Source organism: Chlorocebus sabaeus, chromosome 26, assembly GCF_047675955.1.
Source record: "Chlorocebus sabaeus isolate Y175 chromosome 26, mChlSab1.0.hap1, whole genome shotgun sequence".
In the NCBI taxonomy this organism is placed as follows: domain Eukaryota; kingdom Metazoa; phylum Chordata; class Mammalia; order Primates; family Cercopithecidae; genus Chlorocebus; species Chlorocebus sabaeus.
This window is the reverse complement of record NC_132929.1, coordinates 58733828-58797490: the sequence shown is the minus strand read 5'-3', so window position 1 is coordinate 58797490 and position 63663 is coordinate 58733828. Positions and strand designations below refer to the sequence as shown.

Sequence of the window (63663 nt, the reverse complement as noted above, 5' to 3'; positions counted from 1 at the left end):
GCTGTTTGGTAGCCTTATTTTTGTGGAATCTGAAAGCTGTTTTTCGGATCCCTTTGAAGACTATAGGGTCACAGGAAATATCCTCCAATAAAAATGAGAAGGAAGCTTTCTGAGAATCTTCTTTGAGAGCTGTGAATTCATCTCACAGAGTTACAGCTTTCACCAAAGGAACCCCTTCGCTAACACTGTTTTTGTGGAATTTGCAAAGTGATATTTGGAAGACGATGGAACACTATGGTGAAAAAGAAAATATGCTCAGATAGAAACTGGAAAGAAGCTTTCCTAGAAACTGCTTTGTGTTTGGTTAATTCATCTCACAGAGTTACAGCTTTCGCCTCAAGAATCCTTTCGGAAAGATTGTTCTTGTAGAATTTGAAAAGTGATATATTTTAAGCCCATAGAGGGCTATGGTGAAAAAGAAAATATCTTCAGATCAAAACTGGAAAGAAGATTTCTGAGAAACTGCTTTGTGTTCTGTTAATTGACCTCAGAGAGTTACAGCTTTCCCTCAAGAAGCCATTCCCTAAGACTGTTTTTCTGGAATTTGCAAAGTGATATTTGGAAGCCCGTAGAGGGCTATGGTAGAAAAAGGAAATGGCTTCAAATAAAAACTGGATAGAAGCTTTCTGAGAAACTGCTTTTTGATGTGTGATTTCCATTCACTGAGTTACATCTCTATTTCGTATATCTGTTTGCTAGCCTTATTTCTGTGGAATCTGAGAATTGATATTTCGGATCCCTTTGAAGATGATAGGGCCAAAGGAAATATCCTCTGATAAAAATGAGAAAGAAGCTTTCTGAGAAACTTCTTTGTGATCTGTGAATTAATCTCACAGAGTTACAGCTTTCCCCTCAAGAAGTCTTTCGCTAAGACTGTTCTTGTGGAATTTGCAAAGTTATATTTGCAAGCCCGTAGAGGGCCATGTTGAAAAAGGAAATATCTTCTGATAAAAACTGGAAAGAAGCTTTCTGAGAAACTGCTTTGTGTTCTGTTAATTCATCTCACAGGGTTTCAGATTTCCCCTCAAGAAGCCTTTCGCTAAGACTGTTCTTGTGGAATTTGCAAAGTGATATTTGGAAGCCCATAGAGGACTTTGATGAAAAAGGAAATATCCTGAGATAAAAACTGGAAATAAGCTTTCTGAGAAAATGCTTTGTGATCTGTGACTTCCACTCATTGAGTTACAGCTCTATTTTGGGGTTCTGTTTGCTAGCCTTATATCTGTGGAATCTGAGAATTGATATTTTGGATCCCTTTGTAGACTATAGGGCCAAAGGAAATATCCTTCGACAAAAATGAGAAAGAAATTTTCTGAGAAACTTCTTTGTGATCTATGAATTCATCTGACACAGTTATAGCTTTCCCCTCAAGAAATCTTTCAGTAAGACTGTTCTTGTGGAATTTGCAAAGTGATATTTGGAGGCTCATAGAGGGCTATGGTGAAAGAAAAAATTGCTCAGATAGAAACTGGAAAGAAGCTTTCTGAGAAACTGCTTTGTGTTCTGTTAATTCATCTCACAAAGTTACAGCATTACCCTCAATAAACCTTTCGCTAAGACTGTTCTTGTGGAATTTGCAAAGTGATATTTGGAAGCTCATAGAGGGCTAGGGTGAAAAAGGAAGTATCCTCAGATAAAAACTGGAAAAAAGCTTTCCGTGAAACCGCTTGTGTTCTGTTAATTCGCCTAATGGAATTACAGCTTTCCCCTCAAGAAGACGTTCCTTAAGACTGTTCTTGCGGAATTTGAAAAGTGATATTTGGAAGCCCATTTAGGGCTATGGTGAAAAAGGAAATATCCTCAGTTAAAACATGGAAAGAATTTTTTTGAGAAAGTGCTTTGTGATTTGTGACTTCCACTCACTGAGTTACATTTGCATTTCATGAAGCTGTTTGCTAGCCTTATTTCTGTGGAATATGAGAACTGTTTTTTCGGGTCCCTTTGAAGTCTATAGGGTCAAAGGAAATATCCTCCGATAAAAGTGAAAAAGGTTTCTGAGAAACTACTTTGTGATCTGTGAATTCATCTCACAGAGTTACAGATGTCCCCTCAAGAAGCCTTTCGCAAAGATTGTTCTTGTGGAATTTACAAAGTGATATTTAAAAACTAAAAAGAAGGTTTCTGAGAAACTGCTTTGTGTCCTTTTAATTCATCTCACAGAGTAACAGCTTTCCCCTCAAGAAGCCGTTCCATAAGACTTTTCTAGTGGAATTTGCAAAGTGATATTTGGAAGCTCTTTAAGAGCTATATTGAAAAAGGAAATATCTTCAGATAAAAACTGTAAAGAAACTTTCTGAGAAACTGCTTTGTGATGTGTGACTTACACTCACTGAGGTACAGCTGTATTTCGTGGAGCTGTTTCACAGCCTTATTTCTGTGGAATCTGAGAATTGCTATTTCGAATCCCTTTGAAGAATATAGGGACAAAGGAAATATCCTCCGATAAAAATCAGAAAGAATCTTTCTAAGAAACTTCTTTGAGATCTGTGAAATTATCTCACAGAGTTACAGCTTTCCCCTGAAGAAGCCTTTCACTAAGTCTCTTCTTGTGGAATTTGCAAAGTGATATTTGGAAGCCCATTGGGGGCTATGGTGAAAAAGAAAATATGCTCAGATAGAAACTGGAAAGAAGCTTTCTGAGAAACAGCTTTGTGTTCTGTTAATTCATCTCACAGAGTAACAGCTTTCCCCTCAAGAAGCCTTTCGCTAAGACTGCTCTTGTGGAAATTGCAAAGTTATATTTCGAAGCCCATAGAAATTCCACAAGAACAGTCTTAGTAAAAGGCTTCTTTAGGGGAAAAGGGTAACTCTGTGAATTGAATTCACATATCACAAAGAAGTTTCTCAGAAAGCTTCTTTCTCATCTTTATTGGAGGATATTTCCTTTGGCCCTGTAGTCTTCAAAGGGATCCGAAATATCAGTTCTCAGATTCCACAGAAATAAGGCTAGCAAACAGCCCCACTAAATACAGATGTAAATCAGTGAGTGGAAGTCACACATCACAAAGCAGTGTCTCAGAAAACTTCTTTCCAGTTTTTATCTGAGGATATTTCCTTTTTCTCCGTAGCCCTCTTTGGGCTTCCAAATATCACTTTGCAAATTCCCCAAGAACAGTCTTAATGAAAGGCTTCTTGAGGGGAAAGCTGTAACTCCGAGAGATGAATTAACAAAACACATAACAGTTTCTCAGAAAGCTTCTTTTCTGTTTTTATCTGAGCATATTTTCTTTTTCACCATAGCCTTCCATGGCGTTCTAAATATCACATTGCAAATTCCAAAAGAACAGCCTTAGCGAAAGGCTTCCTGAAGGGAAAGCTGTAACTCTGTGAGATGAATTCACAGATCAAAAAGAAGTTTCTCAGAAAGCTTCTTTCTCATTTTTATCGGACGATAATTCCTTGGGCTTTATAGTCTTCAAAGGGATCCGAAATATCAGTTCTCAGATTCCACAGAAATAAGGCAAGGAAATAGCCACACTAAATAGAGAAGAAACTCAGTCAGTGGAAGTCACACATCACGAAGCTGTTTCTCAGAAAACATCTTTCCAGTTTTTATCTAAAGATATTTCCTTTTTCACCATAGGACTCAATGGGCTTCTAAATACCACTTTCCAAATTCAACAAGAACACTCTTAGCAAAAGGATTCTTGAGGGGATAGCAGTAACTCTGTGAAATGAATTAACAGAACACATAGCAGTTTCTCAGAAAGCTTCTTTACAGTTTTTATCTGAGCGTATTTTTTTTTTCACCATAGTCATTCATGGGTTACCAAATATCACTTTGCAAATTCCACAAGAACAGTCTTAGTGAAATGCTTCTTGAGAGGAGAGCTGTACCTCTGTGAGATTAAGTATCAGAACACAAATCAGTTTTTCAGAAAGATTCTTTCCAAGTTTTATCTGAGGATATTTCCTTTTTCACCATAGCCCTCTGGGGGCTTCCTAATATCACTTTGCAAATTCCACAAGAATAGTTTAGTGAACGATTTCTTGAGGGGAAAGCTGTAAGTCTGTGAGATTAATTATCAGAACACAAAGCAGTTTCTCAGAAACCTTCTTTCCAGTTGTTGTCTGCGGATATTTCCTTTTTCATCAGAGCCCTCTATGGGCTTCAAAATATCGCTTTGAAAATTACACAAAAACGGTTTTAACGAAAGGCTTCTTGAGGGGAAAGCTGTAACTCTGGGAGATGAATTAACAGAGCACAATGCAGTTTCTCAGAAAGCTTCTCTCCAGTTTTTATTTGAGCATATTCTCTTTTTCAAAACAGCCCTCTATGGGTTTCCAAATATCACTTTGCAAATTTCACAAGAACAGGCTTAGCAAAAGGCTTCTTGAGGGGAAAGTTGTAACTCTGTGAGATGAATTCACAGATCACAAAGAAGTTTCTCAGAAAGCTTCTTTCTCGTTTTTATCAGAGGATCTTTCCTTTGGCCCTATAGTCTACAAAGGGATTCGAAATAGCACTTCTCAGATTCCACAGAAATAAGGCTAAAAAACAGCTCCATGTATTACAGATGTAACTCAGTGAGTGGAAGTCACACATCACAAAGCAGATTCTCAGAAAGATTCTTTTCAGTTTTAATCTAAAGGTATTTCCTTTTTCACCATAGCCCTCTATGGGCTTCATAATATCACTTTGCAAATTCCACAAGAACAGTTTAGTGAATGGCTTCTTGAGGGAGAGATGTAACTCTGTGAGATGAATTAACAGAACACATAGCAGTTTCTAAGAAATCTTCTTTCCACTTTTTATCTCTGGATATTTCATTTTTCATCATAGCCCTCTAAGGGCTTCCAAATATCACTTTGAAAATTCCACAAGAACAGTCTTAATGAAAGGCTTCTCAAGGGTAAAGCTGTAATTCTGTGAGATGAATAAACGCAACACAAAGCAGCTTCACAAAAATCTTCTTTCCAGTTTTTATCTGAGGATATTTCCTTTTCCACCATAGCCCTCTATGGGCTTCCAAATATCACTTTTCAAATTCCACAAGAACAGTCTTAGCAAAAGGCTTCTTGAGGGGAAAGCTGTAACTATGTGAGATGAATTCACAGATCACAAAGAAGTTTCTCAGAAAGCTTCTTTCTCATTTTTATTGGAGGATATTTGCTTTGGCTCTATATTCTTCAAAGGGATCCGAAATAACAGTACTCAGATTCCAAAAAATAAGTCTAGCAAACAGCTCCACGAAATACAGATGTAACTCAGTGAGTGGAAATTACACATCACAAAGCAGTTTCCAGAAAGCTTCTTTCCAGTTTTAATCTGAAGATATTTCCTTCTCACCATAGCCCTCTATAGGCTTCCAAATATCACTTTGCAAATTCCACAAGAACATTTTAGTGAATGGCTTCTTGAGGGGAAAGCTTAATTCTGTGATACGAATTAACAGAACACAAAGCAGTTTCTCAGAAACTTCTTTCCATGTTTTATCTGAGGATATTTCCTATTTCACTAGAGCGCTCTATGGACTTCCAAATATCGCTTTCAAAATTCCACAAGAACAGTCTTAGGCATCGATTTCTGGTGGGGAAAGCTGTAACTACGTTACGTGAATAAACAGAACACACAGCAGTTTCTCAGAAATCTTCTTTCCAGTTTTTATCTGAGGTATTTCCTTTTTCACCATACCCTCTACACGCTTCCAAATATCACTTTAGAAATTCCACAAAAACAGCCTTAGCGAAAGGCTTCTTGAGGGGAAAGCTGTAATTCTGTGAGAGGAATTCACAGATCACAATGAAGTTTCTCCGAAAGCTTCTTTCTCATTTATACTGGAGGATATGTCCCTATAGTCTTCAAAGGGATCTGAAATGTCATTTCTCAGATTCCACAGAAATAAGGCTAGCAAACAGTTCCAGGAAATTCAGATATAACTCAATGAGTGGAAGTCACACACACAAAGCAGTTTCTCAGAAAACTTTTTTCCATGTTTTATCTGAGGATATTTCCTTTTTCACCATAGCCCTCTATGGGCTTCCAAATATCACTTTCCAAATTCCACAAGAACAATCTTAGCGAAAGGTTTCCTGAGGGGAAAGCGGTAACTCTGTGAGATGAATTAACAGAACACAAAGCAGTTTCTCAGAAAGCGTCTTTCCAGTTTCTATCTGAGCATATTTTCTTTTCAACCATAGGCCTCCTCGGACTTCCACATATCACTTTGCAAATTCCACAAGAACAGTCTAAGCGAAAGGCTTCTTGAGGTGAAAGCTGTAACTCTATGAGATGAATTCACAGATCACAAAGAAGTTTCTCAGAAAGCTTTTTTCTCATTTTTATCGGAGGATATTTCCTTTGACCCTATAGCCTTCAAAGAAATCTGAACTATCAGTTCTCACATTCCACAGAAATAAGGCTAGCAAACAGCTGGATGAAATACAGATGTAACTCAGGGAGTGGAAGTCACACGTCAAAAAGCATTTTTCAGAAAGCTTCTTTCCAGTTTTTATCAGAAGATATTTCCTTTTTGAACCACAGCCCTCTATGGGCTTCCAAATATCACTTTACAAATTCTACAAGAACAGTCGTAGGGAACGAATTCTTGAGGGGAAAGCTGTAACTCTGTGAGATGAATTAACAGAACACAAAGCAGTTTCTCAGAAAGCTTCTTTCCAGTTTTTCTCTGAGGATATTTCCTTTTTCACCATAGCCTTCTATGGGCTTCCAAACATCACTTTGCAAATTCCACAAGAACAGACTTAGCGAAAGGTTTCTTGCAGGGAAAGCTGTAACTCTGTGAGATGAATTAACAGAACACAAAGCAATTTCTCAGAAACGTTCTGTACAGTTTTTATCTGAGTATATTTCCTTTTTCTCCATAGCCCTCTATGAGCTTCTAAATATCACTTTGCAATTTCCACAAGAACAGTCTTTGTGAAAGGCTTTTTGAGGTGAAACCTGTAATTCCGTGAGATGAATTAACAGAACACAAAGCAGCTTCTCAGAAATCTTCTTTCTAGTTTTTATGTGATGATATTTCCTTTGGCCCTATAGTATTCAAAGGGATCCAAAATATCAGTTCTCAGATTCCACAGAAATAAGCCTAGCAAAAAGACCCTCGAAATACAGTGTAAATCAGTGAGTGGAAGTCACACATCACAAAGCAGTTTCTCAGAAAACTTCTTTCCGTGTTTCATCTGAGGATATTTCATTTTTTACCATAGCCCTCTATGGGCTTCCAAAGATCACTTTCCAAATTCCACAAGAACAGTCTTAGGAAACAGATTCTTAAGGGAAATGCTGGAATTTTGTGTGGTGAATTAAGAGAACACTCAGCAGTTTCTCAAAAACTTTTTTCCTGTTTTTATCTGAGAATATTTTCTTTCTCACCAAGCCCTCTAAGGGCTTCCAAATATCACCTTGCAAATTCCACAAGAACAGTCTTAGTGAAAGGCTTCTTGAGTGGAAAGCTGTAACTCTGTGAGATGAATTCACAGATCATCGGAGGATATTTCCTTTTTCACCGTAGCCCTTTATCGGATTCCAAATATCACTTTGCAAATTCCACAGGAACTGTCTTAGCGAACGGATTCTTGAGGGAAAAGCTGCAATTCTGTGAGATGAATCAACAGAACACAAAGCAGTTTCTCAGAAAGTTTCTATCCAGTTTGTATCTGAAGATATTTCCTTTTTCACCGTATCCCTCCATGGGCTTCCAAATATCACTTTGCAAATTTCACAAGAACAGTCTTAGCGATTGATTCCTTCAGGGGAAAGCTGTAACACCGTGAGATGAATTAACAGAACACAAAGCAGTTTCTCAGAAAGCTTCTTTCCAGTTTTTATCTGAGGATATTTCCTTTTTCACCATAGCCCTCTGTGGGCTTACAAATATCACTTTACAAATTCCTCAAGAATAGTCTTAGCGAAAGACTTCTTAAGGGGAAAGCTGTAAGTCTGTAAGATGAATTAACAGTATACAAAGCAGTTTCTCAGAAAGCTTCTTTCAAGTTTTTAGTGAGGATATTTCCTTTTTCACCATAGCCCTCTATGGACTTTCAAATATCGCTTTGGAAATTCCACAAAACAGTCTTAGCGAAAGGCTTATTGAGGGGAAAGCTGCAACTCTGTGAGATGAAATAACAGAACACAAAGCATTTTCTCAGAAAGCTTCTTTCCAGTTTTTATCTGAGCATATTTTCTTTTTCACCATAGTCCTCCATGGGCTTCAGAATATCAGTTTGGAAACTCCACAAGAACAGTCTTAGCGAAAGGCTTCTTGAGGGGAAATCTGTAACTCTGTGAGATGTGTTCACAGATCATAAAGAAGTTTCTCAAAAAGCTTTCTTCTCATTTTTATCGGAGGATATTTCCTTTGGCCTTACAGACTTCAAAGGGATCCGAAATAACAGTTCTGAGATTCCACAGATATAAGGCTAGCAAACAGGTCGACGAAATACAGATGTAACTCAGTGATTGGAAGTCACACTTCACAAAGCAGTATCTCAGAAAACTTCTTTCCAGTTTTTATCTGAATATATTTCCTTTTTCACCATATCCCACTAGGCCTTCCCAATATAACTTTGCAAATTTCACAAGAGTGGTCTTAGCGAAAGGTTTCTTGAGGGGAAAGCTGTAACTCTGTGAAATGAATTGACAGAACACAAAGCAGTTTCTCAGAAAGCTTTCTTCCAGTTATGATCTGAGGATATTTTCTTTTTAACCATAGCCCTCCATGGGCTTCCAAATATCACTTTGCAAATTCCACAAGAACAGTCTTAGCGAAAGACATCTTGAGGGAAAAACTATAACTCTGTGAGATGAGGTCACAAATCACGAAGAATTTTCTCAGAAAGATTTTTTCTCATTATATCAGAGGATATTTCCTTTGGACCTATAGTCTTCAAAGGGATCCGAAATATCAATTCTCAGATTCCACAGAAATAACGTTACCAAACAGATCCACGAAATAGAGCTGTAATTCAGTGAGTGGAAGTCACACATCACAAACCTGTTTCTCAGAAAGCTTCTATCCAGTTTTTATTTGAAGACATTTCCTTTTTCACCATAGCACTCTATGGGCTTCCAAATATCACCTTGCAAATTCCACAAGAACAATCTCAGCGAAAGACTTCTTGAGGGGAAAGCTGTACATCTCTGATTGAATTAACAGAACACAAAGTGATTTCTCAGAAATCTTCTTTCAAGTTTTTACTGAGGATATTTCCTTTTTCACCATAGCCCTCTATGGGCTTCGAAATATCGCTTTGCAAATTCCACAAGAACAGTCTTAGCGAAAGATTTCTTGAGGGGAAAGCTGTAACTCTGTGAGATGAATTAACAGAACACAAAACAGTTTCTCAGAAAGCTTCTTTCCAGTTTTTATCTGAGCATATTTTCTTTTTCATCGTAGACCTTCATGGGCTTCCAAATATCACTTTGCAAATTCCACAGGAATAGTCTTAGCGAAAGACTTCTTGAGGAGAAAGCTGTAACTCTGTGAGTTGAATTCACAGATCCAGAAGTTTCTCAGAATTCTTCTGTCTCATTTTTATCAGAGGATATTTCCTTTGGCCCCATACTCTTCAAAGTGATCCGAAATATCAGTTCTCAGATTCCACAGAAATAAGGCTAACAAACAGCTACATGAAATACAGATGTAACTCAGTGAGTGGAAGTCACACATCACAAAGCAGTTTCTCAGAAAAGTTCTTGCCATGTTTTATCTGAGGATATTTCCTTTTACACCTTTGCCCTCTATGAGCCTCCAAATATCACTTTCCAAATTTCACAAGAACAGTCTAAGGGAACGGCTTCTGGAGGGAAAGCTGCAACTCTGGGAGGTGAATTAACAGAACACAAAGCACTTTCTCAGAAACCTTCTTTCCAGTTTTTGTCTGAGGATGTTTCCTTTTTCACCATAACCGTCTATGCGCTTCCACATATCACTTTGCAAATTCCACAAGAACAGTCTTAGCGAAAGGCTTCATGAGGGGAAAGCTGTAACTCTGTGAGATGAATTAACAGAACACAAAGCAGTTTCTCAGAATGCTTCTTTCCAGTTTTTATCTTAGAATAACTCTTTTTTCACCAAGCCTTTAAGGGCTTCCAAATATCACTTTGCCAATTCCACAAGAACAGTCTTATTCAACGGCTTCTTGAGGTGAAAGCTGTAACTCTGTGGGATGAATTAACAGAACACAAAGCAGTTTCTCGGAAAGGATTTATCCAATTTTTATCTGAGTGTAGTTTCTTTTACACCATATTCTTCCATGGGTTTCCAAATATCACTTTGCAAATTCCACAAGAACAGTCTAAGCGAAAGGCTTCTTGAGGGAAAAGCTGTAACTCTGTGAGAGGAATTCACAGATCACAAAGAAGTTTCTCAGAACGCTTGTTTCTCATTTTTATCAGAGGATATTTCCATTGGCCCTATAGTCTTCAAAGGTGTCCAAAATAACAGTTCTCAGTTTCCTCAGAAATAAGGCTAGCAAACAGCTCCACGAAATACAGATGTAATTCAGTGAGTGGAAGTCACAATTCACAAAGCAGTTTCTCACAATCTTCTTTCCAGTATTTATTTCAGCATATTTTCTTTTTCACCATATTCCTCCTTGGGTTTCCAAATATCACTTTGCAAATTCCACAAGAGCAGTCTAAGCGAAAGGCTTCTTGAGGGGAAAGCTGTAACTCTGTGAGATGAATTCACCGATCACAAAGACGTTTCTCAGATAGCTTCTTTCTCATTTTTATCAGATGATATTTCCATTGGCCCTATAGTCTTCAAAAGGATCCGAAATAACAGTTCTCAGATTCCACAGAAATAAGGCTAGCAAACAGCTCCACGAAATACAGATGTAACTCAGGGAGTGGAAGTCACAATTCACAAAGCAGTTTCTCAGAAAGCTTCTTTCCAGTTTTTATTTAAAAACAATTCCTTTTTCACCATAGACCTCTATGGGCTTCCAATATCACTTTGAAAATTCCGCAAGAACCGTCTTAGGGAAAGGCTTCTTGAGAGGAAAGCTGTACCTCTGTTAGATGAGTTAACAGAACACAAAGCAGTTTCCCAGAAACCTTTTTTCCAGTTTTTATCTGAGGATATTTCCTTTTTCACCATAGCCCTATGGGCTTCCATATATCTGTTTGCAAACTCCACAACAACACTCTTAGCGTATGGCTTCTTGAGGGGAAAGCTGTAACTCTGTGAGATGAATTAACAGATCACAAATCAGTTTCTCAGAAAGCTTCTTTCCAGTTTCTATCTGAAGATATTTCCTTTTTCACCATAGCCCTCTATGGGCTTCCAAATATCACTTTATAAATTCCACAAGAACAGTCTTAGTGTCTAAGTGTACGGCTTTTTGAGGGGAAAGCTGTAACACTGTGAGACGAATTAGCACAACACAAAACAGTTTCTCAAGAAGTTTCTTTCCCGTTTTTATCTGAGGATATTTCCTTTTTCATCATAGCCCTGTATGGGCTTCTAAATGTCACTTTGCAAATTCTACAAGAACAGTCTTTGCGAAAAGTGTCTTGAGGGGAAACTGTAACTGTGTGAGATGAATTAACAGAACGCAAAGCAGTTACTCAGGAAGCTTCCTTCCAGTTTTTTTCTGAGCATATTTTCTTTTTCACCATAGCCCTCCATGTGCTTCCAATTATCACTTTGCAAATTACACAACAACAGTCTTAGCGAAAGTCTTCTTGAGGGGAAAGCTGTAACTCTGTGAGATGAATTAACAGATCTAAAGAAAGTTTCTCAGAAATCTTCTTTCTTATTTTTACCAGAGTATATTTCCTTGGGCCCTATAGACTTCAAAGGGATCCGAAATAACAGTTCTTAGATTCCACAGAAATAAGGCCAGAAAACATCTCCATGAAATAGAGATGTAACTCAGTGAGTGGAAGTCACAGATTACAAAGCAGTTTCTCTGAAAACTTCTTTCCTTGTTTTATCAGAGGTTATTTCCTTTTTCACCATTGCACTCTATGGTCTTCCAAATATCACTTTCAAAATTCCAAAAGAAAAGTCTTAGGGAACGGCATCTCAGTGGGGGGTAAAGTTGTAACTCTGTTAGGTGAATTAACAGAACAAAAAACAGTTTCTCAGACACCTTCTTTCCAGCTTTTATCTGAGGTATTTCCATTTTCACCATAGCCCTCTATGGACTTCCGAATATCACTTTCCAAATTCCACAAGAACAGTCGTAGAGAAAGACTTCTTAAGGGTAAAGCTGTAGCTCTGTGAGATGAATGAACAGAACACAAAGCAGTTTCGCTGAAAGCTTCCTTCTAGTTTTTATCTGAGCATATTTTCTTTTTCACCGTAGCCCTCCATGGGCTTCCAAATATCACGTTGCAATTTCCACAGAACATTCTTATCGAAAGGCTTCTTGAGGGGAGAGCTGTACCTCTGGGAGGTGAATACACAGATCACACAGAAGTTTCTCAGAAAGTTTTTTCTCATTTTTATCGGAGGATATTTCCATTCGCCCTATAGTCTTCAAAGCGATCCAAAATAACAGTTCTCAGATTCCACAGAAAGAAGGCTAGCAAACAACTCCACGAAATACAGATGTAACTCAGTGAGTGGAAGTCTCACATCACAAAGCAGTTTCTCAGAAAGCTTCTTTCCAGTTTTTATCAGAAGATATTTCCTTTCTGCCATAGCCCTCTATGGGCTTCCAAATATCACTTGGCAAATTCCACAAGAACAGTCTTAGAGAACGACTTCTTAAGGGGAAAGCTGTAACTCTGTGAGATGAATTAACAGAACACAAAGCGGTTTCTCAGAAAGCTTCCTTCCAGTTTTTATCTGGGAATATTACCATTTTCACCATAGCCCTCTCTGGGCTTCCATATATCACTTTGCAAATTCCACAAGAACAGTCTTAGGGAAAGGCTTCTTGATGGGAAAGCTGTAACTCTGTGAGATGAATTAACAGAACCCAAAGCACTTTCTCAGAAACCTTCTTTCCAGTTTTTATCTGAAGATATTTCCTTTTTCACTATAGCCCTCTATGGGCTTCCAAATATCACTTTGCAAATTCCACAAGAACAGTCTTAGTGAACGGCTTCCTGAGGGGAAAGCTGTAACTCTGTGAGAGGAATTCACAGATCACAAAGAAGTTTCTCAGAAAGCTTCTTTCTCATTTTTATCGGAGTATATTTCCTTTGGCCGTATAGTCTTCAAGGGATCGGAAATAACAGTTCTCAGATTCCACAGAAATAATGCTAGCAAACAGCTCCACGAAATACAGATGTACCTAAGTGAGTGAAAGTCACACATCACAAATCGGATTCTCAGAAAGCTTCTTTCCAGGTTTTATCTGAGGATATTTCCTTTTTCACCATAAGCCTCAATGGGCTTCCAAATATCACTTTGCAAATTCCACAAGTACAGTCTTAGGGAATGGCTTCTGGAGGGTAAAGCTGTAACTCTGCGAGATGAATTAACGGAACACAAAGCAATTTCCCAGAAACCTTCTTTTCAGTGTTAATCTGAGTATATTTCCTTCTTCACCGTAGCACTCTAAGGGCTTCCAAATATCACTTTGCAAAATCCACAACAACAGTGTCTACGAAAGGTTTCTTGATGGGAAAGCTGTAACTCTGTGAGATGCATTGACAGAACACAAAGCATATTGTCAGAAAGCTTCTTTCCAGTTTTTATCTGAGGATATTTTCTTTTTCACCACCGCCCTCTATGGGCTTCCAAATATCACTATGCAAATTTTCCAAGTACAGTCTTAGCGAAAGACTTCTTGAGGGGAATGCTGTAACTCTGTGAGATGAATTCACAGATCACAAAGAAGTTTCACAGAAAGCTTCTTTCTCATTTTTTTCAGAGGATATTTCCTTGGGCCTTTTAATCTACAAAAAGATCCAGAATATCAGTTCTCGGATCCCACAGAAATAAGGTTAGCGAACAGATCCACGAAATAGGGCTGTAACTCGGTGAGTGGAAGTCACAGATCACAAAGCAGTTTCTCAGAAAGCTTCTATACCGTTTTTATCTGAAGGTATTTCCTTTTTCTCCGTAGCCCTCTATGGGCTCCCAAATATCACCTTGCAATTTCCACAAGAACAGTCTAAGAGAATGGCTTCTTGAGGAGAAAGCTGTAACCCTTTGAGATGAATTCACAGATCACAAAGAAATTTCTCAGAAAGCTTCTTTCTCATTTGTATCAGAGGATATTTCCTTTGGCCCTGTAGTCTTCAAAGGGATCCAAAATATCAATTCTCAGATTCCACAGAAATAAGGGTAGCAAACAGATCGACGAAATACAGCTGTAAGTCGGTAAGTGGAAATCACACATCACATAGCAGTTTCTCAGAAAACTTCTTTCCAGTTTTTATTTGAAGACATTTCCTTTTTCACCGTAGCCCTCTACGGGCTTCCAAATATCACTTTGCAAATTCCACAAGAACAGTCTTAGTGAAAGGTTTCTTGAGGGGAAAGCTTTAACTCAATGAGATGAATTAAGAGAACACAAAGCAGTTTCTCAGAAATAGTCTTTCCAGGATTTATCTGAAGATATTTCCTTTTTCACCATAGCCCTCTACGGGCTTCCAAATATCACCTTGCAAATTCCACAAGAACAGTCTTAGCGAACGACTTCTTGAGGTGAAAGCTGTAACACTGTGAGATGAATTAACAGAACACAAAGCAGTTTCTCAGAAAGCTTCTTTCCAGTTGTTATCTGAGGATATTCCTTTTTCACCATAGCCCTCTATGGCCTTCCAGATATCACTTTGCAAATTCCACAAGAAGAGACTTAGAGAAAGACTTCTTGAGGGGAAAGCTATAATTCTGTAAGAAGAATTAACAGAACACAAGGCAGTTTCTCAGAAAGCTTCTGTCCAGTTTTAATTTGAGCATATTTTCTTTTTCACCAAAGCCCTCCATGGTCTTCCAAATATCACTTTGCAAATTCCACAAGAACAGTCTTAGCGAAAGGCTTCTTGATGGGAAAGCTGTAACTCTGAGAGATAAATTCGCTGATCACAAAGAAGTTTCTCAGAAAGCATCTTTCTCATTTTTATCAGAGGATATGTCCTGTATCCCTGTAGTCCTCAAAGGGATTCAAAATATCAATTCTCATATTCCACATAAATAAGGCTAGGAAACAGATCCACGATATAGAGCTGTAATTCAGTGAGTGCAAGTCACACATCACAAAGCCGTTTCTCAGAACGTTTCTTTCCAGTTTTTATTTGAAGACATTTCCTTTTTCACCATAGCCCTTTATGGGATTCCAAATATCACTTTGCAAATTCCACAAGAACAGTCTTAGGGACCGGCTTCTTGAGGAGAAAGCTGTGACTCTGTGAGGTGAATTAACAGAACACAAAGCAGTTTCTCAGAAACCTTCTTTTCAGTTTTTATCTGAGCATATTTCCTTTTTCACCATAGCCCTCTAGGGGCTTCCAAATATCACTTTACAAATTCCACAAGAACAGACTTAGCGAAAGGCTTCTTGAAGTGAAAGCTGTAACACTGTGAGATGATTTAACAGAACACAAAGCAGTTTCTAAGAAAGATTCTTTCCAGTTTTTATCAGAAGATATTTCGTTTTTCACCTCAGCCCTCTATGGGCTTCCAAGTATCACTCTGCCAATTCCAAAAGAACAATCTTAGTGAACGGCTTCTTAAGGGGAAAGCTGTAACTCTGTGAGATGAATTAGAGAACACAAAGCAGTTTCTCAGAAAGTTTCTTTCATGTTTTTATCTGGCATATTTTCATTTTCACCGTAGCCCTCCATGGGCTTCCAAATATGACTTTCGAAATTGCACAAGAACAGTCTTAGCGAATGGCTTCTTGAGGGAAAAGTTTTACCTCTGTGAGATGAAATCACAGATCACAAAGAAGTTTCTCTGAAATTTTTTTCTCATTTTTATCGGAGGATACTTCCTTTGTCCCTATAGTCTTCAAAGGGAACCGAAATAACTCTTCTCAGATTCCACAGAAATAAGGTTAGCAAACAACACGATGAAATACAGATGTAACTCAGTGAGTGGAAGTCCCACATCACAAAGCAGTTTCTAAGAAAGTTTCTTTCCATGTTTTATCTGAGGATATTTCGTTTTTCACCATAGCCCTCTTTGGGCTTCCAAATATCACTTTCAAAATTCCACAAGAACAGTCTTAGGGAACGGCATCTGGAGTGGAAAGCTGTAACTAAGTTAGGAGAAATAACAGAACACAAAGCAGTTTCTCAGAATGCTTCTTTCCCGGTTTTATCTAAGGATATTTCCTTTTTCACCATCGCTGTCTATGGGCTTCCAAATATCACCTTGCAAATCCCAAAAGACCAGTCTTAGCGAAAGGCTTCTTAAGGAGAAAGCTGTAACTCTGTGAGATGAAATAACAGAACCCACACCAGTTTCTCAGAAAGCTTCTTTTCAGTTTTTATCCAAAGATATTCCCTTTTCACCATAGCCCTCTATGGGCTTCCAAATATCACTTTGCACATTCCACAAGAACAGACTTGGAGAAAGGCTTATTGAGTGGAAGGCTGTAACTCTGTGAGATGAAGTAACAAAACACAAAGCAGTTTCTCAGAAAGCTTCTTCCCAGTTTTTATGTGAAGATATTTTCTTTTTCACCATAGCCCTCCATGGGCTTCCAAATATCACTTTGGAAATTCCACAAGAACAGTCTTAGCGAAAGGTTTCTTGATGGGAAAGCAGTAACTCTGTGAGATGAATTCACAGATCATAAAGAAGTTTCTCAGAAAGCTTTTTTCTCATTTTTATAGGAGGATATTTCCTTTGTCCCTATACTTTCAAAGGGATCCGAAATAACAGTTCTCAGATTCCACAGAAATAAGGCTTGCAAACGGATCCACGAAATAGAGCAGTAACTTAGTGAGTGTAAGTTACTTATCACAAAGCAGTTTCTCAGAAAGCTTCTTTAAAATTTTTATCTGAAGGTATTTCCTCTTTCAGCATAGCCCTCTATGGGCTTCTAAGTATCACTTTGCAAATTCCACAAGAACAGTCTTAGAGAACGGCTTCTTGAGGGGAAAGCTGTAACTCTGTGAGATGAATTAACAGAACACAAAGCAGTTTCTCAGAGAGCTTCTTTCCAGTTTTTATCTGAGGACATTCACTAAGTGTGTTCTTCTGGAATATTTCAAAGTCATATTTGTAACCCCATAGAGGTTTATAGAGAAAAAGGAAATATCCTCAGATGAAAACTGGAAAGAAGCTTTCTGAGAAACTGCTTTGTGTTCTGTTAATTCATCTCACAGTGTTACAGGTTTCCCCTCAAGCAGCCGTTAGCTAAGTCTGTTCTTATGGAATTTGCACAGTGGTATTTGGAAGCCCATAAAGGGACATGGTGAAAAAGGAAATATCTTCAGATAAAAACAGGAAAGAAGTTTTCTGAGAAACTGCTTTGTGTTCTGTTAATTCATCTCACGTAGTTACAACTTTCCTCTCAAGAAACCGTTCTCTAAGATTGTTCTTGTGGAATTTGCAATGTGATATTTGGAAGCCCATAAAGGGCTATGGTGCAAAAGAAATATCTTCAGATAAAAAGTGGAAGGAAGCTTTCTGAGAAACTGCTTTGTGATGCGTGATTTTGACTCACTGAGTTACATCTTTATTTCATCGAGCTGTTTGCTAGCCTTATTTCTGTGGAATCTGAGAACTGTTATTTCGGATCCCTTTGAAGACTGTAGATCCAATGGAAATATCCTTCGATAAAAATGAGAAAGAAGATTTCTGAGAAACTTCTTTGTGTACTGTTAATTCATCTCACAGAGTTACAGCTTTCCCCTCAAGAACCCTTTCGCTAAGACTGCTCTGTGGAATTTGCAACATGATATTTGGAAGCCCATGGAGGGCTATGGTGAAAAAGAAAATATGCTGAGATAAAAACTGGAAAAAATCTTTCTGAGAAACTCCTTTGTGTTCTATTAATTCACCTCACAGAGTTAAAGCTTTCTCCTCAAGAAGCCTTTTGCTAAGAATGTTCTTGTGGAATTTGCAAAGGGATATTTAGAAGCCCATAGAGAGCTATGGTGAAAAAGGAAATATCCTCAGATAAAAACTGGAAAGAAGCTTTCTGAGGAACTGCTTTGTGTTCTGTTTTAATTCATCTCTCAGGGTTCCATCTTTCTGCTCAATAAACCGTTCGCTAAGACTGTTCTTGTGGAATTTGGAAAGTGATATTTGGAAGCCCATGGAGGGCTATGTTTAGAAAGGCATTATCCTCAGATAAAAACTGGAAAGAAGGTGTCTGAGAGACTGCTTTGTGTTCTGTTAATTCATCCCACAGAGTTACGGCTTTCCCCTTAAGAAGCCATCCCTTAAGACTGTTATTGTGGAATTTGGAAAGTGATATTTGGAAGCCCATGATGGGCCATTGAGAAAAAGAAAATATCCTCAGATAAAAACTGGAAAGAAGCTTTCTGAGAAACTGCTTTGTGTTCTGTTAATTCATCTCACAGAGTTAGAGTTTTCCCTTCAAGAAGTCTTTCTCTAAGACTGTTCTTGTGGAATTTGCAAAGTGATATTTGGAACCCCATGGAGGGCTCTGGTGAAAAAGAAAATATCCTCAGATAAAAACTGGAAAGAAGCTTTGTGAGAAACTGCTTTGTGTTCTGTTAGTTCATCTCACAGAGTTACAACTTTCCCCTCAAGAGACCGTTCACTACGTCTGTTCGTGAGGAGTTTGCAAAGTGATATTTGGAAGCCCATAGAGGGCTATGGTGAAAAAGGAAATATACTCAGATAAAAACTGGAAAGAAACTTTCTGAGAAATTTCTTCGTGATGTGTGACTTTCACTCACTTAGTTACAGCTGTATTTCATGGAGCTGTTGTTGGCCTTATTTCTGTGGAATCTGAGAACTGATATTTCCGATCCCTTTGAAGACTATAGGGCCATAGAAAATATCCTCTGATAAAAATGATAAAGAAGCTTTCTGAGAAACTTCTTTGTGATCTGTGACTTCATCTTACAGAGTTACATCTTTCCCCTCAAGAAGTCTTTCGCTAAGTCTGTTCTGGTGGAATTTGCAAAGTGATATTTGGAAGCCCATGGAGAGTTGTTGAAAAAGAAAATATCCTCCGATAAAAAGTGCAAAGAAGTTTTGTGAGAAACTGCTTTGTGAACTGCGAATTCATCTCACAGAGTTACAGCATTCGTCCCAAGAAGCCATTGGCTAAGACGGTTCTTCTGGAATTTGCAAAGTGATATTTCTAAGCCCATAGAAGGCAATGGTGAAAAAGAAATATTCTCAGATAAAATTGGAAAGAATTTTAATCAGAAACTGCTTTGCGATGTGTGACTTCCACTCACTGAGTTACAGCTGTATTTCGTAGAGCTGTTTGCTAACCTTATTTCTGTGGAATCTGAGAAATCATATTTCGGATCCCTTTGAAGAATATAGGGCCGAAGGAAATATTTTCCGATAAAAATGAGAAAGAAGCTTTCTGAGCAACTTCTTTGTGATGTGTGAATTCATCTCACAGGGTTACAGCTTTCCCCTCAAGAAGCCGTTCGCTAAGACTGTTCTTGTTTAATTTGTAAAGAGATATTTGGAAGCCCATAGAGGGCTATGGTGAAAAGGAAATATCCTCAGATAAAAACTTGAAAGAAGCTTTCTGAGAAACTACTTTGTAATCTGTTAATTCCCGTCACTGAGTTACAGCTGTATTTCTTGTAGATGTTGCCTAACCTTATTTCTGTGGAATCTGAGAACTGACATTTCGGATCCCTTTGAAGACTACAGGGCCCAAGGAAATATCCTCTTATAAAATTGAGAAAGAAGCATTCTGAGAAACTTCTTTGTAATCTGTGAATTCATCTCACAGAGTTACAGCTTTCCCCTCAAGAAACCTTTTCCTGAGACTGTTCTCGTGGAATTTGCAAAGTGACATTTGGAAGCCCATGAAGGGCTATGGTGAAAAAGAAAATATCTTCAGATAAAAACTGGAAAGAAGCTTTCTGAGAAACTGCTTTGTGTTCTGTTAATTCATCTCACAGAGATACAGCTTTCCCCTCAAGAAGCCGTTCACAAAGAATGTTCTTGTGGAATTTGGAAAGTGATATTTGGAAGCCCATAGATTGCTATGGTGAAAAAAGAAATATCCTCAAATTAAAACGGAAAAGAAGGTTTCTGAGAAACTGCTTTGTGATGTGTGAATTCCACTCACTGAGTTACAGCTGTATTTCGTAGAGCTATTTGCCACCCTTATTTCTGTGCAATCTGAAAACTGATATTTCGGATCTGTTTCAAGACATAGGGCCAAAGGTAATATCCTCTGATAAAAATGAGAAAGAAGCTTTCTGAAAAACTTCCTTGTGATCTGTTAATTCATCTGACAGTTTTACAGCTTTCCCCTCAAAAAGTCTTTCGCTAATCCTGTTCTTGTGGAATTTGCAAAGTGATATTTGAAAGCTCATGGAGGGCTATGGTGATAAAGAAAATATCCTGAGATAAAAACTGGAAAGAAGACTTGTGAGAAACTGCTTTGTGTTCTTTTAATTCATCTCACAAAGTTACCACATTCCCCTCAAGAAGCAGTTCGCTAAGACTGTTCTTGTGGAACTTGCAATTTATATTGTGGAAGCCCATATACGGCTATGTTGAAAAACGAAATATCCTCAGATAAAAACTGGAAAGAAGCTTTGGGAGAAACTGCTTTGTGTTCTGTTAATTCATCTCACAGAGTTACAGGTTTCCTCTAAAGTAGCCGTTCGCTAAGACTGTTCTTGTGCAATTTGCAAAGTGATATTTGGAAGCTCATAGAGGGGTATGGTGAAAAAGAAAATATTGTCAGATAAAAACTGGAAAGAAGCTTTCTGAGAAACTGCTTTGTGATGTGTGACTTCCACTCACTGAGTTACAGCTGTATCTCCTGGAGGTGTTTCGTAGCCTTATTTCTTTGAAATCTGAGAACTGATTTTATGGATACCTTTGAAGACTATAGAGAAAATGGAAATATCCTCTGGTAAAAATGAGAAAGAAACTTTCTAAGAATCTTCTTTGTGATCTGTGAATTCGTCTCACAGAGTTACTTCTTTCCCCTCAAGAGGCCTTTCGCTAAGACTGTTCTTGTGGAATAGCAAAGTGATATTTGGAAGCCCATAGAGGGCTATGTTGAAGAAGGAAATATTCTCAGATAAAAACTGGGAGGAAGGTTTCTGAGAAACTGCTTTGTCCTGTGTGACTTCCACTCTCTGACTTACCACTGTATTTCATGGAGTTGTTTCCTAGCCTTATTTCTGTGGAATCTGATAACTGTTATTTCGGATCCCTTTGAAGACTATAGCGAAAAAGTAAATATCCACCGATAAAAATGAGAAAGAAGCTTTCTGAGAAACTGCTTTGTGTTCTCTTAATTCATCTCACAGAGTTACAGCTTTCCCCTCAAGAATCCATTCCCTAAGACAGTTCTTGTGAAATATGCAAAGTGATATTTGGAAGCCCATAGAGGGCTATAGTGAAAAAGGAAATATCTTCAGATAAAAACTGGAAAGAAGCTTTGTGAGAAACAGTTTTGTGTTCTGTTAATTCATCTCATAGAATTAGAGCTTTCCCGTCATGAAGCCTTTCGCTAAGACTGTTCTTGTGGAATTTGCAAAGTGATATTTGGACGCCCATGGAGGGCTATGGTGAAAAAGAAAATATCCTCAGTAAAAACTGGAAAGAACCTTTCTGAGAAACTGCTTTGTGATGTGTAACTTCCCCTCACTGAGATACAACTGTATTTCGTGGATTTCTTTGCTACCTTTCTTTCTTTGATAACTGAAAACTGGTATTTTGGATCCCTTTGAAAACTATAGGGCCGAAGGAAATATCCTCCTATAAAAGTGAGAAAGAAGCCTTCTGAGAAACCTCTTTGTGATGTTTGACTTCCACTCACTGATTTACAGCTGTATTTCCTGGAGCTGGTTACTAATCTTATTTCTGTGGAATCTGAGAACTGTGATTTTGGATCCCTTTGAAGAGTATAGGGAGAAAGGAAATATCCTCTGATAAGAATGAGAAAGAAGCTTTCTGAGAAACTTCCTTGTGATCTGTGAATTCATCTCACAAAGTTACAGCTTTCCCCTCAAGAAGCCGTTCGCTAAGATTGTTGTTGTGTAATTTGTAAAGAGATATTTGGAAGCCCATAGAGGGCTATGGTGAAAAGGAAATATTCTCAGATAAAAACTGGAAAGAAGCTTTCTCAGAAACTACTTTGTAATCTGTTAATTCCCCTCACTGAGTTACAGCTGTATTTCTTGTAGGTGTTGGCTAACCTTATTTCTGTGGAATCTGAGAACTGACATTTCGGATCCCTTTGAAGACCATAGGGCCAAAGGAAATATCCTTTGATAAAAATGAGAAAGAAGCTTTCTGAGAAACATCTTTGTGATCAGTGAATTCATCTCACAGAGTTACAGGTTTCCCCTCAGGAAGCCTTTGGCTAAGACTGTTCTTGTGGAATTTGCAAAGTGATATTTGGAAGCCCAGGAAGGGCTATGATGAAAAAGAAAATATCCTCAGATAAAAACTGGAAAGAAGCTTTCTGAGAAACTCTTTGTGTTCTGTTAATTTATCTCACAGAGATACAGCTTTACCCTCAAGAAGACTTTGACTAAGACTGTTCTTGTTGATTTTGCAAAGTGATATTTCTAAGCCCATAGAGGGCTATGGTGGAAAAGGAAATATTCTCAGATATAAATTGGGAGGAAGTTTAATGAGAAACTGCTTTGTGATGTGTGATTTCCACTCACTGAGTTACAGCTGTATTTCATAGAGCTGTTTGCTAGCCTTATTTCTGTGGAATCTGAGAACTCATATTTCGGATCCCCTTGAAGAGTATTGGCCAAAAAGAAATATCCTCTGATAAAAATGAGAAAGAATCTTTCTGATAAACTTCTTTGTGATCTGTAAATTCACCTCACAGAATTACAACTTTCCCCTCAAGACACCTTTTCCTGAGACTGTTCTCATGGAATTTGCAAAGTGACATTTGGAAGCCCATGAAGGGCTATGGTGAAAAAGAAAGTACCTTCAGATAAAAACTAGAAAGAAGCTTTCTGAGAAACTACTTTGTGTTCTGTTAATTCATCTCACCGAGTTACAGCTTTCCCCTCAAAAAGCCGTTCGCTACGACTGTTCTTGTGGAATTTGGAAAGTGATATTTGGAATCCCATAGATTGCTATGGTGAAAAAGGAAACATCCTCAAATAAAAACGGAAAAGAAGCTTTCTGAGAAACTGCTTTGTGATGTCTGACTTCCACTCACTGAGTTACAGCTGTATTTCATGGAGCTATTTGCTAGCCTTATTTCTGTGGATTCTGAGAACTGGTATTTCGGAATCTTTTGAAGACTATAGGGCCAAAGGAAATATCCTCTGGTAAAAATGAGAAAGAAGCTTTCTGAGAAACTTCTTTGTAGTCTGTGAATTCATTTCACAAAGTTACTGTTTTCCCCTCAAGAAGCCTTTCTCTAAGACTGTTCTTGTGGAAATTGCAAAGTGATATTTGGAAGCCCATGGAGTTCTATGGTGAAAAAGAAAATATCCTCAGTTGAAAACCGGAAAGAAGCTTTCTGAAAAACTGCTTTGTGATCTCTTAATTCATATCACGGAGTTACAGCTTTGTCCTCAAGAAGCCGTTCAATAGGATTGTTCTTGTGGAATTTGGAAAGTGATATTTGGAAGCCCATAGAGGGCTATGGCGAAAAAGGAAATATCCTCAGATAAAAACTGGAAAGAAGCTTTCTGAGAAACTTCTTTGTGATGTGTGACTTTCACTCACTGAGTTACAGCTATATTTCGTGGAAATGTTTGCGAGCCTTATTTCTGTGGATTCTGAAAGCTGATATTTAGGATCTGTTTCAAGACATAGGGCCAAAGGTAATATCCTCTGATAAAAATGAGAAAGAAGCTTTCTGAAAAACTTCTTTGTGATATGTGAATTCATGTGACAGATTTACATCTTACCCCTCAAGAAGTCTTTCACTAAACGTGTTCTTGTGGAATTTGCAAAGAGATATTTGTAAGCTCATGGAGGGCTATGGTGATAAAGAAAATACCTTTGATAAAAACTGGAGAGAAGACTTGAGAGAAACTGCTTTGTGTTCTTTTAATTCATCTCACAAAGTTACTTCTTTCCCCTCAAGAAGCAGTTCGCTAAGACTGTTCTTGTGGAACTTGCAATTTATATTTTGGAAGCCCATATAGGGCTATGTTGAAAAAGGAAATATCTTCAGATAAAAACTGGAAAGAAGCTTTGTGAGAAACTGCTTTTGTGTTCTGTTATTTCATCTCACAGAGTTACAGTTTTCCTCTAAAGAAGCCGTTCGCTAAGACTGTTCTTGTGCAATTTGCAAAGTGACTTTTGGAAGCCCATAGAGGGGTATGATGAAAAAGGAATTATTGTCAGATAAAAACTGAAAAGAAGCTTTCTGAGAAACTGCTTTGTGATGTGTGACTTCCACTCACTGAGTTACAGCTGTATTTCCTGGAGCTGTTTCCTAGCCTCATTTCTGTGAAATCTGAGAACTGATATTTTGGATACCTTTGAAGACTACAGGGAAAAAGGAAATATCCTCCAAGAAAAATGAGAAAGAAACTTTCTGAGAATCTTCTTTGTGATCTGTGAATTCATCTCACAGAGTTACTGCTTTCGCCTCAACAGGCCTTTCGCTAAGACTGTTCTTGTGGAATTTGCAAAGTGATATTTGGAAGCCCATAGAGGGCTTTGTTGAAGAAGGAAATATTCTCAGGTAAAAACTGGAAGGAAGGTTTCTGAGAAACTGCTTTGTGCTGTGTGACTTCCATTCACTGAGTTACAGCTGTATTTCATGGAGGTGTTTGCTAGCCTTAATTCTGTGAATCTGAGAACTGTTATTTCGGATCCCTTTGAAGACTATAGGGAAAAAGGAAATATCCACCGATTAAAATGAGAAAGAAGCTTTCTGAGAAACTGCTTTGTGTTCTCTTAATTCACCTCACAGAGATACAGCATTTCCCTCAAGAGGTCTTTCTCTAAGACTCTCCTTGTGGAATTTGCAAAGTGATATTTGGAAGCCCATAGGGGGCTATGGTGAAAAAGGAAATATCTTCAGAATTAAAACAGGAAAGAAGCTTTGAGAGAAACTGCTTTGTGTTCTGTTAATTCATCTCACAGAGTTACAGTTTTACCCTCAAGAAGCCTTTCGCTAAGACTGTTTTTGTGGATTTTGCAAAGTGATGCTTGGAAGCCCATAGAGGGCTATGGTGAAAAAGGAAATATCCTCAGATAAAAACTGGGAAAAAGCTTTCTGAGAAACTGTTTGTGTTCTCTTAATTCATCTCACAGAGATACAGCTTTCCTCTCAAGAAGTCATTCGCTAAGATGGTTCTTGTGGAATTTGCAAAGTGATATTTGGAAGCCCATAGAGGGCTACGGTGAAAAAGGAAATATCTTCCTATAATAAGTGTAATGAATCTTTTTGCGAAACTGCGTTGTGATGTGTGATTTCCACTCATTGAGTTACAGCTGTACTTCGTGGAGCTCTTTGCTAGCCTTATTTCTGTGAAATCTGAGAACTGATATTTCGGATCCCTTTGAAGACTATAGGGCCAAATGAAATGTCCTCTGATAAAAAGGAGAAAGAAGCTTTCTGAGAAACTTCTTTGTAATGTGTGAATTCATCTAAGAGAGTTACAGCTTTCCCCTCAAGAAGCCTTTCCCTAAGACTATTCTTCTGGAATTTGCAAAGTGATATTTGGAAGCCCATGGAGGGCTACAGTGAAAAAGAAAATATCCGCAGATAAAAACTGGAAAGAAGCTTTCTTTGAAACTACTTTGTGTTCTGTTAATTCATCTCATGGTGTTACAGCTTTCCCCTCAAGAAGCCGTTCGCTGGGACTGTACTTGTGGAATTTGCCAAGGGATATTTGGAAGGCCATAGAGGGCTATGGTGAAAAAGGAAATATCCTCAGATAAAACATGAAAGGAAGTTTTCTGAGAAACTGCTTTGTGATGTGTGACTTTCACTCACAGAGTTACATCTCTATTTCATGCAGCTCTTTGCTAGCCTTATTTATGTGGAATGTGAGAACTCATATATCGGATTCCTTTGAAGAGTATTGGACCAAAGGAAATATCCTCCGATAAAAATGAGAAAGAAGTTTCTGAGAAACTTCTATGTGATCTGTGAATTCATCTCACAGAGTTACAGCTTTCCCCTCAGGAACCATATCGCTAAGACTGTTCTTGTGGAATTTGCAAAGTGATATTTGGAAGCACATAGAGGGCTGTGGTGAATAAGGAAATATCCTCAGATAAAAACTGGAAAGAAGGTTTCTGAGAAACTGCTTTGTGTTCAGTTAATTCATCTCACAGTGTTACATCTTTCCACTCAAGAGTCCTTTCGCTAAGACTGTTCTTGTGGTATTTGCAAAGTGATATTCGGAAGCCCACAGAGTGCTATGGTGAAAAAGAAAATATCCTAAGATAAAACATGGAAAGAAGTTTTCTGAGAAACTGCTTTGTGATTTGTGACTTCCACTAATTGAGTTACAGCTGTATCTCGTGGAGCTGCTTGCTAACCCTATTTCTGTGGAACCTGAGAACTGATATTTCCGATCCCTTTAAAGACTATAGGACCAAAGGGAATAACCTCCAATAAAAATGAGAAAGAAGCTTTCTGAGAAACTTCTTTGTGATCTCTGAATTCATCTCACAGAGTTACAGCTTTCCCATCAAGAAGACTTTCGCTAGGACTGGTCTTGTGGAATTTGCAAAGTGATATTTGGAAGCCCATGGAGGGCTATGGTGAAAAGGGAAATATCCTCAGATAAAAAGTGGAAGGAAGTTTTCTGAGAAACTGCTTTGTGTTCTGTTAATTCATCTCAGAGAGTAACAGCTTTCCCCTCAAGAAGCCTTTCGCTAAGACTGTTGTTGTGCAATTGCAAAGTGATATTTGGAAACCCATACAGGGCTAGGGTGAGAAAGAAATATCCCAGAAAAAAAATAGAAAGAAGGTTTCTGAAAAACTCTTTTGTGTTCTGTTAATTCATCTCACAAATTTATAGCTTTCCCCAGAAGAAGTCTTTCGCTAAGACTGTTCTTGTGGAATTTTCAACGTGATATTTGGAGGCCCATAGAGGGCTATGGTGAAAAAGGAAATATCTTCTGATAAAAACTGGAAAGAAACTTTCTGAGAAACTGCTTTTTGATGCGTGACTTCGACTCACTGAGTTACAACTGTATTTCCTGGAGCTTTTTGCTAGCCTTGTTTCTGGGGAATCTGAGAACTGTTTTTTCAGATCCCTTTGAAGACTGAATGGCCCTTTTGAAAAATCCTCCGAGAAAAATGAGAAATAAGCTTTCTGAGAAACTTCTTTGTGATCTGTGAATTCATCTCACAGGGTTTTAGCTTTCCCCTCAAGAAGCCTTTCGCTAAGACTGTCCTTGTGGAATTTGCAAAGTGATATTTGGAAGCACATGGAGGGCTATGAAGAAAAGGAAAATAACCTCAGATAAAAACTGGAAGGAAGCTTTCGGAGGAACTACTTTGTGTTCTTTTAAATCATCTCTCAGAGTTACAGATTTCCCCTCAAGAAGCCTTTCGCTGAGACTGTTCTTTTGGAATTTGCAAAGTGATATTTGGAAGCCCATAGAGCGCTATGGTGTAAAAGGAAATATCCTCAGTTAAAAACTGGAAAGAAGCTTTCTGAGAAACTACTTTGTGTTCTGTTAATTCATCTCACAGAGTTACAGCTTTCACCTCAGGAAGCTGTTCTCTAAGACTGTTGTTTTAAAATTTGCAATGTGATATTTGGAAGCCCATGGAGGGCCATGGTGAAAATGAAAATATTCTCAGGCAATAACTGGAAAGAAGCTTTCTGAGAAACTGCTTTGTGATGTGTGACTTCCACTCACTGAGTTACAGCTCTATTTCATGGAGCTGTTTGCTAGTCTTATTTCTGTGGAGCTGAGAACTGTTATTTTGGATCCCTTTTAAGACTGTAGGGCCAAAGGAAATATCCTATGATAAAAATGAGAAAGAAGCATTTTGAGAAGTTTCTTTGTGATCTGTGATTTCATCTCACAGAGTTACCTCTTTTCCTGTAGAAGCTTTTCGTTAAAACTGTTGTTGTGGAATTTGCAAAGTGATAATTGGAAGCCCATGGAGGTCTATGCTGAAAAAGAAAATATCCACAGATAAAAACTGAAAAGAAGCTTTCTGAGAAACGGATTTGGGTACTATCAATTCATCTCACAGAGTACAGGTTTCCCCTCAAGATGCCGTTCACCAAGACTCTTCTTGTGGAATTTGCAAAGTGATATTTTGAAGCCCATAGAGGGGTATGGTGAAAAAGGAAATTGCTTCAGATAACAACTGGAGAGAAGATTTCTGAGAAACTGCTTTGTGATGTGTGACTTCCACTCACTGACATACAGCTGTATTTCGTGGACCTGTTTGCTAGTCTTATTTCTGTGGAATCTGAGAACTGATATTTCGGATCCCTTTGAAGACTATAGGGCCAGGGGAAATATCCTTCGATAAAAATGAGAAGGAAGCTTTCTGTGAAACTTCTTTGTGATCTGTGAATTCATCTTACAGAGTTACAGCTTTCCCCTCAAGAAGTCTTCTGCTGAGACTGTTCTTGTGGAATTTGCAATGTGATATTTGGAACCCCATGGAGGGTTATGGTGAAAATTAAAACATCCTAAGATAAAAAATGCAAAGAATCTTTCTGAGAAACTGCTTTGTGTTCTGTTAATTCATCTCACAGAGCTACAACATTCCCTTCAAGAAGGCGTTCGCTAAGACTGTTCTTGTGCAATTTGCAAAGTGATATTGGGAAGCAGATGGAGGGCTGTGCTGAAAAAGAAAATATCCTCAGATAAAAACTGGAAAGACGCTTTCTGAGAAACTGCTTTGTGATGTGTGACTTCTGTTCACTGAGTTACAGCTGTATTTCATGGAGCTGTTTGCTAGCCTTTATTCTGTGGAATCTGAGAACCGATATTTTGGATTCCTTTAAAGACTCTAGGGCCAAAGGAATTATCCTCCGATAAAAATGAGAAAGAAGCTTTCTGAGAAACTTCTTTGTGATCTGTGAATTCATCTCACAGATTTGTACCTTTACCCTCAAAAGTCGTTCGTTAAGACTGTTCTTGCGGAATTTGCAAAGTGATAGTTGGAAGTAAATGGAGGTCTATGGTGAAAAAGAAAATATCCTCAGAAAAAACTGGAAAGAAGTTTTCTGAGAAACTGCTTTGTGGTGTGTGACTTCCATTCACTGAGTTAGAGATGTATTTAGTGGAGCTGTTTGCTAGCCTGAATTCTGTGGAATCTGAGAAATGATATTTCAGATCCCTTGGAAGACTATAGTGCCAAAGGAAATATTCTCTGATTAAAAGGAGAAAGAAGCTTTCTGAGAAATTTCTTTGTGATCTGTGAATTCATCTCACAGAGTTACAGCTTTCCCCTCAAGAAGCTTGTCGCTAAGTCTGTTCTTGTGGAATTTGCAAAGTGATATTTGGAAGCCCATTGAGGGTTATGGTGAAAAAGAAATTATCCTCAGATAAAAACAGGATAGAAATTTACTAGGAAACTGCTTTGTGTTCTGTTAATTCATCTCACAGTGTTACAACTTTCCCCTCAAGAAGCTGTTCGCTAAGACTGTTCTTGTGGAATTTGCAACATGATATTTGGAAACCCATGGAGGGCTATGGTGAAAATGAAAATGTCCTAAGATAAAAAATGCAAAGAAGCTTTCTGATAAACTGCTTTGTGTTCTGTTAATTCATCTCACAGAGCTACAGATTTCCCCTCAAGAAGCTGTTTGATAAGACCGTTTTTGTGGAATTTGCAAAGTGATATTTGGAAACCCATGGAGGGCTATGGTGAAAATGAAAATATCCTAAGATAAAAAATGCAAAGAAGCTTTCTAAGAAACTGATTTGTGTTCTGTTAATTCATCTCACAGTGCTACAGATTTCCCCTCAAGAAGCCATTTGATAAGACCGTTTTTGTGGAATTTGCAAAGTGATATTTGGAAACCCATGGAGGGCTATGGTGAAAATGAAAATATCCTAAGATAAAAAATGCGAAGAAGCTTTCTGAGAAACTGCTTTGTGTTATGTTAATTCATCTCACAGAGCTACAGCTTTCCCCTCAAGAAGCCTTTTGATAAGACTGTTTTTGTGAAATTTGCAAAGTGATATTTGGAAGCCAATGGAGTTCTATGGTAAAAAATAAAATATCCTCAGTTAAAAACTGGAAAGAAGCTTTCTGAGGAACTGCTTTGTGTTCTGTTACTTCATCTCACAGAGTTACATCTTTCACATCTAGAAGCCTTTCACTAAGACTGTTCTTGTGGAATTTGCAAAGTGATATTTGGAAGCCCATAGAGGGCTATGGCGAAAAAGAAAATATCCTCAGATAAAAACTGGAAAGAAGCTTTCTGAGAACCTGATTTGTGTTCTGTTTATTCTTCTCACAGAGTTACATCTTTCCCCTCAAGAAGTCCTTCGGTAAGACTGTTCTTCTGGTATTTGCAAGGTGATATTTGGAAGCCCATTGAGGGCTATGGTGAAAAGGAAAATATCCTCAGATAAACACTGGAAAGAAGCTTTCTGAAACTGCTTTGTGATGTGTGACTTTCACTCACTGAGTTACTGCTGTTTTTCGTGGAGCTGTTAGCTAGCCTTATTTCTGTGGAATCTCAGAACAGATATTTGGGATCCCTTTGAAGACAATAGGGCCAAAGGAAATATCCTCCGATAAAAATTAGAAAGAATCTTTCTGAGAAACTTCTTTGTTATCTGTGTCTTCATCTCACAGAGTTACAGCTTTCCCTTCCAGAAGCCAGTTGCTAAACTGTTCTTGTGGAATTTGCAAAGTTATATTTAGAAGCCCATGGAGGTTTACGGTGAAAAAGAAAATATCCTGAGACAGAAACTGGAAAGAAGCATTCTGAGAAACTGTTCTGTGATCTGTGAATTCATCTCACAGAGTTACAGCTTTCCCCTCAAGAAGCCGTTCGCTAAGACTGTTCTTGTGGTGTTTGCAATGTGATATTTGGAAACACGTGGAGGGCTATGGTGAACAAGAAATTAACTTCAGATAAAACCTGGAAAGAAGCTTTCTGAGAAACTGCTTTGAGATGTGTGACTTCTACTCACTTAGTTCTTATTTCTGTTGAATCAGAGGATATTTCGGATCCCTTTGAAGACGATAGGGCCAAAGGAAATATCCTCCGATAAAAATGAGAAAGAAGCTTTCTGAGGAACTTCTTTGTGATCTGTGAATTCACCTAACAGAGTTACAGCTTTTCCCTCTAGAAGCCATTCGCTAAGACTGTTCTTGTGGAATTTGCATAGAGATATTTGGAAGCCCATAGAGGGCTATGGTGAAAAAGAAAATATCCTCAGATAAAAATTGGAAAGAATCTTTCAGAGAAACTGCTTTGTGATCTAGAAATTCATCTAAAAGCGTTACAGCTATATTTCATGGAACTGTTTTCTTGCCTTTTTTCTGTTAAATCTGAGAACTGATATTTCGGATCCCATTGAAGACAATAGTGCCTAAGGAAGTATCTTCTAATAAAAGGAGAAAGAAGCTTTTTGAGATACTTCTTTGTGATCAGTGAATTCTTCTCACAGGGTTACAGCTGTCCCCTCCAGAAGCCATTCGTTATGACTGTCCTTGTGGAATTTGCAAAGTGATAAATGGAAGCCCATAGGGGACTATGGTGATAAAGAAAATATCCTCAGATAAAAACTGGAAAGAAGCTTTCTGAGAAACGGTTATGTGGTGTGTGAATTCATCTGACAGAGGTACAGCTTTCCCCTCAGGAAGCCGTTCGCTAAGACTGTTCTTGTGCAATTTGCAAGGAGATATTTGTAAGCCCAAAGAGGCAATGGTGAAAAAGAAAATATCCTCAGATAAAAACTGGAAAGAAGCTTTCAGAGAAACTGCTTTGTGATCTGTGAATTCATCTCACAGAGTTACAGCTTTTCCCTCAAGAAGCCATTCACTAAGACTGTTCTTGTGGAATTTGCAAAGTGATATTTGGAAGCCCATGGAGGGCTACAGTGAAAAAGAAAATATACTCAGATAAAAACTGGAAAGAAGCTTTCTGAGAAACTGCTTTGTGGTGTGTGACTTCCACTCACTGAGTTACAGCTGTATTTTTTGGAGCTGTTTGCTAGCCTTTTTTCTGTGGAATCTGAGAGCTGATGTTTCGGATCCCTTTGAAGATGATAGGGCCAAAGGAAATATCCTCCTATAGAAATGAGAAAGAAGCTTTCTGAGAAACTTATTTGTGATCTGTGAATTCATCTCACAGAGTTACATCTTTCCCCTCAAGATGCCATTCACTAAGACTGTTCTTCTGAAATTTGCAAAGGTATATTTGGAAGTCCATGGAGGGCTATGGTGAAAAAGAAAATATGCTCAGATAAAATCCGGAAAGAATCCTTCTGAGAAACTGCTTTGTGATGTGAGAATTCAATTCACTGAGTTAGCTCTATTTCATGGAGCTGTTTTCTAGTCCTGTTTTCGTTGAATCTGAGAACTGATATTTCGGATCACTTGGAGGAGTAGACATCCAAAGGATATATCCCCAGATAAAAACGAGAAAGAAGAATTCTGAGAAATGTCTTTCTGATCCTTTAGTTCATCTCACAGAGTTCTTCCTTTCTGTTCTTGTAGCTGTTTGCTAACACTCTTCTTGTGGAATCTACAAAGTGATATATGGGCGCGCATTGTGGGCTACAGTGAAAAAGGGAATATCTTCAGATAAAAACTGAAAGGAAGCGTTCTGAGAAACATCTATGTGACCTGTGCATTCATCTCACAGAGTTCCACCTTTCTCTTCCTGTAGCTGTTTGCTAACACTCTTCTCGTGGAATCTGCTAAGTGATATTTGGGAGGGCATTGACGGCTACAGTGAAAAAGGAAATATCTTCAGATAAAAACTGAAAAGAAGCGTTCTGGGAAACTGCATTGTGACGTGTGAATTCAACTCACAGGGTTACACTTTTCTGTTCATTGATCAGTTTGCTAACACAGTTTTCTAGAAATCCGCAGTGGGATATTTCTTGACCCAATGGAGCTGATGGTGAAAAAGGAAATATCTTCAGATAAAAAGTAGAAAGAAGCTTTCTGAGAAACTGCTTTGTGATGTGTGAATTCAACTCACTGAGTTACAGCTGTATTTCATGGAGCTGTTTGCTAGTCCACTTTTTGTTTTATGTGAGAACCTACATTTCAGATGGCTTGGGGGTGTATACAGCCAAAGGGAATTTCCCTAGGGAAAATGAGAAAGAAGATTTCTGAGAAATGTCTTTTGCATCTCTGAGTTCGTCTCACAGAGTTCCACCTTTCTCTTCATATAGCTGTTTGCTAACACTCTTGCAATGCGATCTGCAAAGTGATATTTGGGACTGCTTTGATGGCTAAAGTGAAAAAGGAAATATCTTCAGATTAAAACTAAAAAGAAACGTTCTGAGAAACTGCTTTGTGATGTGTGAATACAACTCACAGAGTTACAGTTTTTTGTTCATTGATCAATTTTCTAACACAGTTTTCTTCAAATCTTCAATGGGATATTTCTTTGTCCAATGAAGCTTATGCTGACAGAGAAAATATCTTCAGATAAAAAGTAGAAAGGAGCTTTCTGAGAAACTGCTTTGTGATGTGTGAATTCAACTCACTGAGTTACAGTTGTATTTCATGGAGCTGTTTTCTAGACCAGTTTTTGTGAAATCTGAGAACTGATATTTCTGTTTGCTTGTAGGAGTATACTGCCAAAGGAAATATCCCCACATAAAAACGAGAAAGAAGATTTCTGAGAAATGTCTTTCTGATCTCTGAATTCATCTCACAGCGTTCCACATTTCTGCTGATGTAGCTGTTTGCTAACACTCTACATGTGGAATCCGTAAAGTGATAATTGGAAGCCCATTGAAGGCTATGGTGGAAAAGGAAAAATAATTAGATAAAAACGACAAAGAAGTTTTCTGAGAGTCTTCTTTGTGATCTGTGAATCCATCTCACAGAGTTCCACATTTGTGTTCGTGAAGCCGTTTGCTAACAGTGTTCTCATGGAAACTGCAAAGTGATATTTGGGAGCACTTAGGGCTATGGTGAAAAATGAAATATCCGCAATACAAGCTGGAAAGAAGCGTTCTGAGAAAATGCTTCGTGACGTGTGAATGCAACCCACAGAGTTACACATTTCTTTTCATTGATCAGTTTGCTACCTCTCTTTTCTTCAAATCTGCAATGGGATATTTCTTTGCATAATGAAGCTTGCGGTGAGAAAGGAAATATACTCAAACAAAAAGTACAAATAAGCTTTCTGAGAAACTGCTTTGTGATGTGTGAATTCACCTCAGTAAGTTACAGCAGTATTTCATGGAGTTTTTTGCTAGTCCTGTTTTTGTGGAATCTAAGACCTGATATTTTGGACTGATATTTCGGATTGATTTCAAAATGATACGGAAAAAGGAAATATCCTCACATAAAAACAAGAAAGATTCTTTCTGGGACACTCCTTTGTATTCTGTGAATTCATCTCACAGAATTCCTCCAAAGTGTTCTTGAATGCGTTTTCTAACACTGTTTTAGTGGAATCTGCAGTGTGATATTTGGGAGTGCCTTGAGGGCTATGGTGGAAAGCGAAATATAATCAGATAAAAATGAGAAAGAAGCTTTCTGAGAAACTTCTTTGTGATCTATGCTTTTATCTCACAGAATTCTACCTTTGTGTTCATGAAGTCATTTTCTAACACTGTTCTGGTGGAATCTACAAAGTGATATTTGGGAGGGCATTGAGTGCTGTGGTGAAAAAGGAAGTATAATCAGATAAAAACGAGAAAGAAGTTTTCTGAGAAACTTCTTCATGATCTGTTAATTCATCTCACAGAGCTCCAGCTTTGTCTTCATGAAGACGTTTGCTAACACTGTTTTCGTGGGAACTCTTTAGTGATATTTGGGAGCCTATTGAGGGCTATGGTGAAAAAGGAAATATCCACAGATAATAACTGGAAGGAAGCATTCTGAGAAACCGCTTTGTGACGTGTGAATTCAACTCACTGAGTTAAAACTTTATGTCATGAAGCCCTTTGCTAGCACTGTTTTTGTGGAATCTGAGAATTAGTATTTCAGATCACTTTGAAGATTATAGGCCAAAGGAAGCAACAACAGATAATAACGAGAAAGAAACTTTCTGAGAATATTCTTTGTGATCTGTGAATTCAACTCTCAGAGTTGCACCTTTCTGTTAATGAAGCTGTTTGCTAACACTGTTCTCAGGATTCTGCAAAGTGGTATTTAGAAGAGCATTGAGGGCTATGGTGAAAAAGGAAATATCCTCAGATAAAAACTAGAAAGAAGCTTTCTGAGAAACTGCTTTGTCATGTGTGAATTCAACTCACAGAGTTACTTTTCTTTTCATTGATCAGTTTGCAAACTCTGTTTTTTGGAAATCTGCAATGGGATATTTCTTACTGCAATGAAGCTTGCGGTGACAAAGGAAATATCCTCACATAAAATGTAGAAAATATTTCTGAGAAACTGCTCTAAGATGTGTGAATTCAACTGACTGAATTACACCTGTATTTCATTTAGTTGTTTCCTAGCCCTGTTTTTGTGAAATCTGAGAACTGATGTTTCGGATCATTTTGAAGACGATTCGGAAAATGAAAAATCCTCAGATAAAAACGAGAAAGAAGATTTCTGAGAAATTTCTTTCTGTTCTGTGAATTCATCTCACAGAGTTCCACCTTTCTGTTCAAGAAGCTGTTTGCTAACACTGTTTTCATGGAATCTGCAAAGTGATATTTGGGAGCGCATTGAGGGCTATGGTGGAAAAGGAAATATAATCAGATAAAAACGAGAAAGAAACGTTCTGAGAAACGTCTTTGTGATCTGTGAATTCATGTGACAGTGTTCCACCTTTCTGTTCATGAAGCTGTTTGCTAACACTGTTCTTGTGGAAACTGCAAAGTGATAATTGGGAGCACATTGAGGACTCTGGTGAAAATGGAAACATCCTCAGATAAAAACTGGAAAGAATTGATCTGAGAAACTTCTTTGTGACATGTGAACGCAACTCACAGAGTTACACTTTTATTTCCATTGATCAGTTTGGTCACTCTGCTTTCTTGAAATCTGCAATGGGATATTTCTTAGTGCAATGAAGTTTACGGTGACAAAGGAAATATCCTAGGATAAAAAGTAGAAAGAAGCTTTCTGAGAAACTACTTTGTGATGTGTGAATTCAACTCACTGAGTTACACCTGTATTTCATGGAGCTGTTTGCTAGCCGTGTTTTTGTGGAATCTGAGAACTGATATTTCGAATTGCTTAGAAGAAGATACGGAAAAAGGAAATATCCTCAGATAAAAACCAGAAAGAAATTTTCTGAGAAATTTCTTTCTGATTTGTGAATTCATCTCACAGAGTTCCACCTTTCTGTTCATGAAGCTGTTTGCTAACACTGTTCTTTTAGAATCTGCAAAGAGATATTTGGGAGCGCATACAGGTCTATGGTGCAAAAGGAAATATCCTCAGATAAAAACTGGAAAGAAGCCTTCTGAGAAACTGCATTGTGACATGTGAATGCAACTCACAGAGTTACACTTTTATTTCCGTTGATCAGTTAGCTACCTCTGTTTTCCTGAAATCTGTAATGAGATATTTCTTAGCGCAATGATGCTTCCTGTGACAAAGGAAATATCCTCACATAAATACTAGACAGAAGCTTTCTGAGAAAGTGCTTTGTGATATATGAATTCAACTCACTGAGCTACACCTGTATTTTGTGGAGCCGTTTGCTAGACCTGTTTTTGTGGAATCTGAGAACTGATATTTCAGATTGCTTTCTAGGCTATATGGCCAAGGAAATATCCTCAGATGAAAACGAGAAAGAAGCTTTCTGAGAAACTCCTTTGTGATCTGTGAGTTCATGTCACAGATTTCCAAGTTTCTGTTCAGGAATCCATTTGCTAACATTGTTCTCAAGGAAACTGCAAAGTGATATTTGGGAGTGCATTGAGGGCTATGCTGATAAACGAATTACTGTCAGATAAAAACTGGAAAGTAGCGTTCTGAGAAACTCCTTTGTGACGTGTGAATGCAACTCACAGAGTTACAATTTTCTTTTCAGTGAGCAACTTGGTAACTCTGTTTTCTTGAAATCTGCAATGGGATATTTCTTAGGGCATTGAAGCTTACAGTGACAAAGGAAATAATCTCAAATGAAAAGTAGAAAGAAGCTTTCTGAGCAACTGCTTTGTGATGTGTGAATTCAACTCACTGAGTTAAACCTGTATTTTGTGGACGCGTTTGCTGGCCTTGTTTTTGTGGAATCTGAGAACTGATATTTCGAATCGCCTTGAAGACTATACGGCCAAAGGAAATATCCTCAGATAAAAAACAGAAGGAATTTTTCTGAGATATTTCTTTCTGTTCTGTGAATGTATCTCACAGAGTTCCACCTTTCTCTTTATGTAGTTGTTTGCTAATACTGTTTTCGTGGAATCTGCAAAGTAATTTTGGGAGTGCATTGAGGTCTGTGGTGGAAAACGATGTATAATCAGATAAAAACGAGAAAGAAGTTTTCTGAGAAACTTCTGAGAGATCTGTGAATTCATCTCACAGAGTTGCACCTTTCTGTTCATGAAGCCATTTGCTAACACTGTTCTCGTGGAAACTGAAAGGTGATATTAGGGAGCACATTGAGGGCTATGGAGAATAAGGAAATATCCTAGATAAAATCTGGATAGAAGCGTTCTAAGAAACTGCTTTGTAATGTGTGAATGCAACTCACAGAGTTACACTTTTCTTTTCATTGATCAGTTTGCTAACTCTGTTTTCTTGACATCTGCAATGGGATATCTCTTAGCACTATGAAGTTTATGATGACAAAGGAAATATCCTCACAGAAAAAAGTAGAAAGAAGCTTTCTGAGAAACTTCTTTGTGATGTGTGAGTTCAACTCACTGAGTTACATCTGTATTTCATGGAGCCGTTTGCTAACCCAATTTTTGTGGAATCTGAGAACTGATATTTTGGATGGCTTTGAAGGCTATACTGCCAAAGGAAATATCCACAGATAAAAACGAGAAAGAAGCTTTCTGAGAAACTCCTTTGTGATCTGTGATTTTATCTCACAGAATTCTACCTATCTATTCATGAATCCGTATGCTAACACTGTTTTCGTGGAATCTGCAAAGTGATATTTGGGAGCGTAATGAGGGCTATGGTGGAAAAGGAAATATAATCAGACAAAAAAGAGAAAGAAGCTATCTGAGAAATTTCTTCATGATCTGTGAATTCATCTCACAGAGTTCCACCTTTCTGTTCATGAAACCGTTTGCTGACATGGTTCTTGTGGAATCTGCAAACTGATATTTGGGAGCGCTTTGTGGGTTATGGTGGAAAAGGAATTATAATCAGAAAAAAAAACAGAAAGGGGGTTTCTGAGAAACTTCTTTTTGATCTGTGAATTCATCTCACAGAGTTCCACCTTTCTGTTTATGAATCCGTTTGCTAAAACTGTTTTCATGGAAACTGTGAAGTGATATTTGAGAGCCCATTGAGTGCTATGGTAAAAAGGAAATATTCTCAGATAAAAACTGGAGAGAAGTTTACTTAGAAAATGCTTTGTGGCTGCATAGTATTCCATGGTGTAGAGTTTGTGTCCTTTGTAGGGACATGGATGCAGCTGGAAACCATCATTCTTAGCAAACTATCACAAGAACAGAAAACCAAACACCGCATGTTCTCACTCATAGGCGGGAACTGAACAATGAGATCACTTGGACTCAGGAAAGGCAACATCACACACTGGGGCCTATCATGGGGAGGGGGGAGGGGGGAGGGATTGCGTTGGGAGTTATACCTGATGTAAATGATGAGTTGATTGGTGCTGACGAGTTGATGGGTGCAGAACAGCAACATGACACAAGTATACATATGTAACAAACCTGCACGTTATGTACATGTACCCTAGAACTTAAAGTATAATAATAATAAAAAATAAATAATTTTTTTTTAAAAAAAGAAAATTCTTTATGACATGTGAATGCAACTCAGAGAGTTACATTTTTCTTTTCATTGATCAGTTTGCTAACTCTGTTTTCTTGAAATCTGCAATGGGAAATTTCTTAGTACAATGAAGCTTACAGTGAACAAGGAAATATCTTCAGATAAAAAGGAGAAAAAAACTTTCTGAGAAACTTCTTTGTGATCTGTGAATTCAATTGACTGAAGTACACGTGTATTTCATATAGCCGTTTAGTAGCCCTGTTTTTGTGGAATACGAGAAATGATATTTTGAATCGCTTTGAAGATGATATGGAAAGAGGAAATATCCTCAGGAAAGAATGAGAAAGAAGATTTCTGAGAAATTTCTTTCTGTTCTGTGAATTCATCTCACAGAGTTCCACCTTTCTGTTCGTGAACCTGTTTGCTAATACTGTTCTCGTGGAATCTGCAAAGTGATATTTTGAAGTACATTCAGGGCTACAGTGGAAAAGGATATATAATCAGATAGAAATGAGAAAGAAGCTTTCTGAGAAACTTCTTTGTGATCTGTGAATTTATCTCACAGTGTTCCACCTTTCTGTTAATGAAGCCATTTGCTAGCATGTTCTCATGGAATCTGCAAAGTGAAATTTGGGAACGCATTGTGGGCTATGGTGAAAAAGGAAATATCCTCAGATAAAAACTGGAAAGAAGCCTTCTGAGAAACTGCTTTGTGACGTGTGAATGCAACTCACAGAGTTACACTTTTCTTTCCATTGATCAGTTTGCTAACTCTGCTTTCCTGAAATCTACAATGGAATATTTCTTAGCACAATGAACCTTATGGTGACAAAGGAAATATCCTCAAATAAAAAGTAGCAGGAAGCTTTTTGAGAAACTGCTTTGTGATGTGTGAATTCAATTCACTGAGTTACACCTGTATTTTGTGAATCCGTTTGCTAGCCCTGTTTTTGTGGAATCTGAGAAGTGATATGTCGATTCGCTTTGAAGACTCTACAGAGAAAGGAAATATCCTCAGGTGAAAACGAGAAAGATTTCTGAGGATCTCCTTTGTGATCTGTGAATTCATCTCACAGAATTTCACCTATCTGTTCATGAATCCGTTTGGTAACACGGTTTTCACAGAATCAGAAAAGTGATATTTGGGAGCGCATTGAGGTCTATGGTGCAAAAGGAAATATAATCAGATAAAAACGATAAAGAAGCTTTCTGAGTAACCACTTTGTGATCTGTGAATTCATCTCACAGAGTTCCACCTTTCAGTTCATGATGCCATTTTCTATCACTGTACTCATGGAATCTGCAAAGTGATATTTGGGAGCACATCGATGGTGTGGTGGAAAAGAAAATATCCACAGATAAAATTGAGAAAGAATCTTTCTGAGAAACATTTTTTTGATCTGTGAATTCATCTCACAGAGTTCCACCTTTCTATTCTTGAAGCCGCTTGCTAACACTGTTCATGTGGAAACTGCAAAGTGATATTTGCGAGCACATTGAGTGCTATGGTGACAAAGGAAATATCCTCAGATAAAAACTGGAAAGAAACATTCTGAGAAACTGCTTTGTGATACATGAATGCAACTCACAGAGTTACACTTTTCTTTTCATTGATCAGTTTGCTACTTCTGTTTTCTTGAAATCTGCAATGGGATATTTCTTAGTGCAATGAAGCTTACTGTGACAAAGGAACTATTCTCAGATAAAAAGTAGAAATAATCTTTCTGAGAAACTGCTTTGTGATGTGTGAATTCAACTCACTGAGCTACCCCTGTATTTCGTGGGGTCGTTTGCTAGCCCTGTTTTTGTGCAATCTAAAAACTGATATTTCGTATTGCTTTGAAGACCATATGGAAAAAGAAAATATCCTCAGATAAAAACGAAAAAAAGTTTTTGGAGAAATTTCTGCTTGTTCTGTGAATTCATCTGACAGACTTCTACCTTTCTGTTCATGAAGCTGTTTACTAGTATTGTTCTCGTGGAATCTGCATGGTGATATTTCGGAGCGCATTGAGAGCTATGGTGGAAAAGGAAATATAATCAGATAGAAGTGAGAAAGAAGCTTTCTGAGAAACTTCTTTGTGATCTGTGATTTCATCTCACAGAATTCCACCTTTCTGTTCATGAAGCCATTTGCTAATATTGTTCTCGTGGAATCTGCAAAGTGATATTTGGGAATGCATTGAGGGCTTTGGTGAAAAATGAAATATCCCCAGATAAAAACTGGAAAGAAGCATTCTGAGAAACTGCTTTGTGATGTGTGAATGCAACTCACAGAGTTACACATTTCTTTTCATTGATCAGTTTGCTAACTCTGTTTTCTTCAAATCTGCAATGGGATATTTCTTAGTGCAATGAAGCTTATGTTGACAAGGGAAATATCCTTAGACAAAAAGTAGAAGGAAGATTTCTGAGAAACTGCTTTGTGATGTGTGAATTCAACTCACTGAGTTACACGTGTATTTCATTGAGCCATTAGCCAGCCCTGATTTTGTGGAATCTGAGAAGTGATATTTGGAATCGCTTTGAACTATACGGAAAACAGAAAAATCCTCAGGTGAAAATGAGAAAGAAGCTTTCTGAAAAACGCCTTTGTGATCTGTGAATTCATCTCACAGAATTCCACCTATCTGTTCATGCATCTATTTCGTAACACTGTTTTCATGGAATCTGAAAAGTGATATTTGGGAGCTCATTGAGGGCTATAGTGGATAAGGAAATATAATCAGATAAAAACGAGAAAGAAGATTTCTGAGTAACTCCTTTGTGATCTGTGAATTCATCTCACAGAGTTTCACCTTTCAGTTCATGATGCTGTTCACCATCACTGTACTCGTGAATCTCCAAAGTGATATTTGGGAGCGCATTGATGGCTATGGTAGAAAAGAAACTATCCACAGATAAAAACGAGAAAGAAGCCTTCTGAGAAACATCTTTTTGATCTGTGAATTCATCTTACCGAGTTCCACCTTTGTATTCATGAAGCCGTTTGCTAGCACTGTTCTCGTAAAAACTGCAAAGTGATATTTGGGAGCGCCTTGAGGGCTATGATGACAAAGGAAATCCTCAGGTAAAAACTGGAAAGAACCATTCTGAGAAACTGCTTTGTGACTTGTGATTGCAATTCATAGAGTTACACTTTTCTTGTCATTGATCCATTTGCTAATTCTGTTTTCTTGAAATCTGCAATCAGATATTTCTTAGCACAATGAAGCTTACTGTGACAAACGAACTATCCTCTGATAAAAAGTAGAAAGAAGCTTTCTGAGAAACTGCTTTGTGATGTGTGAATTCAACTCACTGTGTTACACATGTATTTCGTGGGGTCGTTTGCTAGACCTGTTTTTGTGGAATCTGAAAACTGATATTTCGAATTGCTTTGAAGATGATATGGAAAAAGGAAATATCCTCAGATAAAAATGAGAAAAAATTCTTTGGAGAAATTTCTGTCTGTTCTGTGAATTCATCTCACAGATTTCTTCCTTTCTGTTCATGAAGCTGTTTGCTAATATTGTTCTTGTGAGATCTGCATGGAGATATTTCAGAGTGCATTGAGGGGTATGGTGAAAAAGGAAATATAATCAGATAAAAACGAGAAAGAAGGTTTCTGATAAACTTCTTTGTAATCTGTGAATTCATCTCACACACTTCCACCTTTCTGTTCATGAAGCCGTTTGCTAACACTGTTCTCATGGAATCTGCAAAGTGGTATTTGGGAGTGCATTGAAGGCTTTGCTGAAAAACGAAATATCCTCAGATAAAAACTGGAAAGAAGCATTCTGAGAAACTCCTTTGTAACATGTGAATGCAACTCACAGAGTTACACATTTCTTTTCATTGATCAGCTTGCTAACTTTGTTTTTTGAAATCTGCAACGGGATACTCAGTGCAATGAAGCTTATGGTGACACAGGAAATATCCTCAGATAAAATGTAGAAAGAAGCTTTCTGAGAAACTACTTTGTGATGTCTAAATACAATTCACTGAGTGAAACCTGTATTCCATGGAGCTGTTTGCTACCCTGTTTTTGTGGAATCTCAGAACTGATATTTTGGGTTGCTTTGAAGACTATAAGCCAAAGGTAATATCCTCAGATAAAAACGAGAAAGAAGCTTTATGAGAAACTTTTTTGTGATCTGTGAATTCATCTCACAGAAGTACACCGATGTGTTCATGAATCCGTTTGCTAACACTGTTTTCATGGAATATGCAAAGTGATATGTGGGGGTGCATTGATGGCTATGGTGGAAAAGGAAATATAATCAGATAAAAATGAGAAAGAAGCATTCTGAGAAACTTCTTTGTGATCTGTGAATTCGTCTCATAGAGTTCCACCTTTCTCTTCATGAAGCCATTTGCTAACACTGTTCTCGTGAAATCTTCAAAGTTCTATTTGGGTACACATTGCGGGCTGTGGTGAAAAAGGAAATATCCTCAGATGAAAACTGGAAAGAAGCATTCTGAGAAACTGCTTTGTGACGTATGAATGCAACTCACAGAGTTAGACTTTTCATTCCATTGATCAGTTTGCTAACTCTGTTTTCTTGAAATCTGCAGTGGGATATTTCTTAGCGCAATAAAGCTTATGGTGACAAAGAAAATAACCTCAGATAAAATGTAGAAAGAAGCTTTCTGAGAAATTGCTTTGTGATGAGTGAATTCAACTCACTGAGTTACACCTTTATTTCGTGGAGCCATTAACTAACCTTGTTTTTGTGGAATCTGAGAACTGGTATTTCTGATCATTTTGAAGGCTATACAGAAAAAAGAAATATCCTCAGATAAAAACGAGAAAGAAGTTTTCTGAGAAATTTCATATTGATCTGTGAATTCATCTCACAGAGTTCCACATTTCTATTCTTGAATCAGTTTGCTAACACTGTTCTCATGGAATCTGCAAAGTGATATTTGGGAGTGTATTGAGGGTTCTTGCGAGAAACGAAATATCCTCAGATAAAAACTGGAAAAAAGCATTCTGAGGAACTGCTTTGTGACCTGTAAATACAACTCACAGAGTTACACTTTTCTTATCATGAATCAGTTTGCTACCTCTGTTTTCTTCAAATCTGCAATGGGATATTTCTTAGCACAATTAAGCTTAGGGTGACAAAGGAAATATCCTCAGATAAAAAGTAGAATGATGCTTTCTGAGAAATTGCTTTTGATGCGTGAATTCAACTCACTGAGTTACACGTGTATTTCATGGAGCCCTTTGCTAGCCCCTTTTTTGTGTAATCTGAGAACTGATAATTCGGATCACTTTGAAAAGTATGTGGCCAAAGGAAATATCCTCAAATAAAAATGAGAAGGAAATTTTCTGGGGAATTTATTTCTGTTCTCTGAATTCATCTCACAGAGTTCCACCTTTCTGTTCATGAAGCTGTTTGCTATTACTGTTCTTGAGAAATCTGCAAAGTGATATTTGGGAGCCCATTGTTGGCTACAGTGGAAAAGGAAATATATTCAGATGAAAACTAGAAAGAAGCTTTCTGAGAAACTTCATTGTGATATGTGAATTCATCTCACAGAGTCCTAGCTTTGTGTTCATGGAGCCGTTTACTAATAATGTTCTCGTGGAAACTGCAAAGTGATATTTGGGACCACATTAGGGCTATGCTGAAAAAGGATATATCCACAGATAAAACATGGAAAGAAGCGTTCTGAGAAACTGTTTAGTTACATGTCAATGAAACTCACAGAGTTACACATTTCTTTTCATTGATCAGTTTGCTAACTCTGTTTTCTTCAATTCTGCAATGGGATATTTCTTAGTGCAATGAAGCTTACGGTGATGAAGGAAATATGCTCAAACAAAAAGTAGAAAGAAACTTTCTGAGAATCTTCTTTGTGATGTGTGAATTCAAGTCACTGAGTTACATGTGTATTTCGTGAAGCCATTTGCTAGCACTGTTTTTATGCAATCTGAGAAGTGATATTTTGGGTCGCTTTGGTGACTGTAATGCCAAACGAAATATCCTCAGATAAAAACGAGAAAGAAGTTTTCTGAGAAATTTCCTTTTGATCTGTGAGTTCATCTCACAAAGTTCCACCTTTCTGCTCATGAAGCTGTTTGCAAACACTCTTCTCTTGGAATCTGCAAAGTGATATTTGGGAGCTCATTGAGGGCTACAATGAAAAAGGAAATATGTTCAGATAAAAATGGAAAAGAAGCATTCTGAGAAACTACTTTTCTGTGAATTCATCTCACAGAGTTCGACCTTTCTGTTCATGGAGCCGTTTACTAACATTGTTCTCGTGGAAACTGTAAAGTGATATTTGGGAGCGCATTAGGGATATAATGAAAAAAGAAATATTCTCGGATAAAACCTGGAAAGAAGCGTTCTGAGAAACTGCTTTGTAACGTGTGAATGCAACTCACAGAGTTACACTTTTCTGTTCATTGATCAGTTTGCGAACACAGTTTTCTTCAAATCTGCAGTGGGATATTTCTTTGCCCAATGAAGCTTATGTTGATAAAGGAAATATCCTCAAACAAATAGTAGAAAGAAGCTTTTTGAGAAACTGCTTTGTGATGTGCAAATTCAACTCACTGAGTTACAACTGTATTTTTTGGAGCCGTTTCCTAGTCCTGTTTTTGTGGTATCTGAGAACTGATATTTCGGATCGCTTTGAAGACCCTACGGCCAAAGGAAATATACTCATATAAAAATGAGAAAGCATTTTTCTGAGAAATTTCTTTCTGATCTGTGAATTCATCTCACAGAGTTCCAACTTTCTGTACATGAAGCTGTTTGCTAAAACACTTCTCGTGGAATCTGCAAAGTGATATTTGGGAGTGCATTCAGGTTACATTGAAAAAAGAAATATCTTCAGATAAAAACTGAAAAGAAGCGTTTTGATAACCTGCATTGTGACGTGTGAATGCACCTCACAGAGTTACACATTTCTTTTCATTCATCAGTTTGCTAACTCTCTTTTCTTCAAATCTGCAATGGGATATTTCATTGTCCACTGAAGCTTACGGTGACAAAGGAAATATGTTCAGATAAAAAGTAGAAAGAAGTTTTCTGAGAAACTGCTTTGTGATGTGTGAATTCATCTCAATGAGTTACATCTGTATTTCATGGATTTGTTTGCTAGTCCTGTTTTTGTGGAATCTGAGAACTGATATTTCGGATCGCTTTGAAGAGTATACAGCCAAAGGAAATATCCCCAGATAAAAACAAGAAAGAAGTTTTCCAAGAAATGTCTTTCTGATCTGTGAATTCATCTCACAGAGTTCCACCTTTCTGTTCATGTAGCTGTTTGCTAACACTCTTCTTGTGGAATCTGCAAAGTGATATTTGGGAGCACATTGAGGGCTATGGGGGAAAAGGAAATATAATCAGATAAAAATGAGAAAGAAGTTTTCTGAGAAACTTCCTTGTGATCTGTGAATTCATCTCACAGAGTTCCACCTTTCGGTTCATGAAGTCGTTTACTAATAATGTTCTCATAGAAACTGCAAAGTGATATTTGGGAGTGCATTAGGGCTACGGTTAAAAAGGAAATATCCACAGATAAAACCTGGAAAGAAGCATTCTGAGAAATGGCTTTGTGATGTGTAAATGCAACTCACAGATTAACACGTTTCTTTTCATTGATCAGTTTGCTAACTCTGTTTTGTTCCAATGTGCAGTGGGATATTTCCTAGCACAATGAGGCTAACAGTGTCAAAGGAAGTATCCTCAAACAAAAAGTAGAAAGAAGCTTTCTGAGAAACTTCTTTTTGATGTGTGAATTCAATTCATAGAGTTACACGTGTATTTCGTGGAGTCGTTTGCTAGCCCTGTTTTTATGGAATCTGAGAACGGATATTGTGGATCTCTTTGAAGAATATACGGCCAAAGGAAATATCCTCAGATAAAAACGAGAAAGAATTTTTCTGAGAAGTTTCTTTCTGATCTGTGAATTCCTTTCACAGAGTTCCAACTTTCTGTTCATTAAACTGTTTGCTAACACTCTTCTCATGAAATCTGCAAAGTGATAATTGCGAGTGCATTAAGGGCTATGGTGGAAAACGAAATATAATCAGATAAAAACTAGAAAGAAGTTTTCTGAGAAACTTCTTTGAGAACATGAATTCATCTCACAGAGTTGCACATTTCTGTTCGTGAAGCCGTTTGCTAACACTGTTCTCGCGGATACTGCAAAGTTATATTTGGGAGCACATTAGGGCTATGGTGACAATGGAAGTATCCACAGATGAAACCTGGAAAGAAGTGTTCTGAGAAACTGCTTTATTACGTGTGAATGCAACTCAAAGAGTTACACATTGCTTTTCATTGATCAGTTTGCTAACTGTGTTTTCCTCAAATCTGCAAAGGGATATTTCTTAGCGCAATGAAGCTTACAGTGATAAAGGAAATATCCTCAAGGAAATAATAGAAAGAAGTTTTCTGAGAAACTGCTTTGTGATGTGCAAATTCAACTCACTCAGTTATACCTGTATTTTGTGGAGCCGTTTGCTAGGCCTGGTTTTGTGGTATCTCAGAACTGATATTTCGGATCACTTTGAAGACCCTACGGCCAAAGGAAATATCCTCAGATAAAAATGAGAACAAAGTTTTCTGAGAAATTTCTTTCTGATCTGTGAATTCATCTCTCAGTGTTCCACCTTTCTGTTCATGACGCTGTTTGCTAACACTCTTCTCGTGGAATCTGCAAAGTGATATTTGGGTGCCCATGGAGGGCTATGGTGAAAAAGGAAACAACCTCAGATAAAAACTGTAAGGACACGTTCTGAGAAAATGTATTGTGTCATGTGAATGCAACTCAGAGAGTTACACTTTTCTTTTCATTGATGAGTTTGCTGACACTGTTTTCTTGAAATCTGCAATGGGATATTTCTTTGCCCAATAAAGCTTACGGTGACAAAGGAAATATACTGAGATAAAAAGTAGAAAGAAGCTTTCTAAGAAACTGCTTTGTGATGTGTGAATTCAACTCACTGAGTTACAGCTGTATTTCATGGAGCCGTTTACAAGTACTGTTTTTGTGGAATCTGAGAATTGATATTTCAGATCGTTTTGAAGACTATATGTTTAAAGGAAATAACTAACCTCAGATAAAAACGAGAAAGAAACTTTCTGAGAAACTCCTTTGTGATCTGCAGATTCATCTCACAGAGTTCCACCTATCTGTTCATGAATCCATTTGCTAACACTGTTCTCGTGGAATATGCAAAGTGATATTTGGGAGTGCATTTAGGGCTATGGTGGAAAAGGAAATATAATCATATGAAAATTGAAAGAAGCTTTCTGAGAAACTTGTTTGTCATTTGTGAATTCATCTCATAGCATTCTACCTTTCTTTTCAAGAAGCCGTTTGATAACCCTGTTCTTGTGGAATCTGCAAAGTGATATTTGGGAGGGCATTGAGGGATACAGTTTTAAAAGAAATTGATTTGTTTTATGCGACCACCAGGGCAGGTGCCAGAGAAAAGGCAAGTAGGCAAGGTAAAAAGAAACTTTATTAGCTAACCAATGTGAAGGAAGGAAGGGCGAGTTTCACCGGTCTCCGGCGGTGGAGGCCGAGGACGTCGCTCCAGAGTTCTCGGGCGAGGTTCCCAGGTCCTCATATGAGGAGGGTCTGAGGAAGTTCATGCCATGCACCTGCCAGGAGCGGCTTTTCTGTCTAAGGCTTGGGAGTGCGAGGGCAATAGGCGGGACACGGGCATGTCGAGGGCATTCCATAGGTGCAGCCAGGTAAGTTTCAGTTTCCTCGATCAGATGCCATGTTGCGCCTGCACAATTGGTTTGTATTTTTCCTGGGCGTGGGCTGCATTTTCCAGTGCACGGGTAAGTTGGTGATGAAGAACCCGGAAAAGCGCCATCTTAGTAGTCATTGTCCTCTCCCCCTGTCCAGACAGTCCAACCTTTTATTGATTATAGTGATTGGGCGCATCGTTGTCTGTCTGTCTGCTTCCTGCTGTTAAGCAGCGTAATTAGGGTCTGTGGTTGGTATCTGGACGTAGGGATGTAGGAACATCTGGTTGAAGGTGACGCGTGTGATTTCTTGGACCCTGGCTTGGAGAAATTTCATTAAAATGGGAGCAAAACATAAGGCAAGGCAGAGGATTAGTATGGGAATTAGGAATGGAAGCATCTGCTGTACTACGGGCAGCAGCCATACCAGTGGTCCGGGGGTGAGAGGGGTGTTGAATTGTTGAAGCTCCTTTTTGATCTTGTTAAATGTTTGGACGTTGGTGTCAACCAGGCCTGATTCATTTATGTAGTAGCAACACTCCTCTCCTAGGAACATGCATGTCCTTCCTTTTTCAGCAGTAAGAAGATCTAATGCCTGTCTATTTTGTGCTGCTACCTGTGCCACTGAGGTGATTTGACGTTGTAAAGAGGCTAAGCTTTCAGCTGAAGCCTCTATAGCTGCCTGGACCTGAGTGGAGAGGGTCTGTGTGGATTGAATCGAGTGGGTGAGGGCCCCTGTTCCAAGTCCTGAGGCTACTAGGGACGATGCTAGGGAAACCCCGAGAATTAAGAGAAGAAAAACGGCCCACTTTTGGATGTTATTGCTGGGGCTGAGCTGGGAAGCTAGTTTGGACAACTTTTCTTCGCTATATAGGGTTAAGCTAGCCACTAAAGATACCAGAATGCAAAGGGATTGGATGATGGGGGTATGGTTAAGAGTTTCAGATAGAGTTTGGTTACACTAAAAGTAGCCTCCAATGGGAGCCGTCTGGGTCTTGCTGGGAACTTGAGTGCAATTACACCATGAAGAGTTTGGAGTAGAGTAGCAAAAAGGAATCTCTGTCTCACACTGTCTTTCTTCAACTGTCTCTCCCCATCTCTGTCTCTGTCTCTCTCCATCTCTGTCTCTGTCCATCTCTGTATATCTTCATCTATCTCTCTCTCTCCATCTCTGTCTTACTGTCTCTATTCATCTCTGTCTCTCCTTATCTCTGCCTCTGTCTATATCTCTCTGTCTCCATCTCCATCTCCGTCTCCCCACCTCCCACTCACCAAGGCTGCTCCCCTCACCAACCTCCCTCCCTCCTGGCTTCTCCCTATCTCTGACTCAACAGGGACTGAGTGCAGCAGGGGCCCTTGGGGAGGTCTGGGCTTTCTACTGCCTTCTGGTTACAGCCTCTCCTTCCCCGTATCTGTCCTTCATCCTGGCCTAATGAGTCCACATTTTATTTAGGGAGAGGGCAGAGTGACAACCCTGGGGGGGCACAATCTGCAGTGCCCTGCATGACTGAGTGTATCTGGTTGTCTGTAGACCAGTTTTCAGTTATAGAGAATCTCCATACAAAGTTAGGATTAGTATTAGAGTGAACCACAATAATGATAACAAAGGTGTAGAGGGTAAGTTCAACATTGCTGAAATCACAAAGGGCACCCTGCCAAGCTAGGTCTTCTATGAGAGTAAAAAGTCAGGAAACCTACTGGTTGGGGGATGGGTCAGGAAGGAGGGTGTCTATGGGATTTATGAGGGAAAAGTCAGTTAAGAAGAAGACTAGTGAGGAAGCGGGAAAATTTGAGGAGGGTGTTGATCTTTGGGCAGAACCTGGCCACCTGGAGAAAGGGAAGGGGAATAGATGTTTTGAGTTAGGTAAAGATGTTTCATCCCAAGAGGGGGGTGGTACAAGAGGGCATGATGAGGAAAGAGTGGGCAAAGCATGCATAGCCCAGGCAGTAATTTAACATTGGGGTCTGGTGAGGGTTAGACAGTTTACCGTCTAGCCCAACTACGGAGAGAGTGGATGGCTGACTAGGACCTCCATAGGTTGACAAAACAGAATAGGTAGCCTCCGTATTGATAAGAAAAGAAATTGGCTTCCCCGCTATCTGTAGAGTTACCCTAGGCTCGGCGAGGGTGACGGGGGTCTCCAAGTGTGGGCACCGTCAGTCGTCATCCAGGTGTAGGAGCTGGAAGGAGCCTTCTGGCCTTTGAGGAGAGGCACCACGTTGAGGTGCAATGCCTGCCCTGCTGGCGGGGCAATCAGTCTTCCAATGTTTCTCCTGTTGGCAGGTTGGGCATGGCATGGTAAGCGGGCGAGGATTTGGACACCTTTTTGCCCAATGCCCAGTTGTGCCACACTTAAAGCACGGACCAGACAGAGTGGCCAGCTTGGCCTGGGGACCCTGGTTTGCCCAGTGTCCTGGGTCTCCACATTTATAGCAGGAGCCCTTAAGAGACTTATCTTTGGTTTTTCCTGCCGGCAAAGTGGGCAACACGGGTTGGAGGGCAGCCACTAAATCTTGCAACTGAAGCGCAGCCCTTCTTTTCTCCTTGTCTAGCTCTGTGGCCTCAGCTGCTTCCTCTCTGGAGTTAAAACCTTGCGGCCAATTTTACTAAGTCCTGTATGGGAGTCTGAGGCCCCATCTTCAACCTTTTTTAGCTTTTTTTCGAATATCTGAGGCTGACTGGGAAATAAAATAGGAAGCTAGGACAGCTGCCCTGGCTGGGGAAGTGGGGTCTAGCCGGGTAAATTGGGCCAGTGCCTCTGTAAGGTGATTTAGGAAGGAAGCCGGGTTCTCATCTGGGTGTTGAATTATTTCCTTTAATTTATCAAAATGTGACCACTTTGTTAGAGGCTGCTTGCATACCAGCTAAGAGACATTGAATCATAATGTCCTTCCTACAATGGCCAGGCTGCTGCGGTTGATAATCTCAATCTGGTTCTATGGACAGGACAGCCATCTTTCCTAACGGGATGGTGGCATCGGTTAAATACCATTGATCTGCATGTTGCCTGGCGGCTGCGAGAATACACTCTCTTTCCTCTGGGTTAAGATTGGAAGTAAGAATGACATGTAAGTCATGCCAGGTAAGGTCATATGCCTGGCGTAGGTATCGAAACTCTTTGGAATATTAGGTGGGGTTGGCTGAGAAGTCACCAAGTCATTCTTCAATTTTGGAAAGGTAAGCCAGAGAAAAGGGGACGTGGACCCTAACCACGCCTTCGGCTCTGGCAACTTCTCGGGGGGGGGTGGTCCAATAAACTAACAGGGGAGGTTGGAACAGACTGACCAGTAGGGTAGGTTAAGACAGGCTGACTGGTAGAGGGGGTTGGGGCAGGCTGACTGGTAGAGGACTGACTAATGGGGGCCACTACCGTGGTCTTGGAATGAGAGTGGAGGGAAATGGGAGAGGTAAGAGGAGTGGCTGAGGGAGGTGTGTCGGGCAGGGTGGTGGGAGGTCCATAGGGAGGGGTGAGAGGAGTGGCTGAAGGAGGAGCATCAGGAGGGTCGGTGGGAGGTCCATAGGGAGGGGTGAGAGGGGTGGCTGAGGGAGGAGTGTCAGGAGGGGCGGTGGGAGGTCCATAGGGAGGGTGGTTGGAAGGTCGGAAGGGAGGTGCCCCGCCATCAGCCCCATCTAAAATGGAGGTGTAGGCCTCCTCTGATGTTGAAGTGTGGGCCGAGGGCTGGGTTTTGGATAACAAGACCTGGGCCATCGAACACTGGGCACACAGGTCTGGGTGAGAACGCAAGTCTTAAAAGGAAAAAATATCTTCTTTTGTATATAGTTAATTTTGGACTACTTGCCTAGGTGCCGGCAGAAACTGCCAAGATCGAGTAGAATATTGCAGTCTAGAGTGCCTTCAGGTGGCCATTGAGATTGATTGTTTAATTTATATTGGGGCCATGCCACAGTGGAGAGGAAAATCTGTCACTTTCGTTTAAGATCTTGCTCTAATTGTAAAGTTTTGAGGTTAGTTAGAAGACACCCTAAAGGGATATCTCTAGGTATTTTGGATTCGGGATTTCCTATTGCCTTTCTCTCGCCTATAGGCAGAAACCGAACTCTACCTGGCTACAAAGCATCCTTTGGAGCCACTAGAGACTAGGAGGCTCCTGGAGCCGGAATGGAGATTACCTCCAGGTGGTCATCTCCATCCTGGACGGGTCTCACACAGACTGGAATGGAGTTCCTTTGGGCAGACGTCTCCACCTTTGGGAACTCTCCTGTGGGTCACCTGGTGACCAAAAAACCTTGGGCCTGTGCAGGACTTCTGGCCAAGGAGTATGAGAGGGAGGCAAGAGGTACTCACCCCTAGGAGACATGGAGGTGTGGAAAGTGATGTCTAGGTCCTGGTCCATCTGCGGCGTGGAAGGAGGAGGCTCCTCGGACCTTGGGGGGGCCCTGAGGAGGGGTCTCCTCCTGGGTTCGGCACCACCTGATTTGTTTTATGCGACCACCAGAGCAGGCGCCAGAGAAAGGGCAAGTAGGCAAGGTAAAAAGAAACTTTATTAGCTAGCAAATGTGAAGGAAGAAAGGGCAAGGTTCACCGGTCTCCGGTGGTGGAGGCTGAGGAAGTCGCTCCGGTGTTCTCGGGCGAGGTTTCTAGGTCCGCATACGAGCAGAGGCCGAGGAAGTTTGTGCCACGTGCCTGCCGGGAGCGGCTTTTCTGTCTAAGGCTTGGGAATGGGAGGGCAATAGGCAGGACACGGGCATGTGGGGGCGTTCTGTAGGTGCGGCCAGGTAAGTTTCGGTTTCCTCAATCAGACGCCACGTTGCACCTGTGCAGTTTGTCTGTATTTTTCCCGGGCATGGGCTGAATTTTCCGGCGCATGGGTAAGTTGGTGATGAAGAACCCGGAAATGCACCATCTTAGTCATCTTTGTCCTCTTCTACCATCCAGACAGAAATATAATCAGATAAAAACGAGAAAGAAGTTTTCTGAGAAACTTCTTTGTGACTTGTGAATTCATCTCACAGTGTTCCACCTTTCTGTTCATGAAGCCATTTGCTAACACTCTTTTCATGGAATCTGCAAAGTGATATTTGGGAGTGCATTGAGGGCTATGGTGAAAAAGGAAATATCCTCAGATAAAAACTGGAAAGAAGCATTCTGAGAAACTGCATTGTGACATGTGAATGCAACTCACAGAGTTACACTTTGCTTTTCATTGATGAATTTGCTGACACTGTTTTCTTGAAATCAGCAATAGGATATTTCTTAGTGCAATGAAGCTTGCTGTGACAAAGGAAATATCCTCAAATAAAAAGTAGAAAGATGCTTTCTGAGAACTGCTTTGTGACGTATGAATTCAACTCAGTGAGTTACAGCTGAATATCATGGAGTCATTTGCTAGTCCTGTTTTTGTGGAATCTGACAGCTGATAATTCCGATTGCTTTGAATACTATACGACCAAAGGATATATTCTCAGATAAAAATGAGGAAGAAACTTTCTGAGAAACTCAATTTTGAACTGTGAATGCATTTCACAGAGTTCCATCTATCTGTTCATGAATCTGTTTGCTAACACTGTTCTCGTGGAAACTGTAAAGTGATATTTCGGAGCACATTAGGGCTATGGTGAAAATGGAAATATCCACAGATAAAGTCTGGAAAGAAACATTCTGAGAAACTGCTTTGTTACGTGTGAATGCAACTCACAGAGTTACACATTACATTCCATTGACCAGTTTGCTTACTCTGTTTTCTTCAAATCTGGAAAGGGATATTTCTTAGCGCAATGAAGCTTACGGTGATAAAGGAAGTATCCTAAAAAAAATAGTAGAAAGAAGCTTTTAGAGAAACTGCTTTGTGATGTGAGAACAGCTGTATTTTGTGGAGCTGTTTGATAGTCCTGTTTTTGTGATATCTGAGAACTGATATTTCAGATCGCTTTGAAGGCCCTACAGCAAAAGGAAATATCCACCAATAAAAACGAGAAAGAAGTTTTCTGAGAAATGTCTTTCTGATCTGTGAATTCATCTCACAGAGTTCCACCTTTCTGTTCATGAAGTCGTTTGCTACCACTGTTCCTGTGGAATCTGCAAAGTGATATATGGGGAACCTTGATGGGTATGGTGGAAAAGAAAATATCCTCATATAAAAACGAGAAAGAACCTTTATGAGAAACTTCTTTGTGATCTGTGAATTCATCTCACAGGTTTCCACCTTTCTGTTCAAGAAGCCGTTTGCAAACAGTGATCTCGTGGAAACTGCAAAGTGATATTTGGGTGCCACTTGAGGGCTATGGTGAAAAAGGAAATATCCTCAGATAAAAACTGGAAAGAAGCGTTTTGAGAAACTGCTTTGTGACGTGTGAATGCAGCTCACAGAGTTACACTTTTCTTTTCACTGATCGGTTTGCTAATTCTGTTTTCTTGAAATCTGCAATGGGATATTGCTTAACGTATTGAAGGTTACAGTGAAAAAGGAAATATCCTCAGATAAAAAGTAGAAAGAAGCTTTCTAGGAAACTGTTTCATGATGTGTGAATTTAACTCACTGAGTTACACTTGTATTTCATGGAGCCGTGTACTAGTCTGGTTTTTGTGGAATCTGAGAACTGATGTTTCAGATCGTTTTGAAGTGATACGAAAAAATGAATCATCCTCAGATAAAAATGAGAAAGAAGTTTTCTGAGAAATTTCTTTTGCTCTGGGAATTCACCGCACAGAGTTCTACTTTTCTCTTCATGCAGCTGTTTGCTAATACTGTTCTTGTGGAATCTGCAAAGTGATATTTGAGAGTGCATTGAGGGCTATGGTGGAAAAGGAAATGTCCTCAGATAATAACAGGAAAGAATTGTTCTGAGAAACTGCTTTGTCACGTGTGAATGCAACTCACAGATTTACACTTTTCTTTTCTTAGATCAGTTTGCTAACTCTGTTTTCTTGAAATCTGCAATGGGATATCACTTAGCGCAATGAAGCTTATGGTGACAAAGGGATTATCCTCACATTAAAAGCAGAAAAAAGCTTTCTGAGAAACTGCTTTGTGATGTGTGAATTCAACTCACTGAGTTACACCTGTATTTCATGGAGCCGTTTGCGAGCCCTGTTTTTGTGGAATCTGAGAACTGATATATCAGATTGCTTTGAAGATGATATGGAAAAAGGAAATATCCTGAGATAAAAACGATAAAGAAATTTTCTGAGAAGTTCCTTTATGTTCTGTGAATTCATCACACAGAGTTCCACATTTCTGTTCATGAGGCTATTTGCTAATACTGCTCTTGTGGAATCTGCAAAGGATATTTGGGTGTGCTTTGAGTTCTACGGTGGAAAAGGAAATATAATCAGACAAAAACGAGAAAGAAGCTTTCTGAGAAACTTCTTTGTGATCTGTCAATTCATCTCACAGAGTTCCACCTATCTGTTCATGAATCCGTTTGCTAACGGTGTTCTCGTGCAATCCACAAAGTGATATTTGGGAGCATATTGAGGGCTATGGTGGAAAAGGAAATATAATCAGATAAAAACGAGAAAGAACATTTCTGAGAAACTTCTTTGTGATCTGTGAATTCATCTCACAGAGTTCCACCTTTTTGTTAATGAAGCAGTTTGCTAACACTGTTCTCGTAGAACATGCAAGGTGATATTTGGGAGTGCATTGAGGGCTTTGGTGTAAAAGGAAATATAATCAGATAAAAACGAGAAAAAGTTTTCTGAGAAACTTTTTTGTGATCTGTGAATTCATCTCCCTGAGTTCTACGTTTCTATTCATCAAGCCGTTTGCTAACGCTGTTCTTGTGGAGACTACAAAGTGATATTTGGGAGCGTGTTAGATGAAAAGTGGAAAGAAGTTTTCTAAGAAACTGCTTTGTGATGTGTGGATTCAACTCACTGAGTTACAGCTGCATTTCCTGAAGCCGTTTGCTAGATTTGTTTTTCTGGAATCTGAGAACTGATATTTCGAAACGCTTTGAAAACTGTACGGTGAAAGGAAATATCCTCAGATAAAAGCGAAAAAGAAGTTTCTGAGCAATTTCTTTCTGATCTGTAAAATCTACTCACAGAGTTTCACCTTTCTGTTCATGAAGCTGTTTGCTCACAATTTTCTCGTGGAATCTGCAAAGTGATATTTGGAGTACTTTGAGAGCTATATGAAAAAGGAAATATCCTCAGAAAAAAACTAGAAAGAAGCATTCTGAGAAACTGCATTGTGACGTGTGAATGCAACTCACAGAGTTACACTTTTCTTTTCATTGATCAGTTTGCTGTCACTTTTTTCTTGAAATTTGCAATGGGATATTTCTTTGCAAAATGAAGTTTACAGTTACAAAATAAATATCCTCCAGTAAAAAGTAGAAACAAACTTTCTGAGAAACTGCTTTGTGACGTGTGAATTCAACTCATTGAGTTACACCTGTATTTCGTGGAGTCGTTTAGTATCTCTATTTTTATGGAGTCTGAAAACTGATATTTCGGATCGCTATGAAAACTATACAGCAAAAGAAAATATCCTCAGATAAAAATGAGAAAGATGTTTTCTGAGAAATTTCTTTCTATGCTGTGAATTCATCAAACAGAGTTTCACTTTTCTGTTCTTGAAGCTGTATGCTACCCCTGTTCTCGTGGAATCTGCAAAGTGATACAGGGGAGCGCTTTGAGGTCTATTGTGGAAATGGAAATATAATGAGATAAAAAGTAGAAAGAAGCTTTCTGAGAAACTGCTTTGTGATGTGTGGATTCAACTCACTGAGTTACAGCTGTATTTCATGGAGCTGTTTGCTAGTCCTGTTTCTGTGGAATCTGAGAACTGATATTTCGGATCGCTGTGAAGAGTATAAAGCCAAAGGAAATATCCCAGATAAAAACGAGAAAGAAGTTTTCTGAGAAATGACTTTCTGATGTCTGAATTCATCTCACAGAGTTCCACCTTTCTGTTCATGTAGCTGTTTGCTAACACTCTTCTTGTGGAATCTGCAAAGTGATATTTAGGAGTGCATTGAGGGCTACAGTGAAAAAGGAAATATCTTCATATAAAAACTGAAAAGAAACGTTCTGAGAAACTGCATTGTGACATGTGAATGCAACTCACGGAGTTACACATTTCTGTTCATTGATCAGTTTGCTAACACAGTTTTCTTCGAATCTACAATGGGATAGTTCTTTGCCCAATGAAGCTTACATTGACAAAGGAAATATCTTCAGATAAAAAGTAGAAAGAAGCTTTCTGAGAAACTGCTTTGTGATGTGCGGATTCAACTCACTGAGTTACACCTGTATTTCATGGAGCTGTCTGCTAGTCCTGGTTTTGTGGAATCTAAGAATTGATATTTTGGATCCCTTTGAATGCTGTACGGCCAAAGGAAATATCATCAGATAAAAATGAGAGAAGTTTTCTGGAAATTTCTTTCTGATCTGTGAATTCATCTCACAGAGTTCCACCTTTCTGTTCATGAAGCTGTTTGCTAACACTCTTCTCGTGGAATCTGCAAAGTGATTATTGGGAGCTCATTGAAGGCTACGGTGGAAAAGGAAATATAATCGGATGAAAACAAGAAAGAAATTTTCTGAGAAACTTCTTTGTGATCTGTGAATTCATCTCGCAGTTCCACCTTTGTGTTCATGAAGCCGTTTGTTAACATGGTTCTTGTGGAAACTGCAAAGGGATATTTGGGAGGGCATTGAGGGCTATGATGGAAAACGAAATATAATCAGATAAAAAAGAGAAGGAAGCTTTCTAAGAAACTTTTCTGAAATCTGTGAATTCATCTCACAGAGTTCCACCTTGGTGTTCATGAAGCCATTTGCTACACTAACACTTTTCTCGTGGAAATTACAAAGTGATATTTGGGAGCGCATGAGGGCTATGGTTAAAAAAAGAAATATTCTCAGAAAATAATGAGAAAGAAATTTTCTGAGAAATTTTCTTTGTGATCTGTGAATTCATCTCACTGTGTTCCACATTTCTGTTCATGAGCCGTTTGCTAACACTGTTCTCGTGGAATCTGCAAAGTGATATATGGGAGTGTATTAAGGACCACATTGGAAAGGAAAATATCTTCAGATAAAACGAGAGAGAAGGTGTCTGAGAAACTACTTTGTGATCTATGAATTCATCTCACAGAGTTCCACCTTTCTGTTCATGAACCCGTTTGTTAACACTGTTCTCGTGGAAACTGTAAAGTGATATTTGGGAGTGCATTGAGGGCTATGGTGAAAAAGGAAACATCCTCAGATAAAAACTGGAAAGAAGCGTTCTGAGGAACTGCTTTTTGACATGTGAATGCTACTCACAGTATTACACTTTTGTTTTCTTTGATCAGCTTGCTAACTCTGTTTTCTTGAAATCTGTAATGGGATATTTCTTAGGGCAATGAAGCTTATGGTGACAAAGGAGATATCCTGAGATAAAATGTAGAAAGAAGCTCTCTGAGAAACTGCTTTGTGATGTGTGAATTCAACTGACTGCATTACATGGGAATTTCATGGGGTGGTTTGCTAGCTCCATTTTTGTGGAATCTGAGAACTGATATTCCGTATCGCTTTGAAGACGATATGGAAAAACGAATTATCCTCAGATAAAAATAAGAAAAAAGTTTTTGGAGAAATTTCTAACTGTTCTGTGAATTCTTCTCACAGAGTTAAACATTTCTGTTCATGAAGCTATTTGCTAATACTGTTCTTGAGGAATCTGCAAAGTGATATTTGGGAACTCTTTGGGAGCTATGGTGGAAAAGGAAATACAATCAGATAAAAATGAGAAAGAAGCTTTCTGAGAAACTTCTTTTTGATCTGTGAATTCACCTCACAGAGTTCCACCATTCTGTTCATGAAGCCGTTTACAAACACTGTTCTCATGCAATCTGCAAAGTGATATTTGGGAGCTCTTTGAGGTCTATGGTGAAAACGGATATATCCACAGATAAAATAGAGAAAGAAGCTCTCTGAGAAACTTCTTTGTGATTTGTGAATTCATCTCACAGAGTTCCACCTTTCTCTTCATGAAGCCAGTTGCTAACACTGTTCTCGTGGAATCTGCAGAGTGATATATGGGAGTGCATTGAGGGTAACAGTGGAAAAAAAATCCTCAGATAAAAACGAGAAAGAAGCTTTCTGAGAAACTTCTTTGTGATCTGTGAATTCATCCCACAGAGTTCCACCTTTCTGTTCATGAAGCCGTTTACTAACACTGTTCTCATGGAAACTGTAAAGTGATATTTGGGAGCACATTGAGGGCTACAGTAAAAAAAGAAACATCCTAAGAAAAAAACGAGAAAGAAGCTTTCTGAAAAATGTCTTTGTAATCTGTAAATTCATCTCACAGTGTTCCACCTTTCTGTTCATGAGGAATCTGCAAAGTGTTATATGGGAGTGAATTGAGGGCTATGTTGGAAAGGAAAACATCTTCAGATAAAAGAAGAGAGAAGGCTTCTGAAAAACTTATTTGTGATCTGTGAATTCATCTCACAGATTCACACCTTTCTGTTCATGAAGATTTTTGATAACACTGTTCTCATGGAATTCGCAATGTGATATTTGGGAGTGCATTGAGGGCTACAGTGAGAAAGGAAATATCCTCAGATAAAAATTGGAAGGAAGCATTCTGAGAAGCTGCTTTGTGACGTGTGAATGCAGCTCACAGAGTTACAGTTTTCTTTTCATTGATCAGTTTGCCAATTCCGTTTTCATGAAATCTGAAATGGGATATTTATTAGCTCAATGTAGCTTACGGTGACAAAGGAACTATCCACAGATGAAAAGCAGAAAGAAGCTTTCCAAGAAACTGTTTTGTGATGTGTGAATTCAACTCACTGAGTTACAACTGTATTTCGTGGAGCCGTTTGCTACCTTGTTTTTGTGGAATCTGAGAACTGATATTTCGAATTTCTTTGAAGACAATACGGAAGAAGGAAGTTTTCTCAGATAAAAATGACAAAATTTTTCAGAGACATTTCTATCTGTTCTGTGAATTCATCTCAAAGAGTTTCACCTTTCTGTTCATGAAGCCGTTTACTAGCACTGTTTTTGTAGAAACTGCGAAGTGATATTTGGGAGTGCATTGAGGGCTATGGTGAAAAAGGAAATATCCTCAGATAAAAACTGGAAAGAAGCTTTCTGAGAAACTACTTTGTGATGTGACAATGCAACTCACAGAGTTATGCTTTTATTTCCATTGATCAGTTTGTTCACTCTGCTTTCTTGAAAACTGCAATGGGATATTTCATTGGCCAATGAAGCTTATGGTGACAAAGGAAATATCTTCAGATAAAACCTAGAAAGAAGTTTTCTAAGAAAGTGCTTTGTGATGTGTGAATTCAACTCACTGAGTTACAGCTGTGTTTCATGGAGCTGTTTCCTAGTCCTGTTTTTGTGTAATCTAAGAACTGATTTTTTGGATCGCTTTGAATACTATACTGCCAAAGGAAATATCCTCAGATAAAAATGAGAATGAAGTTTTCTGAGAAATTTCTTTGTGATGTGTGAATTCATCTCACAGAGTTCCACCGTTCTGTTCATGAAGCTGTTTGCTAACATTGTTCTCTTGGAATCTGCAAAGTGATATTTGGGAGCACACTGAGGGCTATGGTGAAAAAGGAACTATAATCAGATAAAAATGAGAAAAAAGTTTTCTGAGAAATTTCTTTGTGATCTGCAAAGTGATATTTGGGAGCACATTTGGGCTATGGTGATAAAGGAAATATCCACACATAAAACCTGGAAAGAAGTGCTCTGAGAAACGACTTTGTGATGTGTAAATGCAACTCACAGAGTTACACATTTCTTTTCATTGATCAGTTTGCTAACTCTGTTTTCTTGAAATCTGCAATGGGATATTTCTTAACAAATTGAAGCTTATGACGACAAAGAAAATATCCTCAGATAAAAAGTAGAAAGAAGCTTTCTGAGAAACTGCTTTATGGTGTCTAAATACCATTCACTGAGTGAAACCTCTATTTCTTGGAGCCTTTTGCTAACCCTTTTTTGTGGAATCTGAGAACTGCTATTTTGGAATGCTTTGAAGACAATACAGAAAGAGGAAATATCCTCAGATGAAAAGGAGAAGGATTTTTCTGAGAAATTCTATCTGTTCTGTAATTCATCTCACAGAGTTCCACCTTTCTGTGTCATGGAGCTGCTTGATAACACTGTGCTCGTAGAATCTGCAAAGTGATATTTGGGAGCAGATTGAGGGTTATGCTGAAAAAGAAATATCCTCAGACAAAAACTGAAAAGAAGCATTCTGAGAAACTGCTTTCTGACATGTGAATGCAACTCACAGAGTTACACTTTTCTTTTCACTGATCAGTTTGCCAAATCTGTTTTCTTAAAATCTGAAGTTGGATATTTCTTAGCGCAGTGAAGCTTACTGTGACAGAGGAAATATCCTCAGATAAAAACTAGAAAGAAACTTTCTGAGAAACTGCTTTGTAATATCGAAATAGGATTCACTGAGTTAAACCTGTATTTCATGGAGCCGTTTGCTAGTCCTGTTTTTGTGGAATCTGAGTACTGATATTTTGGATCACTTTGAAGACTATACAGCCAAAGGAATTATCCTCAGATAAAAACGAGAAAGAAGTTTTCTGAGAAATTTCTTTCTGATCTGTAATTCATCTGAAAGAGATCCACCTTACTGTTCATGGAGCTGCTTGCTAACACTGTTCTTGTGGAATCTGCAAAGTGATATTTGGGGGCACATGGAGGGCTATTGTGGAAAAGAAAATATAATCAGATAAAAACAAGAAAGAAGTCTTCTGGGAAACTTCTTTGTGATCTGTGAACTCATCTCACAGAGTTCCACCTTTCTGTTCATGAAGCCGTTTGCTAATACTGTTCTTCTGGAATTTGCAAACTAATATTTGGGAGCACTTTGAGGGCTATGGTGAAAAAGGAAGTATCCTCAGATAAAAACTGGAAAGAAGCTTTCTGAGAAACTGCTTTGTGATGGGTGATTTCAACTCACTGAGTTACACCTGTATTTCTTGGAGCCGTTTGCTAGCCCTGTTTTTGTGGAATCTGAGAACTGATGTTTCAGATCACTTTGAAAACTAGATGGCCAAAGGAAATATCTTCAGATAAAAAGTAGAAATAAGCTTTTTGAGAAACTGCTTTGTGATGTGTGAATTCAACACACTGAGTTACAGTTGCATTTCGTGGAGTTGTTTGCTTGTCCTGTTTTTGTGGAAACTAAGACCTGGTATTTGGATCGCTTTGAATACTATATGGTCAAAGGAAATATCCTCAGATAAAAACGAGAAAGAAACTTTCTGAGAAACTCCTTTGTGATCTGTGAATTCATCTTACAAAATTCCACCAAATTGTTCATGAATCCGTTTGCTAACACTGTTTTCATGGAATCTGCAAAGTGATATTTGGAAGCGCTTTGAGGGCTACAAAGGTAAAGGAAATATAATCAGATAAAAATGAGAAAGAAGCTTTCTGACAAACTTCTTTGCCATCTGTCAATTCATCTCACAGGGTTCCACCTTTCTGTTCATGAAGCCGTTTGCTAACACTGTTCTCATGGAATCTGCAAAGTGATATTTGGTATGCATTGAGGGTTATAGTGGAAAATAAATTACCCTCAGATAAAAACGAGAAAGAAGCCTCCTGATAAACTTCTTTGTGATCTGTAATTCATCTCACAGAGTTCCACCTTTCTGTTGAAGGAGCTGTTTCATAACACTATGCTCGTAGAATCTGATAAGTGATATTTGGGAGCGCATTGAGGGTTATGCTGAAAAAGAAATATGCTCAGATAAAATCTGAAAAGAAGCGTTCTGAGAAACTGTTTTGTGATGTGATAATTCAACTCAGTGAATTATATCTGAATTTCGTGGAGCCGTGTACTACCCCTGTTTTTGTGGATTCTGAGAACCTATATTTCAGATCGCTTTGAAGACTATACGGCCAAAGGAATTATAAACAGATAAAAACGAGAAAGAAGCTTTCTGAGAAACTTCTTTGTGATCTGAGAATTCATCTGACAGAGTTCCACCTTTCTGTTTATGAAGTTGTTTGCTAATACTGTTCTCGTGGAATATGCA

General features: G+C 38.7%; 1 pseudogene; it reads right to left on the bottom strand.

Annotated features, from left to right (window-relative positions):
• Positions 1–7454: 7454 nt before the first annotated feature.
• On the bottom strand, positions 7455–41945 carry LOC140710409 (uncharacterized; annotated as a pseudogene).
• Positions 41946–63663: the final 21718 nt, after the last annotated feature.